This window comes from Triturus cristatus, chromosome 7 (assembly GCF_964204655.1).
Source record: "Triturus cristatus chromosome 7, aTriCri1.1, whole genome shotgun sequence".
Classification (NCBI taxonomy): Eukaryota; Metazoa; Chordata; class Amphibia; order Caudata; family Salamandridae; genus Triturus; species Triturus cristatus.
In genome coordinates, this window is record NC_140590.1 from 1380082061 (window position 1) to 1380154149 (window position 72089).

Genomic DNA, 72089 nt, shown 5'->3' on the forward strand with positions numbered 1-72089 from the left:
AAAAGTGATTTTTTGAGCAAAAAATGAGGTTTGCAGGGGATTCTGGGTAAGGAAACGTTGGGGGATCCACGCAAGCCATACCTCCCTGGAAGCCGCCGGGTGTCTAGTTTTCAAAAATGCCTGGGTTTGGTAGGTTTCCCTAGATGGCCACCGCGCACCGGGCCAAAAACCAAAGTGACCCCCCTTGCAAAACCAGGTGGTTTGGCGAAAGGCCATTTTGATGTCGCCTCACTACGTTTGGGGCCCTTGCCTGCCGCGGGTACTTGGGCCTCCCACACAAGTGAGGCACCATTTTTACCGGGAGACCTGGGGGAACGCTGGGTGGTGGTAAATTTGTGTGAGCCCGGTGATGCCACTACTTTCCCACCCCAAAATGTGTGAAAAAAGTGATTTTTTGAGCAAAAAATGAGGTTTGCAGGGGATTCTGGGTAAGGAAACGTTGGGGGATCCACCCAAGCCATACCTCCCTGGAAGCCGCCGGGTGTCTAGTTTTCAAAAATGCCTGGGTTTGGTAGGTTTCCCTAGATGGCCGCCGCGCACCGGGCCAAAAACCAAAGTGACCCCCCTTGCAAAACCAGGTGGTTTGGCGATAGGCCATTTTGATGTCGCCTCACTACGTTTGGGGCCCTTGCCTGCCGCGGGTACTTGGGCCTCCCACACAAGTGAGGCACCATTTTTACCGGGAGACCTGGGGGAACGCTGGGTGGTGGTAAATTTGTGTGAGCCCGGTGATGCCACTACTTTCCCACCCCAAAATGTGTGAAAAAAGTGATTTTTTGAGCAACAAATGAGGTTTGCAGGGGATTCTGGGTAAGGAAACGTTGGGGGATCCACGCAAGCCATACCTCCCTGGAAGCCGCCGGGTGTCTAGTTTTCAAAAATGCCTGGGTTTGGTAGGTTTCCCTAGATGGCCGCAGCGCACCGGGCCAAAAACCAAAGTGACCCCCCTCGCAAAACCAGGTGGTTTGGCGATAGGCCATTTTGATGTCGCCTCACTACGTTTGGGGCCCTTGCCTGCCGCGGGTACTTGGGCCTCCCACACAAGTGAGGCACCATTTTTACCGGGAGACCTGGGGGAACGCTGGGTGGTGGTAAATTTGTGTGAGCCCGGTGATGCCACTACTTTCCCACCCCAAAATGTGTGAAAAAAGTGATTTTTTGAGCAAAAAATGAGGTTTGCAGGGGATTCTGGGTAAGGAAACTTTGGGGGATCCACGCAAGCCATACCTCCCTGGAAGCCGCCGGGTGTCTAGTTTTCAGAAATGCCTGGGTTTGGTAGGTTTCCCTAGATGGCCGCCGCGCACCGGGCCAAAAACCAAAGTGACCCCCCTTGCAAAACCAGGTGGTTTGGCGATAGGCCATTTTGATGTCGCCTCACTACGTTTGGGGCCCTTGCCTGCCGCGGGTACTTGGGCCTCCCACACAAGTGAGGCACCATTTTTACCGGGAGACCTGGGGGAACGCTGGGTGGTGGCAAATTTGTGTGAGCCCGGTGATGCCACTACTTTCCCACCCCAAAATGTGTGAAAAAAGTGATTTTTTGAGCAAAAAATGAGGTTTGCAGGGGATTCTGGGTAAGGAAACGTTGGGGGATCCACGCAAGCCATACCTCCCTGGAAGCCGCCGGGTGTCTAGTTTTCAAAAATGCCTGGGTTTGGTAGGTTTCCCTAGATGGCCACCGCGCACCGGGCCAAAAACCAAAGTGACCCCCCTTGCAAAACCAGGTGGTTTGGCGAAAGGCCATTTTGATGTCGCCTCACTACGTTTGGGGCCCTTGCCTGCCGCGGGTACTTGGGCCTCCCACACAAGTGAGGCACCATTTTTACCGGGAGACCTGGGGGAACGCTGGGTGGTGGTAAATTTGTGTGAGCCCGGTGATGCCACTACTTTCCCACCCCAAAATGTGTGAAAAAAGTGATTTTTTGAGCAAAAAATGAGGTTTGCAGGGGATTCTGGGTAAGGAAACGTTGGGGGATCCATGCAAGCCATACCTCCCTGGTAGCCGCCGGGTGTCTAGTTTTCAGAAATGCCTGGGTTTGGTAGGTTTCCCTAGATGGCCGCCGCGCACCGGGCCAAAAACCAAAGTGACCCCCCTTGCAAAACCAGGTGGTTTGGCGATAGGCCATTTTGATGTCGCCTCACTACGTTTGGGGCCCTTGCCTGCCGCGGGTACTTGGGCCTCCCACACAAGTGAGGCACCATTTTTACCGGGAGACCTGGGGGAACGCTGGGTGGTGGTAAATTTGTGTGAGCCCGGTGATGCCACTACTTTCCCACCCCAAAATGTGTGAAAAAAGTGATGTTTAGAGCAAAAATGAGGTTTGCAGGGGATTCTGGGTAAGGAAACCTTGGGGGATCCACGCAAGCCATACCTCCCTGGAAGCCGCCGGGTGTCTAGTTTTCAAAAATGCCTGGGTTTGGTAGGTTTCCCTAGATGGCCGCCGCGCACCGGGCCAAAAACCAAAGTGACCCCCCTTGCAAAACCAGGTGGTTTGGCGATAGGCCATTTTGATGTCGCCTCACTACGTTTGGGGCCCTTGCCTGCCGCGGGTACTTGGGCCTCCCACACAAGTGAGGCACCATTTTTACCGGGAGACCTGGGGGAACGCTGGGTGGTGGTAAATTTGTGTGAGACCGGTGATGCCACTACTTTCCCACCCCAAAATGTGTGAAAAAAGTGATTTTTTGAGCAAAAAATGAGGTTTGCAGGGGATTCTGGGTAAGGAAACGTTGGGGGATCCACGCAAGCCATACCTCCCTGGAAGCCGCCAGGTGTCTAGTTTTCAGAAATGCCTGGGTTTGGTAGGTTTCCCTAGATGGCCGCCGCGCACCGGGCCAAAAACCAAAGTGACCCCCCTTGCAAAACCAGGTGGTTTGGCGATAGGCCATTTTGATGTCGCCTCACTACGTTTGGGGCCCTTGCCTGCCGCGGGTACTTGGGCCTCCCACACAAGTGAGGCACCATTTTTACCGGGAGACCTGGGGGAACGCTGGGTGGTGGTAAATTTGTGTGAGCCCGGTGATGCCACTACTTTCCCACCCCAAAATGTGTGAAAAAAGTGATTTTTTGAGCAAACATTGAGGTTTGCAGGGGATTCTGGGTAAGGAAACGTTGGGGGATCCACGCAAGCCATACCTCCCTGGAAGCCGCCGGGTGTCTAGTTTTCAGAAATGCGTGGGTTTGCTAGGTTTCCCTAGGTGCCGGCAGGGCTAGGGTTCAAAATCTACAGCTAGTCACTTTGCCAAAAAAAGGGTCATTTTTCGCCACAAAACCACGTTGCGTTTTGCGCCGTTTCCTGTCGCGGGCACTAGGCCGACCCGCACAAGTGAGGTACCATTTTTCTCGTAGGACTTTGGGGAACGCGGGGTGGGTGGAAATTTGTGGATCCACGCAGATTCCAGAACTTTCCATCACAGAAATGTGGGGAAAATGTGTTTTTTTTGTCAATTTTTTACGTTTGCAAGGGATTCTGGGTAACAGACCATGGTGGGAGGCAGTCAAGTCACCCCATCCTGGATTCCCCTGGGTGTCTAGTTTTCAAAAATGTATAGGTTTGCTAGGTTTCCCTAGGTGCCGGCAGGGCTAGGGTACAAAATCTACAGCTAGTCACTTTGCCTAAAAAAGGGTCATTTTTCACTGCAAAACCACGTTGCGTTTTGCGCCGTTTCCTGTCGTGGGCACTAGGCCAACCCGCACAAGTGAGGTACCATTTTTTGTAGGACTTTGGGGAACGCGGGGTGGGTGGAAATTTGTGGATCCACGCAGATTCCAGAACTTTCCATCACAGAAATGTGGGGAAAATGTGTTTTTTTTGTCAATTTTTTACGTTTGCAAGGGATTCTGGGTAACAGACCATGGTGGGAGGCAGTCAAGTCACCCCATCCTGGATTCCCCTGGGTGTCTAGTTTTCAAAAATGTATAGGTTTGCTAGGTTTCCCTAGGTGCCGGCAGGGCTAGGGTACAAAATCTACAGCTAGTCACTTTGCCAAAAAAAGGGTCATTTTTCACTGCAAAACCACGTTGCGTTTTGCACCGTTTCCTGTCGCGGGCACTAGGCCGACCCGCACAAGTTAGGTACCATTTTTCTCGTAGGACTTTGGGGAACGCGGGGTGGGTGGAAATTTGTGGATCCACGCAGATTCCAGAACTTTCCATCACAGAAATGTGGGGAAAATGTGTTTTTTTTGTCAATTTTATACGTTTGCAAGGGATTCTGGGTAACAGACCATGGTGGGAGGCAGTCAAGCCACCCCATCCTGGATTCCCCTGGGTGTCTAGTTTTCAAAAATGTATAGGTTTGCTAGGTTTCCCTAGGTGCCGGCAGGGCTAGGGTTCAAAATCTACAGCTAGTCACTTTGCCAAAAAAAGGGTCATTTTGCACTGCAAAACCACGTTGCGTTTTGCACCGTTTCCTGTGGCGGGCACTATGCCGACCCGCACAAGTGAGGTACCATTTTTCTCGTAGGACTTTGGGGAACGCGGGGTGGGTGGAAATTTGTGGATCCACGCAGATTCCAGAACTTTCCATCACAGAAATGTGGTGAAAATGTGTTTTTTTTGTCAATTTTTTACGTTTGCAAGGGATTCTGGGTAACAGACCATGGTGGGAGGCAGTCAAGTCACCCCATCCTAGATTCCCCTGGGTGTCTAGTTTTCAAAAATGTATAGGTTTGCTAGGTTTCCCTAGGTGCCGGCAGGGCTAGGGTACAAAATCTACAGCTAGTCAATTTGCCAAAAAAAGGGTCATTTTTCACTGCAAAACCACGTTGCGTTTTGCGCCGTTTCCTGTCGCGGGCACTAGGCCGACCCGCACAAGTGAGGTACCATTTTTCTCGTAGGACTTTGGGGAACGCGGGGTGGGTGGAAATTTGTGGATCCACGCAGATTCCAGAACTTTCCATCACAGAAATGTGGGGAAAATGTGTTTTTTTTGTCAATTTTTTACGTTTGCAAGGGATTCTGGGTAACAGACCATGGTGGGAGGCAGTCAAGTCACCCCATCCTGGATTCCCCTGGGTGTCTAGTTTTCAAAAATGTATAGGTTTGCTAGGTTTCCCTAGGTGCCGGCAGGGCTAGGGTACAAAATCTACAGCTAGTCACTTTGCCAAAAAAAGGGTCATTTTTCACTGCAAAACCACGTTGCGTTTTGCGCCGTTTCCTGTCGCGGGCACTAGGCCGACCCGCACAAGTGAGGTACCATTTTTCTCGTAGGACTTTGGGGAACGCGGGGTGGGTGGAAATTTGTGGATCCACGCAGATTCCAGAACTTTCCATCACAGAAATGTGGGGAAAATGTGTTTTTTTTCTCAATTTTTTACGTTTGCAAGGGATTCTGGGTAACAGACCATGGTGGGAGGCAGTCAAGTCACCCCATCCTGGATTCCCCTGGGTGTCTAGTTTTGAAAAATGTATAGGTTTGCTAGGTTTCCCTAGGTGCCGGCAGGGCTAGGGTACAAAATCTACAGCTAGTCACTTTGCCAAAAAAAGGGTCATTTTTCACTGCAAAAGCACGTTGCGTTTTGCGCCGTTTCCTGTCGCGGGCACTAGGCCGACCCGCACAAGTGAGGTACCATTTTTCTCGTAGGACTTTGGGGAACGCGGGGTGGGTGGAAATTTGTGGATCCACGCAGATTCCAGAACTTTCCATCACAGAAATGTGGGGAAAATGTGTGTTTTTTGTCAATTTTTTACGTTTGCAAGGGATTCTGGGTAACAGACCATGGTGGGAGGCAGTCAAGCCACCCCATCCTGGATTCCCCTGGGTGTCTAGTTTTAAAAAATGTATAGGTTTGCTAGGTTTCCCTAGGTGCCGGCAGGGCTAGGGTTCAAAATCTACAGCTAGTCACTTTGCCAAAAAAAGGGTCATTTTGCACTGCAAAACCACGTTGCGTTTTGCACCGTTTCCTGTCGCGGGCACTATGCCGACCCGCACAAGTGAGGTACCATTTTTCTCGTAGGACTTTGGGGAACGCGGGGTGGGTGGAAATTTGTGGATCCACGCAGATTCCAGAACTTTCCATCACAGAAATGTGGGGAAAATGTGTTTTTTTTGTCAATTTTTTACGTTTGCAAGGGATTCTGGGTAACAGACCATGGTGGGAGGCAGTCAAGTCACCCCATCCTGGATTCCCCTGGGTGTCTAGTTTTCAAAAATGTATAGGTTTGCTAGTTTTCCCTAGGTGCTTGCAGGGCTAGGGTTCAAAATCTACAGCTAGTCACTTTGCCAAAAAAAGGGTCATTTTTCACTGCAAAACCACGTTGCGTTTTGCGCCGTTTCCTGTCGCGGGCACTAGGCCGACCCGCACAAGTGAGGTACCATTTTTCTCGTAGGACTTTGGGGAACGTGGGGTGGGTGGAAATTTGTGGATCCACGCAGATTCCAGAACTTTCCATCACAGAAATGTGGGGAAAATGTGTTTTTTTTGTCAATTTTTTACGTTTGCAAGGGATTCTGGGTAACAGACCATGGTGGGAGGCAGTCAAGCCACCCCATCCTGGATTCCCCTGGGTGTCTAGTTTTCAAAAATGTATAGGTTTGCTAGGTTTCCCTAGGTGCCGGCAGGGCTAGGGTACAAAATCTACAGCTAGTCACTTTGCCAAAAAAAGGGTCATTTTTCACTGCAAAACCACGTTGCGTTTTGCGCCGTTTCCTGTCGCGGGCACTAGGCCGACCCGCACAAGTGAGGTACCATTTTTCTCGTAGGACTTTGGGGAACGCGGGGTGGGTGGAAATTTGTGGATCCACGCAGATTCCAGAACTTTCCATCACAGAAATGTGGGGAAAATGTGTTTTTTTTGTCAATTTTTTACGTTTGCAAGGGATTCTGGGTAACAGACCATGGTGGGAGGCAGTCAAGTCACCCCATCCTGGATTCCCCTGGGTGTCTAGTTTTCAAAAATGTATAGGTTTGCTAGGTTTCCCTAGGTGCTTGCAGGGCTAGGGTTCAAAATCTACAGCTAATCACTTTGCCAAAAAAAGGGTCATTTTTCACTGCAAAAGCACGTTGCGTTTTGCGCCGTTTCCTGTCGCGGGCACTAGGCCGACCCGCACAAGTGAGGTACCATTTTTCTCGTAGGACTTTTGGGAACGCGGGGTGGGTGGAAATTTGTGGATCCACGCAGATTCCAGAACTTTCCATCACAGAAATGTGGGGAAAATGTGTGTTTTTTGTCAATTTTTTACGTTTGCAAGGGATTCTGGGTAACAGACCATGGTGGGAGGCAGTCAAGCCACCCCATCCTGGATTCCCCTGGGTGTCTAGTTTTAAAAAATGTATAGGTTTGCTAGGTTTCCCTAGGTGCCGGCAGGGCTAGGGTTCAAAATCTACAGCTAGTCACTTTGCCAAAAAAAGGGTCATTTTGCACTGCAAAACCACGTTGCGTTTTGCACCGTTTCCTGTCGCGGGCACTATGCCGACCCGCACAAGTGAGGTACCATTTTTCTCGTAGGACTTTGGGGAACGCGGGGTGGGTGGAAATTTGTGGATCCACGCAGATTCCAGAACTTTCCATCACAGAAATGTGGGGAAAATGTGTTTTTTTTGTCAATTTTTTACGTTTGCAAGGGATTCTGGGTAACAGACCATGGTGGGAGGCAGTCAAGTCACCCCATCCTGGATTCCCCTGGGTGTCTAGTTTTCAAAAATGTATAGGTTTGCTAGTTTTCCCTAGGTGCTTGCAGGGCTAGGGTTCAAAATCTACAGCTAGTCACTTTGCCAAAAAAAGGGTCATTTTTCACTGCAAAACCACGTTGCGTTTTGCGCCGTTTCCTGTCGCGGGCACTAGGCCGACCCGCACAAGTGAGGTACCATTTTTCTCGTAGGACTTTGGGGAACGCGGGGTGGGTGGAAATTTGTGGATCCACGCAGATTCCAGAACTTTCCATCACAGAAATGTGGGGAAAATGTGTTTTTTTTGTCAATTTTTTACGTTTGCAAGGGATTCTGGGTAACAGACCATGGTGGGAGGCAGTCAAGCCACCCCATCCTGGATTCCCCTGGGTGTCTAGTTTTCAAAAATGTATAGGTTTGCTAGGTTTCCCTAGGTGCCGGCAGGGCTAGGGTACAAAATCTACAGCTAGTCACTTTGCCAAAAAAAGGGTCATTTTTCACTGCAAAACCACGTTGCGTTTTGCGCCGTTTCCTGTCGCGGGCACTAGGCCGACCCGCACAAGTGAGGTACCATTTTTCTCGTAGGACTTTGGGGAACGCGGGGTGGGTGGAAATTTGTGGATCCACGCAGATTCCAGAACTTTCCATCACAGAAATGTGGGGAAAATGTGTTTTTTTTGTCAATTTTTTACGTTTGCAAGGGATTCTGGGTAACAGACCATGGTGGGAGGCAGTCAAGTCACCCCATCCTGGATTCCCCTGTGTGTCTAGTTTTCAAAAATGTATAGGTTTGCTAGGTTTCCCTAGGTGCTTGCAGGGCTAGGGTTCAAAATCTACAGCTAATCACTTTGCCAAAAAAAGGGTCATTTTTCACTGCAAAACCACGTTGCGTTTTGCGCCGTTTCCTGTCGCGGGCACTAGGCCGACCCACACAAGTGAGGTACCATTTTTCTCGTAGGACTTTGGGGAACGCGGGGTGGGTGGAAATTTGTGGATCCACGCAGATTCCAGAACTTTCCATCACAGAAATGTGGGGAAAATGTGTTTTTTTTGTCAATTTTTTACGTTTGCAAGGGATTCTGGGTAACAGACCATGGTGGGAGGCACTCAAGCCACCCCATCCTGGATTCCCCTGGGTGTCTAGTTTTCAAAAATGTATAGGTTTGCTAGTTTTCCCTAGGTGCTTGCAGGGCTAGGGTTCAAAATCTACAGCTAGTCACTTTGCCAAAAAAAGGGTCATTTTTCACTTCAAAACCACGTTGCGTTTTGCGCCGTTTCCTGTCGCGGGCACTAGGCCGACCCGCACAAGTGAGGTACCATTTTTCTCGTAGGACTTTGGGGAACGCGGGGTGGGTGGAAATTTGTGGATCCACGCAGATTCCAGAACTTTCCATCACAGAAATGTGGGGAAAATGTGTTTTTTTTGTCAATTTTTTACGTTTGCAAGGGATTCTGGGTAACAGACCATGGTGGGAGGCAGTCAAGCCACCCCATCCTGGATTCCCCTGGGTGTCTAGTTTTCAAAAATGTATAGGTTTGCTAGGTTTCCCTAGGTGCCGGCAGGGCTAGGGTACAAAATCTACAGCTAGTCACTTTGCCAAAAAAAGGGTCATTTTTCACTGCAAAACCACGTTGCGTTTTGCGCCGTTTCCTGTCGCGGGCACTAGGCCGACCCGCACAAGTTAGGTACCATTTTTCTCGTAGGACTTTGGGGAACGCGGGGTGGGTGGAAATTTGTGGATCCACGCAGATTCCAGAACTTTCCATCACAGAAATGTGGGGAAAATGTGTTTGTTTTGTCAATTTTTTACGTTTGCAAGGGATTCTGGGTAACAGACCATGGTGGGAGGCAGTCAAGCCACCCCATCCTGGATTCCCCTGGGTGTCTAGTTTTCAAAAATGTATAGGTTTGCTAGGTTTCCCTAGGTGCCGGCAGGGCTAGGGTTCAAAATCTACAGCTAGTCACTTTGCCAAAAAAAGGGTCATTTTGCACTGCAAAACCACGTTGCGTTTTGCACCGTTTCCTGTCGCGGGCACTATGCCGACCCGCACAAGTGAGGTACCATTTTTCTCGTAGGACTTTGGGGAACGCGGGGTGGGTGGAAATTTGTGGATCCACGCAGATTCCAGAACTTTCCATCACAGAAATGTGGGGAAAATGTGTTTTTTTTGTCAATTTTTTACGTTTGCAAGGGATTCTGGGTAACAGACCATGGTGGGAGGCAGTCAAGTCACCCCATCCTGGATTTCCCTGGGTGTCTAGTTTTCAAAAATGTATAGGTTTGCTAGGTTTCCCTAGGTGCTTGCAGGGCTAGGGTTCAAAATCTACAGCTAGTCACTTTGCCAAAAAAAGGGTCATTTTTCACTGCAAAACCACGTTGCGTTTTGCGCCGTTTCCTGTCGCGGGCACTAGGCCGACCCACACAAGTGAGGTACCATTTTTCTCGTAGGACTTTGGGGAACGCGGGGTGGGTGGAAATTTGTGGATCCACGCAGATTCCAGAACTTTCCATCACAGAAATGTGGGGAAAATGTGTTTTTTTTGTCAATTTTTTACGTTTGCAAGGGATTCTTGGTAACAGACCATGGTGGGAGGCAGTCAAGCAACCCCATCCTGGATTCCCCTGGGTGTCTAGTTTTCAAAAATGTATAGGTTTGCTAGGTTTCCCTAGGTGCCGGCAGGGCTAGGGTTCAAAATCTACAGCTAGTCACTTTGCCAAAAAAAGGGTCATTTTGCACTGCAAAACCACGTTGCGTTTTGCACCGTTTCCTGTCGCGGGCACTATGCCGACCCGCACAAGTGAGGTACCATTTTTCTCGTAGGACTTTGGGGAACGCGGGGTGGGTGGAAATTTGTGGATCCACGCAGATTCCAGAACTTTCCATCACAGAAATGTGGGGAAAATGTGTTTTATTTGTCAATCTTTTACGTTTGCAAGGGATTCTGGGTAACAGACCATGGTGGGAGGCAGTCAAGTCACCCCATCCTGGATTCCCCTGGGTGTCTAGTTTTCAAAAATGTATAGGTTTGCTAGTTTTCCCTAGGTGCTTGCAGGGCTAGGGTTCAAAATCTACAGCTAGTCACTTTGCCAAAAAAAGGGTCATTTTTCACTGCAAAACCACGTTGCGTTTTGCGCCGTTTCCTGTCGCAGGCACTAGGCCGACCCGCACAAGTGAGGTACCATTTTTCTCGTAGGACTTTGGGGAACGCGGGGTGGGTGGAAATTTGTGGATCCACGCAGATTCCAGAACTTTCCATCACAGAAATGTGGGGAAAATGTGTTTTTTTTGTCAATTTTTTACGTTTGCAAGGGATTCTGGGTAACAGACCATGGTGGGAGGCAGTCAAGTCACCCCATCCTGGATTCCCCTGCGTGTCTAGTTTTCAAAAATGTATAGGTTTGCTAGGTTTCCCTAGGTGCCGGCAGGGCTAGGGTTCAAAAACTACAGCTAGACTCTTTGCAAAAAAAGTGTACATTTTCAGTGTGAATATGTGGTGTGTTCACCTTAGGTTTTGAGCCACTTCCTGTCGTGGGCACTATGCCTACCCACACAAGTGAGGTACCATTTTTATCAGGAGACTTAGGGTAGTTCAAATTTGTAAAGCAACTGTTATTACCTATTGATTTTTGATGCATTTCTCCCTTCCAAATGAAAGACATTGTGTAAAAAAAAAGTCATTTTGAAAAATGACCAATAATTGTCATGCAAATATGAGTATTCCCAATTTCGAAAATGTGCAAATATGCACTGTTTCTGAACTCTGTAATTTGTTCCCATTTCAGAAATACATAGGTGACTTTCATACCGATTTTTCCATGTATACATTTTCCCACAATAATTGCTATATACCCGGACCAAAAAAAAAAACATTACAAAATGCTGCTCATTTTTCTACTCTGGGTTCGTTGGGCTCTTGGTGAACCTACAAGTCCTATATGTCCCCACAACCAGGAAGGTCTACCGGATGTAACGGTACATTGCTTTCAAAGAGATGTCATAATTCGAAGAAGTTACAGGTAAAAACGTTGACTCAAAAGGCTGCTTTTTTCAACAAATTTTTAATTTTTCCTATATTTGCCTGTAAATTTCTATAAAGAAACCTTGATGGATCTACACAAATGACCCCTTGCTGAATTCTGAATTTTGTCTACTTTTCAAAAATGTATAGCTTTCCAGGATCCATTATTGTTTTTGTACCCATTTCTACCGTTAACTGGAAGGAGGTTGAAAGCACAAAAAATAGCAAAAATAGGGTATGTCCCAGAAAAATGCCAAAACTGTGTAAAAAATGTTGGTTTTCTAACAAAATTCTGTCATTCCCTAAAAGCTGGAGAAATTGTGATTTCAGCCCCACAAACCCTTTTTTGATACCATTTGCAGAGAAAAACCCAGAAGCTTTCATTTGCAGCCCGTTTTTCACATTTTTCACAAAAAAAAAAAAAATTGCTGTATTTTGACTAATTTCTGGGAACCCTCTAGGAGAATCCACAAACCCTGGGTACCTTTAGAATCCCCAAGATGTTGGAAGAAAAGGACGCAAATTTGGCGTGGATACCTAATGTGGTCAAAAAGTTACAGGGGCCTAAGCGCACACTACCTCAAATAGCCCAAAAAAGGCTTAGCACAGGAGGGGAAAAGGCCTAGCAGCGAAGGGGTTAAAGTAAGATAGACCATTGGCTACTACCTGCCTACTACTTTAATGCCCCTAAATGTAATATTTAGGTGGCAACCCTGGACCTTGAACCTTATATTCCATGGACAAGGAGAAGACACCGACAAAGAAGAGCTTCTGCCCGAGAACTGAAGCTCTGCTGAGGAGAAATTGGTGCCAAACCCTGCCTGCTGCCTTGAGGACTCAACAATCGTGATTCTGTAGTCTTTTCCTGAACCTGTGAAGACTTAAAGAACCCCAGAGCTCCTCCAACATTCAATAAATTGCAGAGAACCTCATATGGAGTGAAGGTACTGAATCTGCTAAGTCTGGTTTGTCAACTTGCTGCTCTCTGGTGATCCCAAAGCAGCACTCAAACCAGAAGAGGTACATCAACTTCGGAGGGTCAGAGCTGTCTCCCCACCAAGTTTGATGACACCAGGAAATACCGGAGCTGCACTGTACCTATACCCAGGGTACCTGACTCTCTTCAGAAAACAGCGAGATGAAGACACTGTGCCAGACTCGAACTACCCTAGAAACAAGCACCCATTGTGGGATATAGAGACCCCTGAGACCACAAATTGTGAGAAATCGCCTCTTTAAGTTGCCTGCTCCTAACAGCAAAAGCATCTTCACGCACAGCGCCCGGCTGACCTATCTGCTCTGCACTCAGTCCAACCAGCCCCGGGATTGATGATTCAGCTGCGCTACCATGGATCTGAGACCCTTGCAACCTCCCTCGCTAGTGAGACCCACTAGACTTACCTTTAAGCCCTCCTGTGCAATCTCTTTTCAAGTTGCCCCCTTCATCATAGCACACCAGATACCAACACACTCAGCACCCTGCTCCCAGTGGAATCTGGGCCGCTCCCGATCTTCTACTGCTGGTACATTTGACCTGGTCCTGCTATAAACCTAAAATGAGAAGGTGAACTTCATGAAAGCATTGCCTGATTTTATATGCATAGTTCTCCGTTGACTTCAGAGGTGCATAACTGCGCATAAAAGTAATATATTTTGCGAACTCTTGAACTTTGAATGTACTTACTGTAAATTGAATCCAGTACTATTTTTATAAATTGGTCTCGGATTTATTCTTGAGGGTGTGCCTCATTTATTGCCTCTGTGAGTACAGCATGTTTAACACTATTCTATGATAAGTCTAACCGCTTGCCCATACTATCACAAATAGAGCGTTTCTATGATCTACTTGGGCATCTGTAAACCAATAAGGGACTCACTAGACTCTCTGCACAGTGTACTTCGTTTTAGTACTCTATATAGAGAGCCAGCTTCCTAAACCTTTGACACTGAGTGTGTGAGTGAGTGAGTGCATGAGTGTCTCAGTGGGTGTCTGAGTGGGTTTGTAAGTGGATGTGAGAGAGTATGAGTGGGGCTGTAAGTGTGTATATGAGTGTTTTAGTGGGTCTATGATCGGTGAGTGAATCTCTGAGAGGGTCTGTGAGTCAGTGTGTGAGCCTCTGACTACATCTGTGAGTGGGTGAAAGAGAGCATGAGTGATTCTGTTAGTGGGTGCATGATTGTCTGACTGTGTCTGTGAGTGATTGTATGTTTCTGAGTTTGTCTGTGAGTGGGTGCATGAGTGAATGGGTCTGTGAGTGGCTGTGAGAGTGTCTGGGTTGTTTTGTGAGTTGGTGCGTGAGTGCTTTAGTGAGTTCTGCACTTTTTCTGTAGGCCTGTGTGGACCATGTGGAGTTTCCCTCTGTGGAATTCTATGAAGTTACAGATAATGGGTGGGTGGAGTATTGCTCTGCCACCCCAAATGAAGTCCCCTTTCCTGCTGAAGGGGATGTTGATGGCCAAGAATCCCTATTGTTGCAACCAGTTAGTCCCCCGCAGTGGGATTGCTGAGACCTCGATGGAGGCCCTGTTGCCTTTCTCAACCACTCTGCAAACGCACCTCCCGCAGCACTACTAGTTAAGGAATGAACTCCCCTTGGCTGCTTAGAGTCGCTGGGAGCAAAGAACCCCTATTGTTGTCACAATTAATCCACCACAGTGGGATTGCTGAGACCTCGTCAGAGGCCCCTCCACCTTTCTTGACAACTCTGCAAGCGCACCTCCTGGTGCACCATTGGTTGGGGAATGAAGTCTAGGAGTGAGCACGCCGGTAAACGTCACTCCACCGGCGGTTGGTGGAGTTTTTTGCCAAACTCTACAGAGCACGGAGTTGCAAAACTTCTCTGGCAGGGCAGAGTTTACGGCCTACCTCTAGTTTTCAGCCTTTTTCTGCTCACTTCTGACCTTTATTTTGCCTCTTTCTGTTCATTGCTGACCTTTAATTTTCCTCTTTATGCTAGTTTCTAACCTGCATTTTGCCTCTTTCTGCTCATTTCTGACATGTATTTTGCCTCTTTCTGCTGTTTCTGATCTTTAGCTTGCCTCTTTCTGCTCATTTCTGAACTTTATTTGGTCTCTTTGTGCTAGTTTCTGATCTCTCTTTTGCCTTTTGTGCTTGTTTCTGACCTTTATTCCGCCTCTTACTGAATGTTTCTGACCTCTATTCTGCCTCTTTCTGCTCATTTCTCAGCTTTATTATGCCTCTATCTGCTTGTTGCTGACCTTTATTCTGCCTCTTTCTACACGTTTCTACCTTTATTTTGCCTTTTTCTGCTAATTTCTCATCTTTATTTTGCCTCTTTCTGCACGTTTCTGACTTTATTTAGCCTCTTTCTCATCTTTTTCCCCAGGGAGCCTCAAGACCTCTGCCGGCCCAGGGCCACTATTTTCTCCAAGAAGGAGACCGTGTGGCCACCCTCCTTTGGTCTGCACAGGCCGGCCCCAGGGAGGTGGTGGTCCCTGGGGCTTATTGAGCCCATGGAGGGGGGCCCGTGCATCCCCTCCTTTTTATCCATAAAGCTCCGGGTTGGTGGTGCTCCCCAGGGCTCAATGATCCTTAGCAGTTTTTGCCACAAAACCTTTTTTTAAAGTACTTTTTTGCCCTGTCAAGGTCAGGGAGACCGCACCACCACACCCAGGGGTCATGGTATTCCTACCCTGCCCCCTTTTCCATATTTTAAATGTCTTTTGTGGGACTCTGCTGAAGCTGAGTCCCAAGATGGCAGCCAACACTTCCTGTTTGAAGTGTTGGCAGGCAATCAGATCTCACCATGCCATCTGTGATTAGCCTCTGTCTAGATATCCTTATTTGCTTTCTCTTACATTTCTCAACAACTACTAAACGGATTTTCACTGGAAAACTGACAGCATGATTTGCAAATTAAAATCTACCTTCCTTTCCAATTTGGTGTAATTCTTCTCAGTGGTTCGGGCAGAGTCATATTCAAAAAAGCACCTATGGGAATTAACATGGGAAATCATTTTTTTTACCCCACTTTTTCTCGACCCCACTTGATGGATCAACTGGAAACTTTCTATGCACAACAAGACTCACTATGAAACATTTTTGGGAAAATATCTTTAAGATTCATCAAACGCCGCTAAAAATGTAGGCAAGTCTGAGAAGAATAAACATCAAACATGACAAGACCAGCAGCTCATTAGCTTTTTTAGTGTACATAATTCTTTACCAGTTTCTTGCTTTTGTACATCTTAATTACGGTGCTCAAAAAGGCAGATCCAACCACATGATATAATGCGTTATAATGAACACCCTAGAATCAAGCAATGTGGTATGTAATGTCTACAATTAAGTGTGCATTGTTAGATGTGCTAGCTCCTCATCAAAGCATATTGTTTGCTTGTAGTTATTACAGGGCTTGGAATAGCGCATCAAATTAGCCATGCTGTAAATGTATTTTTGGAATAGAAAGACTAAGTACATACCTCTAAGTGCTTTTAGATAATGCATAGGGATACCACATACCTAATTATGGTTAATGAAGCTATTACAAACACTGGGAGCTGTAGGACAACACTTGTAATCAGTGCTTTGGTGATGTCACTATGGCGACCATATATTCAGGTCCAATGTTGAGGAGCTAAAATATGCAATAATATGCAAGACAGATGTTTGTTTAATGTAAGAGCTTGGCAATGTTCAACGTCCCCTTACTTTGTTTCCTCCCCCTCATCTGTGAAGCGCTCTGATACCCTTTGGGGTCTTGTTCGCGCGATACAAAACTTTATATAAATAAATAAATAAAAATAAATAAATGTGGAAGGCGGAATAGGAAGAAGGCTATTCACTCTGTACTGCGGAGAGTGCCTGGATAAGAAGCAGCAATAAAACATTTTTATAAACTGGGCTAAGTTGATGTCCCTATGCTGGCTTCCAGGGGACATATTAAAGAAAATGCCCTGTGGTTTAACAGCATGTGTGGGCCTGTTTTCTGTGGTGGTTGGTCTTTGTCAATGTTTGTCTTTGGCTAGATGTATCAGTCATGATTTTGTAGTTGCAAACACTATGAAGTAATGTTCGCAACAGCAAAATGCTTTTTGGAATTTGCAAATCCCATTTTATGGGTCAGTAAACTTTTAAAAACTCCTTAAATGGGACAGTGATCCCTTTCCGATTTGAGAATTGGAAAGGGTTTGTTGTTGAGGTGCCTCCCAAAGATTCATCATGCTTTGTGACAGAAATCCAGTTGCAAAGCATTGAAACATTAAAAGGCTAAGGATTCCTGAATTGGAGTGGTAACCCAGCTGAAAAAGAGAAGGCATTCCCTTATTACCCCCTTTGCTTCGTGATTGTTAAAGCAACTTAGTTGGGGGGAAGGCAGTGCTTTAGTGTACCACTGGCAACTGTAACAACAATGTAAAAAGATAGTCAACTTTTTTTTTTTTAAATGCAGCAGCGTCATTTGCCTTGGAGAGAAAATGGGTTACAATAAGAAAAATGTTTACTTTATTGGTAACTTATCTCAGACAATGAGGTTTCCTAATTTTAGAAGGCCACCAACCCTGTGAGGGCCTCCAATCAGAATGATTCTCAGTTTGTGATCTAACTCATTAATATTTGTAAGGTAGTTGGATTGTGATCCACTAAGAATCGCAATTGTACGAATTGACCTACTGAATCATAGGTTGGTTTGTAAAATTCTTTGCAGATGCAAAAATGCTGGTTGCAAATTGTGACCATTTATCTGCAACCAGCAGTGCTTAATTTGAGCTGGTGGTTTCTGGTGCTCATATGGTGTTGCTCTATGTCTAATTTAGAGATGCGCACAACAGTTTTTTGTTGATTGAATATACCTTACAAAACGATTAATACCTGCCTCCCAAGCCTTTCTTATAGCTTGGAGGGCCTGGAATAGACTGAATTGTCACACTTGGAGGACTGTGATGCTTAGTAGTTGTGCTGGTAGTGTCATTGGCAGCGTTTGCTGGACAATGGGTGGTGCAAGCTGCAATGACCTCCTGACAAGGGCCCGGCACTTATTTGCTCAGACACTAGAAACTGGCGACCAGTTAACAGTACATCGATCCCTCTGTTTTCCCCTATCATTTCCAATCACATTCTGGCAGCATCTTATCCATTTTTAAGGGAAACCAAGCAAGTAGGATGGTGTACATGCTGGAAGGACCTAAACGGCCCTCCAGGTCTTGACATTTTAATCCCCACCAGAAAGTGGTAATTGGGGCATCCCATGGAAAGGTAGAGTGAAGCAGTATTCCAGAATCATAACGAACTTTTATCTGTTGCCCCTACCAAGTAAACAATATGTAGTAGTTATGCGGTGAAAGTGTGCTTGCTCAAGCAGCTTGTTATGCCTTTAAGGCATCCTTTCATGTTGTTAATGTTCTATGTTCTGTCACCTGCTTTCCTGAGTGAGGACTCCACTTGCCAGTTGGACTATGGCTGGCAAAAGGTAACCAATGCTTCGGTAGGCTGCGTTCAATAAATCATCTTTATAGCTTTACCACACCTTTGTTGGCATCTTCACTACACAGCTCTATAGGGGCAAATGATTATTTCTCATTAAAAGCAAAATTAATGAAGGTCTTGATTTCATATGTTTGTGAAGTATAACTGGAGTTCATAGGAAGCCTGATTATGTTCTCATCTGCTTTCCGATGCTTATTTTGTTGGTCCTTTCCATGCTTCTGGCCCTGTTCTGCAGGGTTGGAATAATAACTGTAAGTGAAGGTAAAAGCGAGTCCATCAAATGTCAAACACCAAACAGGTGATAGCATGGATTGGTCTTGGGTGCCAAAGGCATTAAGTAACAAGCGTACCTAATGAACAGTCAAGGTTAATCTTGGAGGACAAAATGCGGGGGCAGCTAGTTCAGGCTAACGGGCAAGACTTAATAGATGGCCCGAGGCATGACCGTGTCCTTGGGGAGGGGAGCCAGGATATGATCAAGATCTGTTCATGGAATGTCCATAGCTTCAAAAACATGGGTCATGACCTTGAAACTCTGTTTTTTTTTTAACAACAAGACCTAATACTGCTCAAAGAAACGTGGAACATGAACCCAGTATCAATAGGGGGTTATACAGAGCATCACATCTCAGCAGAAAGATTTTCAATCTTTGGTTACCCGAGAGGAGGTTTATCAACATACATATCACAAAAACATGGTTGGCAAACAGAAGAACTAGACGCTGGGGTAAACTGGTTGCAAGTCATAAAACTTACTGGAAAGATTCATTCTAAAAAATTAAACTGGCAATTAATACTAGTCAACGTCTATGCTCACCCGGCAAAAAGGAATCAGAAGGAAAAATTTACAATACTAATGAATTTGATCAATGCGCTGCAAAAATCACATGAACTCTTCCCTTTGATAATCTCAGGAGACTTTAATAGTAACCTAATAAGAAATAAACAGTACAAAAGAAAGAGGCAGGAGGACTGGGGATTTTCAAATAACGCGAGAGTCAGAAAGCCATGGCCTGACAATCCTGAATGGTAACACAACTGGGGATATGCCAGCGGCCATAACACACTCGAGTGGAAAAAGTCGATCTACAATAGACTTCACTATTACCAGCAGTAATCTTGTCCCAAGAATAGTCTCATTCCAAATTCGCCCGCGTATAGAAAGCGATCACATATTACAAACATCAACATTACCCTCGTTCAGGTCCAAAAAATAAACACGCTTGTACAACATGCAGAAAATTTTAACCTGCGGAAATTAAAATGGCGAGGATTAGATATGACGACTATACTGAACACACTTAAGGAATATATGAGTCAAATAGGGCCCCCGACAGAAGAAAATCGAGTAAAATGTGGGGAATATTTGTGCCCTGTTCACATCCGAAAATTTTAATCCATTAACTGAAGCCAAAAAAGAATTGACAACAGGAAGGAGCCATGGTTTAACCTCGCTTTATGAGATGAAACGAGAAGGATCGCAAGAGAGGTGTGAATCCAAGCCGTGGCGGCAAAAATGGGTAAGAAAACAGACAAGGGTAAACTGAAGGTATTACAGAATAAATACAAGAAGATGCTGAGGGAAGTGAAAACATCATACAAAGAAATAATCTGGACAAAACTACTATGAGCAAGTAAATTGCCAAATAGCAAGGAATTCTGGGGCATCATAATTAACCTGACTAAGGGTTCAAAACTACAAGGAGAAGCAGGAATTGGCGAAAAAATCTGGATACCGCACGTACAAAATAGATACAGCAGTACGAAGCACGAACTGCGTGCTATGGCGACAGCGGCCTCAGATTCATCGCGAGATCAAAGACCCGATGTAGAAAAAAAAAACAGACTGCCCCAGCCAGAATATAAAGACCTAGTACAAGAGGCAATCTGCAACGATTTAAATAACCTAATCGACTCTAAACAATGAAGAGGAATAATAAAACAATTAAAAACAGAGGGTGCGGCAGGCCCGAATGGGCTTCCCAATGCACTCTTAAAAAATGCCTCGGATTTTTGGGCAGATTATCTCACACCACTTTTTAATCAGATTTACAGACAGGACAATGTCACCAAATCTTTGGAAAGGGAACATCATTCACCCAATATTTAAACAGGGACATCATAATAAGCCTGAAAACTACAGATTGATATCGTTGATCGACGTAGAGGCTAAACTATACAGATCCTGCCTACTTCTTCATCTTCAAGATTGGATGGATGAAATTAACATAATCCCCAAGTTTCAAACAGGTTTTAGACCAGAGATGGGCACCTTAACAAACTTGGCAATTTTGGAACTTTTAACTGAAAAAGTGGCAAAAAAAAAAACTCGATTGTTTACATGTTTTGTCGACTTGAAAGCCACATTCGACAGAGTAAATAGAAATCGTGTCTGGGAAAAACTAAAAGCTTGGGGGTTGCTGAGTAAATTACTGGACGCAATAATAGCCCTACACAGTGAAACCTGGGCAAGAGTGAAATTAGGCGATGGATGTAGTACTACCGCCAGTATCTACATACAACAAGGCCTAAAACAAGGCTGTGTCCTGGCCCCGGGCCTATTCAACTTGTTCCTGGCAGACATCACTAAATACATGCACGCAGCTGACTGTCATCCGCCAAACTTGTCAAAGAGCCAATTCCCTTCTTACAGTATGCAGATAATATTGTGGTGTTGAGCCAAAGTCCTATCGGATTACAAAGAGCGATCAATAACTTAGTAACTTATTTGGACCAAGAAAATTTGGAATTAAATAAAGAGAAAACTAAGGTTGTACGCCTAGTGGACCCTAAAAAAACCAAGCTCAAATGGTTTGTAAAAGGGACAATAGTAGAAGAGCAAGCGTCCTACAAATATCTCGGCATAAAACTGGGGCGGGGTTCAACATATAAGGAACACAAAACCGACTTTAAAGCAAAAACGTAATCATTAATCTTCGCATATAGATTATTGTATAAAAAATGGGGCTGTCCGAACCATACCCATCTTTTAAAAGTGATGGCAGCACAAATTCTTCCCACATTGTTGTATGCCCTTGTCGTCTGGTGCGGTAAAGAGGCTGATCTGTTAAATGAACTCCAGACGAAGGTTTACAAGGCCGTTTTCAACCTACCAAAGTCTGCCTCCCCAGCTCAGGTGCGGTTGGAATTCGGCCTCCAGAATCAGAAATTCCGGGGCATGAGCGGCTTTGTGAAGTTATGCCATAAATTTTGCTCATCTGAGCTGGGGTCATTGAATAGTCTATGCTGGAAAGAAATTAAAAACCAGATGGATCAAGACATTCCAAATTCATAGGGAGCCCATCTGAGAAATCATTGTCGGAGCTCGACATACAAATGACATGGGACAGCATGGCAGACCGGGCTGATTTCGGTAAATCGGTTAACAACGTAGCAAATAAGACGTTTTTCTTGGAAGATAAAATTGCAACTTCCAAACGTCGGCATGGGTGGGCTGTGATTAACTCTTACACATCAATAAAGCCTCAGGCCTACTTAGTAACCCATTTCAGCGCTGAGTTAAAAAAGAGCTTTATAGATTACCGGTTGGGCATGCATGATTCGAAAGAAAAGCAACCAAAAAGTAGCACACTGCCGCCTATGTGGTTTTCGTAATGAAACACGAACACACCTGTTATGTACATGCCCTGCAGTCAAGGATTTGAGGAGACTGCTTTTAAAACCCATTTTTAATGAATTGAACATTCGCACATGCAGGCAAGCCGTGATACAATGGTTGGAGGGGTCCTCCATAATCTTGGCCTGCCGGGCGTAAAATATCTGGCAAAAGTAAGGAAACTTTTACGGCAAGCTGATTTAAAGGAAACTAAAAAAGCATGAATTAGGTAGGCATGGGTTTAGTTCAAGCATGGCAGCACTTCACAAGCCTATGTAACAAGCGGACTAAAATCTGAACCAATCATGGGATAACTTGAATAATAGAACATTTTGTGGTTTGCTTAAATTTTATTGTAAAGCTCTGCATCTTTTTTAGGCACATTTTATCTTAACAGGTCCTAGTTAATTCATTTTCTTGGACAAATTCAGTCGCCTGAGTTCCTTGAAAAATCTAAATTATAGAACTTTTGTAGATTGTTTAAATTCTTAGTTAACATCTTATGAGCATCATTAATGTTGTTCGGATTTTAAAAATTGCATATCTCGTTGCTATTGTCTAAATATTTTAAATAGTAAATTGTAACGATTTTAAGTAATCATATACAATAAACCATTGACTTGACTTGACTTGAACTGTAAGTGATGCACCTGCCATACAGAATTTTGCATGCAGCAGGGATTACAATTGTGAAATCCCTGCATTTTTTCATTGAACCATTAGTATTTCCCTCTTTTTTAGGGTGTTGCACTGTACAAAGCTGAGTGGAGATGATGTGCAAAGTGTTGACTGTGAGGGACAGACTATAGAAAGGTAAGTATGTGTACATTTTCTCTACCTAACTCCATATATATGTACCTTGACTGTATATATATATCTTCAAGGTGCACAGATGAGAAGTTAAAAATAGTAAATCTATAATTCTCTTCCCTCCGTGCACTTACCTTTCTATATCTTGTCCCTTGATTGTTTGTCTATGATATTAGTGTGCCACCATATTCTTGTACTTGATATTCAAGTCTACAGTCTATTATGAAGAAATACATTTTCATTGTGAAATTATAAACCTTGAGCTGGAGGAGATTGCTAATGTAAAATCAGCCAAGGCAAAATGTTTGTGGTTGTGTTATGATAAGGAGTGGATACGGAGTTAGACCAGTTGTGGTCATTTTGATTTTCCAACTGTGCTTGGGCTGCCACAGATCCTGCTGCTAAGTGCTGGTTACACTGCTAAAGGTGTTGTAAATCTGCTTCATCTAGAACAGACTGTCTAGATCACAATATTGGCGGAATGTCCACTGAAAATCTCTGCAATAGAAAGATGGAGGACAGCAGCAGAAAAGAGTAAATTTACAACTGGCTCATGCATGCAAAGCCCCAAGGCAGGCATAATAACTGTGAATACTGAAGTAGTAGTTATATATGCAGAACCTGCAAATGTTGACAGAAATTTTCACCACAGACTTCGCTCACTTACCAGGATTTTCATTAGCAGAGGTGCCTAGTGTCTGTCAATCTATTGAAGATATGAACCATTTAGCCTGGACTGTATTCCACCGGCAACATTTATGTTGAACTTTCTCAGTGGCCAGGATATCTATATGTAATGCATTTTCTTATGCTACTTTGGTAGCAGTGAAAAACCTGGCAGCAGTGGAAGCAGTAGGTTTGATCCGCAAAAATCAATATTTTCAGTTGATTCTGAAATGTTTCTTTTGCATGGGACAACTTGCTTTCCTAGCCAAAACAATGACAACTACCCCATTAAATTTCAGAGGGACAAAGGAATAATATCAAATAACAAAATGCTTGTCCCCACCTGCATCAGACCGATTCTTCTCAATGGATAAACAATGTACCCTCTATGTACAAAAATGTATAACCCTATATTTTCATATGCTAAGTATCATTCATAATAGTTTTGAAATGTTCTCAAAAAGAATTTACATTCAATTCCTCATATTTTTAAACAATATCATACATATTTTATTAATTGATAACCACAATGCCTATGGTATCATCACAAACACACACACACACAAACACACACACACACACACACGCCCACACACACTCAGTCATGTTTTCCTAGCAGCTGGTTTGATTTAGATTGCTTCCAGTAAAAGTGGAAATTGTATAAAAAGGATAAAAATTCGAGAGTTAGCTGTGTGGGGCATAGTTACAATGAAGGCCTGGACCATTTATTGCCCAAAGTAGAGCTGAGAACTTTTTAAAAAAAGAATGACCTAACTCTTCCCCAAATGTTTACTGCCTGGTCCCTAAGAACCAAAATACCATTGGCTAAGTATTGTTGACAAAATTATAACCCCATTGGAAATGATAATAGAAAATCTACAGTCATTGGGACAATATGTTTGTTAAAACCAAAGGAAATGATGGATGGAGTGTTGAACATTGCAAGCACTCACCCCCAGTCAACTGATCTGGGTTTAATCCATCACCGTTCTTTAGCCCACTCTGCCACCCCAGTTCAGACATAGCCGTATGGAAATCAGTCTGACCCTGTGCCTCATGGGAACAGTCCAGCCCGAACTGCCAAGCCATGTCTTCCCTGGACCGGAAACAAGCTTCCTAAGACCAGTTTCTGGCAATTCAGCCATCTTCAGCCAGGCTTGCTTGAATCCAGTGGCAAAGTGAGCAAGGGACTCACGTCTGAGCATACCCTGCCAACTTATGGCCAACAAAGCAAAAACCAAAGGAAATGATGGACGGAGTGTTGAACATTACAAGCACCCACCCCCAGTCAACTGATCTGGGTTTAATCCATCACCGTTCTTTAGCCCACTCTGCCACCCCAGTTCAGACATGGCCGTATGCAAATCAGTCTGACCCTGTGCCTCATGGGAACAGTCCAGCCCGAACTGCCAAGCCATGTCTTCCCTGGACCGGAAACAAGCTTCCTAGGACCGGTTTCTGGCATTTCAGCCGTCTTCAGCCAGGCTTGCTTGAATCCAGTGGCAAAGTGAGCAAGGGACTCACGTCTGAGCATGCCAGAAACCGGTCCTAGGAAGCTTGTTTCCGTTCCAGGGAAGACATGGCTTGGCAGATCGGGCTGGACTGTTCCCATGAGGCACAGGGTCAGACTGATTTGCATATGGCCATGTCTGAACTGGGGTGGCAGAGTGGGATAAAGAACGGTGATGGATTAAACCCAGATCAGTTGACTGGGGGTGAGTGCTTGCAATGTTCAACACTCCGTCCATCATTTCCTTTGGTTTTTGCTTTGTTCGCCATAAGTTGGCAGGGTATGCTCAGACGTGAGTCCCTTGCTCACTTTGCCACTGGATTCAAGCAGGCCTGGCTGAAGACGGCTGAAATGCCAGAAACCGGTCCTAGGATGCTTGTTTCCGGTCCAGGGAAAACATGGCTTGGCAGTTCGGGCTGGACTGTTCCCATGAGGCACAGGGTCAGACTGATTTGCATAAGGCCATGTCTGAACTGGGGTGGCAGAGTGGGCTAAAGAACGGTGATGGATTAAACCCAGATCAGTTGACTGGGGGTGAGTGCTTGCAATGTTCAACACTCCGTCCATCATTTTCTTTGGTTTTTGCTTTGTTCGCCATAAGTTGGCAGGGTATGCTCAGACGTGAGTCCCTTGCTCACTTTGCCACTGGATTCAAGCAAGCCTGGCTGAAGACGGCTGATATGCCAGAAACCAGTTCTAGGAAGCTTGTTTCCGGTCCAGGGAAGACATGGCTTGGCAGTTCGGGCTGGACTGTTCCCATGAGGCACAGGGTCAGACTGATTTGCATATGGCCATGTCTGAACTGGGGTGGCAGAGTGGGCTAAAGAACGGTGATGGATTAAACCCAGATCAGTTGACTGAGGGTGAGTGCTTGCAATGTTCAACACTCCGTCCATCATTTCCTTTGGTTTTTGCTTTGTTCGCCATAAGTTGGCAGGGTATGCTCAGACGTGAGTCCCTTGCTCACTTTGCCACTGGATTCAAGCAAGCCTGGCTGAAGACGGCTGAAATGCCAGAAACCGGTCCTAGGAAGCTTGATTCCGGTCCAGGGAAGACATGGCTTGGCGGTTCGGGCTGGACTGTTCCCATGAGGCACAGGGTCAGACTGATTTGCATATGGCCATGTCTGAACTGGGGTGGCAGAGTGGGCTAAAGAACGGTGATGGATTAAACCCAGATCAGTTGACTGGGGGTGAGTGCTTGCAATGTTCAACACTCCGTCCATCATTTCCTTTGGTTTTTACAATATGTTTGTTAACAATATTTAGAAGTCAATATTTATGTCAGTCGACATTTGTGTGGACACATTCTAATATACCTCTGATACTAATGAACTGGTATCTGGCAAGATGTTTCAGTGAGTTAAATGCTTATCACTTTTATCTGCCATTATATGCAGATCAAGAATCTGAATCTCAGCAAGATAAACAAAGCATTTGTGTAATAGTAACACTTTTTATATACAGTACTTACCAGGTCCTATTTACACAATCTGATCCTGTTTTGGAATTCAAACTTTTATTTCTTCCAGTTACAGTATGATAAAGGACAGATAGAAGACTTACCATCATTAAGAAGTTCAAATGACCAAAATAGTTTCCTCAGCGAAAATGTTAGAATGGATATTTTTCAAAAAGAAGTGCACATTGTGATTAATCTGTGAATTAAACCACCATTCACTACTCTTCAACAATGTTGCAGAAGATAAAAAATAGGTTTGCCTGAACTGGGTATCTGGGAAAGGAAAAATCATATGGCAGAAGTCCTCCTCTATATTCTAGTGCTCTAGGTTGTGAAGAAGATTCAAGAACAATAAAATGTGTGCATGGTCCAGGTATGGTGAACTGAGCAATTTAGTGAAGGACCACAGCAACCATTAATTGATAAATGTTTTGTTATGTAATGATAAGGGCCACAGGGGGAGTGGGATTTCAGGGCTGGATCAGCCCATTTTAATCTTTAGCTCCCCTCAAATGACCCAGGCAGTTGGCACAGTATTTATCAAAAACTCTGTTTATGGAAAACAACCACATTCACATTCGAATACATACAATATAATGAAAAAGGGGTTGGTGGTTGCTGCAGCACCACTAAAACTCCCATGCTGAAGTTCACAGTGTAAATGAACAAATAAACTAGCTTTAAATTTTGTTTTTATCGGGTCACATTTGCTGTGCATTCAAAGACAGAGATCGAATGTCAGGCTATGTCATCTGACAAATTGTTGCTTATTATTTTAACATTGATCTGTTGCTTACTTTTCTTTTTTTGACTGCAAAGTAAGAGCATTTTGTAAAGTGAATAATGTGATAAAGAGAGAGGAGTGGAGAGATCTGCAGAGGCGGACATTGATACCATCGTTCTATATCTGATTGTCATTGTGATGTGTAAAATACTGCCATAGTGTATAGATATTTGGGACCTGCAGTGGTGGACTAGATTAAAGATCTTGGATTGCCCAGCAGTGTGGGACAGATCTCATCAGTTATGTCCTGACTGTTCATTGATTGGCTGCACAGTACTGGTGATGGATATCCTTTTTTCAGATACGTCTTATGTAAATTTAAGTAATATGAGATTCAGGTGGCTGTCGACAGCTGAATGATATGCTGTTAGTATTAGTGGGTGCCAGAAATACAATAAATGAAACTATATAACTATATACCCTGGCAAACAATAGGTCAGCGTTCCTGAACTTACCTGCCTATGAAAAGTATTTTGCTGGTTGGGTTCTTTCCAATTTGTTAATTGTAAGCTACAGATTAGGTTTCAGGTTGCATCTGTCTTTCTGGGTTCCGTTGTTGGGATGTGGGATGGAAAAGTTGTCTTGGAAATACCCATGCTGTCTTTTGAAGTGTATATTCTCCTGGATGCGTTGAATACGGGCTGGCAGTGTGTTCCAGAGCTTGGCAGCTCGCACTGACAAAGCAGTGCCTCCTACAGAACATTTATGGTAAACTGGTATGATATGAGAAGAGCAAGCTAGGAGCTCAGTGTTCTGTGTTGTTTGTACTTCTTGGATTTAACTTGAAGGTATAGCAGTCTTTTTCCTTGGGAAGTTCTGTGGACAATGCAAAGTACCTTGTACTTTGCTGTTTTAGCTATAGGTAGCTAGTGGTATAATTGCAACACTGGAGTCATGTGTGCTCTTGGTTAAATGTGGAGAAAACGTCTTACAGCAACATTTTGGATCAGTTGTATGATGCGTATGATGAATGTAGGTGCACCAAGGTTTTAGGTGTTGGCAAAGTCAAGCTTGGTGATAAGGAGTGTGAGAATGACTTGCAGTTTTTCCTGGTATTCAAGGACTGGGATAATATGACATTGCGTTTTCATTATGTAGAAAGCTCTCTATGTGACTTTGTTAAGAAATGGTATCAAGTATAGGACTTAATCCATAGTCACCCCTAGTTTTTGACTTCTCTTCAAATTGCTGGAGGGACTTCATTTTCCTTTGGCTTCTTTGTGGTAGGCTGGTATTTGAGCTTTAGATGGTTATTCATCATCCATGTGTTTATGGCTTGATGGCATTCATCATGTTTTAAATTGTAGAGGCCTTCCACTCCATCCATTTTTTAAACACTTTGGGTGTCATCTGCATAAGTATAACATGTGAGGCTGAATTATTTAATCAGGTTTGGTAAGGGGGTTTGGTAGATGTCGAATAATAGAGGGGATATGATGAACCCCTGGGGGATGCCACAATTTTGTGTGTGAGGTTCTGAAGTGATGGGTTTTACCAACATTAGTTTGCAGTCACAGCTGAGAGACCAATAATTTAATGGGCAGAAGCTGAACTCTATTCTCACCTTTCAAATATTGTCTGTCAAACAATAAATCACATGTGTGAAAAGATTGCACAAATGTGCAGGACTTTGAGGCATGTTATTCTTAAGCCAGTAACGCTCATGTCCTTCTCTATTCCAGATACCTAAGTGGTTGTCATGATTTAAACCTACTAGCCATTCTGAAGCAATGTCCAATTATGAAATCTCCAGATTTCAATATGGTATAGTGGTTTGATTAGCCTATTGACTGGGGCAGAGTCATTACAAGTCAGGTACGACTTACACTTGACTGACATTGCTCTAGCATACAGTCTTTCAAAGGGAATTGGCCCGTTGTGAAATATAGCCCAATTAAATAATGTATTTGCTGAAGAGGTCTTTATTGTGCGTACAGGAGCCAGATAGTTTGTATGTTAATGAGCATGGCGGAGAGGGCTGCAAATACCCTAACAAGCAGTAGTGTGAATATGAAATAATCCAATATAGCCGGTCATGTCTCAAGGGTACTTATAATGGACAGTCTATCTTTAAAAAAAATGTTTAGTATCTAGATAACCTTGCCAGGGTCAACACCCTGTACTAAATACTGTGGAAATCATAGTCAGGGCTTCTGAGGCTGAAAGCATTTGTATTATAAAATTCTTCTCTAGACATGTCCATATAATATCAACTAACATTTTCTGATTTTTATGTATTGTAATATGATATCTGTGTGGTATAAATCTGTCTGCTTTTTGAAAAGTATTGACTACTTCAAAATTCTACTTTCTCTTTATCTAATTGAATAAATAGCCATTATAGGGTCCTATGTAAATAATGTAGTACATGCATAATATTTGGTGAACATATGGGGTACCGTTTGTATTGCGAGACATGCGGGAACACTGGGTGGTAAGAATTTTATGGATTCTCACAAATTCCAGAATTTTCCTTCATAGAAATATGACAAAAATCTGTGATTTAGCCGGTTTGGTCTTTGTAGGGTAAATAAAGTTATTGGGATACCCGGACTATCCTATGTGCCCTGTGTTCATAAATATCTGGCCCAGGCAGGTTTCTGTGGGTGCCAACTGAGCCCTGGCTTAAATACCACAGCTACCTACGTAGCTGGAATGGTTTCAATTTGCAAGCCAAAATCTTGATGTTCCCTCGTTGCGTTTGAAGCTTTTTATTTCACAGTTGGTAATCCAGCTAAACAAGTGGGGTATTATTGTTATTGGAGAAGTGTAGGAATGTTGGGACTCGATTCACAAAAGTAAACTGAGACGAAAATCTAACTTTACGGCTTTTGGTATTCACAAAGGGCATTTACTACTCGCAAATGCCCTTTGTGAATAGCAAAAGTTGAACTTTACGACTTTCGGTATTCACAAAGGGCATTTACGAGTAGCAAATGCCCTTTGTGAATACTGAAAGTCGTAAAGTAAGACTTTTGTCTCATTATACCTTTGTGAATCGGGCCCCTTATGTGGTAAGACGTTTGTAACTCCATGTAGATTTCATTAGCATGGCCTGCGTTCACTTTAGTTTTGCTGTGACATCGGCATGAATGGTGTGATACGCAATACAGAAAAAAAAAATAACACCTGAGGGAAGCATTTCCCTTGCATCCTGACTTTGATTTTGGCAAAGAAAATGTTTCTGGTGTTTATACCAGAACAAGTTTCTTTTTCAGTACAGTGAACAACCTGTCAAAGTCACCACACTGTGAAAGTAGTGCACTGGACGTCAATAGGTTGTCAACAAAAAAGTGCAACAAGTTGCAGGGATATTAAGGCCACATTGTTCTAACTTCTTTGTTCCATGCTCGTAGGGGACTCCCCCAGTTCCAGAAGATCCCCAGAATGTAGGCTTCTGGGACAGCAAAAATTACAGCAAAAATTACAGTAACTAAAGAAAGGTGGCAGTTGTCGCTCATTGCCATGCACAGCAAAGAAAATGTTTCAGTTGCCATACAGAGTCTATGGAGAAGAGGGTTGAGTAATTAAGAGGGTTAAGGGTTAAGAGGGTTAGGGAGAGAATAAAAACAATTTAGAAGAAGAGAAGTCGTTCTAGAAGAGGAGAAGGAGAGAAAGAAAGGAAAGTAAACGGAAAAGCAAGGGAGAGAGCAGGAGAGACAGGAAGGGAAGATAGACAGATGTATTGGCAAACAGAAATGGGTGGTGGGAAAAGGGGAACGAAAGGCAACAGGGACAGAGATTGGAAGAGAAGAGAGAAAATAAAACAGAGCCACAGGGAGCAAAATGAGAGCTATATACACGTGGAGAAACTGTGATTGCAGATTTTAAGTGGAATGTATAGCTTATCATGGTTTTGCCAATACTGCTGGCCCAATGTGATGTCAATGAACAATTTTACATTTTTTTTCGAAAAAGATCATAGTGTAAGATTAAAAAATCACCTTGCATAGCAATCTTTGAATTCCTATGAAGGTCTAACAGCAGCAACACATTTACACCCCTCTACTTTAAATTCCATCTAACTGATAGGATTTAAAGTTGGATTATAGAAAGTTGATTGAATGTGCTTTACTATGTACCTTAAAAAAAAATCCACATATTCCTTTATATAGAATCACACAGTGTGCACCCAGAATATGGAGACCAAATTATATAGGTTTTCTATACCTTATTTCACATATATGTTCCAATGTGATACAGATATGGTCAAGGTATGTAGATGTGGAGTTAGCAATAGCAAATATACACTTTCCTTTATGCACTTACCTTTCGATATTCTGTCCTAGATATTCTAGTACCATGATATTCTGGGGATTGATATTTAGTGGTACGACCAATCACACCAATAATAAAGAAGCACCAAGCAGCAATGTGTGCTTTAAAACCTTGCACACAGCAGCATACTCCCAACAAGTACTGGAGAAATAATGCATTTATATTGCACATCTATAATATCTGGTCATAGCTGAGGGCCACACCCCCAAAAAATATACTCCTGGCTACGGGACCATTGCAGCCACGAATAATAATGTAAACAGAAATGCTGATGAGTGTACATGGGTGATAATAAATTCTGGGTCGATTTTTAGAAATTACATGTGGCTGATCCTTTTGTTATTTGAATAGCAATCGAAAAGGAAGAATAAGATCATCTTTTTACGACCGTCCAGGCTGGGGAGTGGTGAGACTTGAGGTACCACCATGATTTTCTTTACATATACAGCATAATTAAGCAAAAAGAGGAAAGGTACATTATAATATGAGCAAGCTTAGGTTAAGAATAAGAGGTTATACCTTACAACATGTAATTTAAAAACATTGTTCAGCTTACAATGATTGACTGCTTTTCAGAAGCACCTGGACTTAGAAAAATGATAAGAGGTTTTAAAAGATGGTAAAAATGAGAATATGAACTATTGAAGACCTAGGACAACCATGTTCAGGCTGATTTTTAATAAAAATGTGGTGGCAACATGTGTTGTGGTGCTCATTATGCTTGCATAACTCCTAGATTTCAGGATTTATTTCCAGGTATGTGTTCTTTGAGGCGTAACAACCTTTTAACTGTGTTTGATTCAGTGAATTTAGGCTTTCTAAAATGATGTACTGCATTCACCTGACATGTACTAATGCTGCAAGGTTACAGTGTTTCAACCATTCATGTGACTTTAGTGTATTTCTTGTGTTTAATGATGACTAATTTTAAAACCCTGTGAAAAAGTGTTACTTCAATATGTGATGTAGACATTGGAGTCCGATTCACAAAGGTAAAGCAAGACAAAAAGTCTAACTTAGACCAAAAATCTAACTTTACTACTTTTCAAGTATTCACAAAGGTAAAGTTAGACCAAAAGTCTAACTTAGATCAAATGTTTTACTTTATTACTCTTCAGTAGTCACAAAGGTAAAGTTGGTCTAACTTTACCTTTGTGAATCGGACCCTTGGTCTATATATTTGACTAAGGAGCCAGTAGGTAAAGGTGCCCTTTGTGGAATCATGACTGAATGCCTCCTCCAACCATATTGACTGAGTCTGCCTTAAGTTGGGAATATCTAAAACTAAGTAGGCTTCACCAAGGCACAAGTCTTTGATGTGGGAATACAAGTGTCTGCTTCCTCTGAAATCCATTTGATGGCACGTTTAATCAAATTGCTTGTTTGCGTCTTTGTTTACTAGCAGTTGCTTTGATGCATGTGATACGAGTTCTTTCGGAGAAATATTTACACCAAGACCTGGGAAGGTAGTAATTGCTGAGCTAAATAAAATAGTGTTGGTTATGCAAATACCCTTTTCAGATTTCTACCTCTCCGGGAGCTACATCTTTGATTTCTGTAATGCAGAGGTGCCTTTTTGGATGTCAAAGACCTTGAATGTCTAGAAGAGCACTTATCTGTCTTAATGTACCTTGGGTAGCTTGAGCCAAGAGTCTTATTGGGTACCCAGACCTTTTTATAGGAGGACAAAGAGGACAGACACTACCCAATGTGGTCACCGAGTCAATTTGAGTGAGTGATTGCATCATTGTGGCAGACTAGGGAGTGGGTGGACTCTGAGGGGGGAACAACATACTTAGATCAGAGGTTTCTTTCCCTTTCAGGATTTGCCAAGATGAGCTTTTCAGTCACCTAAGGTGTAGTGAGCATATTAGAAACCATTTATTACAAATCTGGCCTCTTTTGTGGAAACTTTTCTGAGGAGAGAGGGGCTGCTGATCCTCAGGGCAGAGGTCTTCTCAGATTCCTGCCTTTCTTCTGGAGGGCACCGCAGGAGGGGCCAAGTCATCTTCTACTTGATGAGTGAAGCACTACTGCTCCCAATCTCTACTGACTGGTATGCCTCTGTAATGAAGTACTCTGGAAAGGCCGAAGAGGTTGAACAGCTTCTTCTTCATTCAAATAAGTACATCATAGCAGGAAACCTATCCACAGGGCCTCCAGGAACCAGTGACACTTAGGATTCTACATCATCACTCTAGAATCAACAACACATGAAATGGAATACGCTTGGGTAATCTGTCTCTGCAGAGACAGGTTATAGAATAACTACTACAGCCTCTCTAACATCTTTAACACAATCAGTATACATAGCTCCTGCTAATGTGGGACCCAGCCAAAGGTATGCTGCTGAACTGCTTTAAGAATAACTTTCCATCATTTGTCACTTGAGTTGTGTAGAGCCTGTGCGCTTAACGGGAGGAACTAGAGGTGAGGATTCCTGTAAAGCATTATTCGTCGTACACCAAGGTGAGAAGGATGAGGATGAGTATCATGCCCTTAGACACAATTTTCATATTTTGATAATGGTTGGGTTCTTTATTTCCTCTGAACCGTATAGACTCCTCTGTACCTGAAAGAGGTTGTAGTTTAGATTCAGGGAGTCTCGGGATACCTCAAGCTGCCACTACAGCTGCAGATTGATATTTAGCCTGGTCCTAGACAATATCATCCAAAGCAATTGCATAATGTACTTAAGGCTAGTTTTGCCTGCTCAACAGTGCTAAACATCTCCCATAATTACCTGGCCAGACTAGTTTGTCAGGCCGCTGAGTCAGGTATCCGCTTATGTCTGTCATAGGGGTGTGCAGGTTTACATCCTCATTGCATTGCACCTTTCATCCAACCTGGATCATTGGCACTGCTTCTGATACAGACTGTAAGTACTTAAGAACACACCACCAGGAGCTGCTTCTCTGCCCCAAAGGAACTCTTGGAACATATATGCATAATATCACCTCTCAGAACCTGAGGTAGCTCACACTGTCAGCAGTATAATGCACTGTGAATGCAATTCACAGCTATGTTATAACTCATATTGGAAACAAACTGCTGGAGCATGGACAAATAATACCTTCATACTCACATTGTATATTTTTTGGGTGGCAAATAAGCATAGTTTTCTCCCGGATAAAATCCTACATTGCTAGGTTGGTGAGATGGCCTTAGCTGATAGCTAAGTGATACCTAACAGTGTGGACTCTGACACAGGTTTCAAGGCTTTTAAAGATTTTACTTTTGAGCTTCTGATTTCTGTCTGCGTCACACCTCCAACAGGTCATCACTTCTCCTTAATATTCTTCTGCGGGACTGGCTCGTACTTGAAAGTGCTCCTCGTGAATTCAGGAGGAGGCTCTACCCTGTGGCTTCTGCCATTCTTTCTGCATTCCACTCTGTAAATGAGAACATGGTTCTGTTACTGTCTGAGTGTGGCGCACAAAAAAAATTCAAAGCGCGTTGTGCCATTTGCAACACGGGCAGAAGATGAGATGCCAGCCAAAATGTATGTTCAGGAATATTCTGGATGTGAACCCATGCTGACCACTCATAATTCTAGGCCTCACTTACAGACTGACTGATTGGTTACTCCATCACAAATGTGACAGACATCCTATCCGCCTAATACAAGTTCATTATATCCTACGGCACTTGTAATAAGGCAGGTGTGACATTTGGAGTGCCCATCCCCCGAACTCTAATTCAGGCCCTGAGCAAGGAATTAGCAGACAATCCCATCACTACCTGCTCCATAGGAGGGTACTTCCTATGCCATCCAAAGTGGTCTTTAAATAAGCTGCCTAGATGTAACCATATTTATTGAGTGTTCCAATTTAAGTCAACCATGGCATTTGAGAAAATTGTAATTCAAGAAACATCAGCATTAAACAATTCTCTTTTACTTATTCAGTCACTGGTGATTTCAAAGAAAGCGAAAATTCAGCTCCTGTTGTACATTTTGTAACTTTGACTTTCGCACCCCTATTAAAGTCCTGGTCAAGTGCTCCACTGAAATTATGAGAACATATGTCTGCCTTTTAAACTAACAAGCTAGGAGCCTGGCAGTTAAAGTAAGTGATCAATCACTTCCATCTACTGATATGAGAAATTTTGCTAGGAATAAATCAAGTTCTTTTTTAAAAAAAAAAATGTTTTAATTAATCCATGATAGATCCAATACATTACAAATAATTAAAACAGATTGTTTAATGGTCTTAACAAAAGAAAAAGGAATACCAAGATAGTACACATTTAAAAGAAAAAAACAAGGACAATTTGTGATACATACTTTTAGATTACTGATCTTAGTTCATGAGAGTTCCTTAAAGTGCAAATGAATATGGCCATAAAGATAGATCCCCAACCTAACACCTCATTCATTCATATAGGATACCACCGGCTCCCAAATCTCCATGCCTAATTTCTTTTTCTGAATACCTTTCTGACCATATAAAGTATATTCTATATTAAACATGGATAAAAATCTAGCCCTCCATAATTCAAATGTTGGTACATCCTTCTGAAGCCACATTGGGGCAATACATAACCTGGCCACAGCTGTAGCTAAGAAAATCAAATTCCGACATTTATAAACCAATTGATCATATCCCTCTCACTCAGCTACCCCAACAATACATGAGCAGCTGATAATCTGACTAGACCCCCAAAATTTCCGCTAAAACTTTCTCTATATGCCCAAAAAGGTTGATTAAGTGCCTACATGTATAAAAGATGTGTAAAATATCGGCATCCGCTGTTCCACAATGGAAGTATTTTCCATCATTTGACCCACCTCATTTAGATAACTTGGCTGGAGTATAATAAAGATTAAATACGGTCTTGTAATGTTGTGCCCGGAGATTAGCAGATATTAAGAGTCTTCCCGCCAATTCAATGGAGGCTTCTACCCGAGTGCCGAGGCACCCTAGCCGATTGTCCCATTTTGTGTTGTGCGTCTCCAAATCACCACCCTTAGTGTCTAACAATAAATTGTACAGTGTACCAATACGTGCGTTTTTCCTCACGGCTTCAATAACAGGGTTTACTTCAATATTCCATTGATGTTTACATAAATAATCGCAAACTTGCAGATATTAAAAAGATTCAAACCTGGAGAGGTGATATTTATCAGTTAGCATTTCAAAAGACATCAACCCCCCACTAATACAGAAATCACCGATATATTGAATCCCTTTAGTCCACCATCTATCTATGATCCTTTCCCAAAATATCGGTAGTAGGAGTGTCGTGGCAGTAAACGGGGTGTACTGAGATACTTTCTCTAATCTATAATACCGTCTCACAGCTTTCCATACCTTATAGACAGTATTTAAAACCTTAAACCTGGTTTTCTTGTAATAGCTTAACTCTAGGTTAACAAACAGCCGATTTTTAGCATCGCTGCCCAGCAGCATTTGATATATCGATCGAGCTTCGGCAGTGTTAATTGGTTCTGCCCCTGTTAATAATACATTCATATGCTGCAGAATACATACAAAATAATATAAGGTAAAATCAGGCACAGCCCAACCTCCTTTCTCCCGAGGGAGGGTCATATATCGCATGGCTCTCCGGGACTTGCCCTGAGCCCACAGAAATCTAGCACAAATTGACTGTAATATTACCAGTTGGGCGCGAGGGATTTCCAATGGTACAGATCTAAAAAAAATATAGAATTTTAGGAAGTATCAACATTTTGAGAACATTGCATCCTCCCAAGAGTGAAAGATGTAAACATTCACACCGGTCCAATTGCTTCCGCACATCACTTAAAATATTACGCCAATTAACCTCCACCAGTTATTTTAAACATGTCCTCAGCGTGACCCCCAGATATGTTACCTCACTCAAAATCTGCTGGTCGTCAAATGGAGCTATATTAGAACATAAAATTTGTGTCTTTGCCACATTAAGTTTATATCCTGAGGCGACACCAAACTCTAACGCCAATTGCTCTATTTCTGGCATAGCTGTAATGGGATTCGGCGTTATCACTGCCACATCATCTGCGTATGCAAACACCCAATAGTGCTCTTGCCTCCAAATTACCGACTCTTATCATTGAACTTTGTTCTAGCATTTTTAAAAACGGATCTATATAAAATGAGAACTTCAAGGGGGAGCAGGGACATCCCTGCCTTGTTCCCCTTGTGATAAATACTGGGGTGGATTCTAAACCCATAATACATATTTTAGCTGTTGGGTGACGATATAAGACTTGTATGGCAGTGATGAAACTTTGTTTAAAACCTATGGAGCGTAGTAGAACCCATAAAAATTCCCAAGCGACCCGATCGAATTCCTTTTTGGCGTCTAATAAAATCAAACTGAGTTCGCTCCCCGTGGTACTAGCTATGTCCAACAGAGTTACCACTCTGTTGATATGATTAGTTGTCCCCTTCTTGAGAATGAACCCGTGTTGTCGAATTGATACCAACGGGTTATTACATCAGCCAACCTGGTCGCTAGGAGTTTGGCATAGATTTTGCCATCTGCGTATAAAAGTGATATGGGACGGTATGAGCCTGGTTGCTCAGCGGGTTTATCTTTTTTTTTTTAAAAACAATAATATTGGCCTCATCCCATGTTAGGGGGGCGTATCCTGCCTGGGCCTGTTGAAAGGTGGCGAGCATATCGGGTTTTAATATTCCCCAAAAAGTTTTATATATTTCAAGTGGAAGTTTGTCGGGCCCTGCGGCTTTGCCAAGTGCCAGGTTATTAATAGCTCTTTCCAACTCTTCGATAGTAACAGGGGCCTCTAGTTATTCTGCATCTTGCATGTCCAAGTTTTTACCATTAAGGTTCTGTAACAAGGATTCCCCAGCCTGTGAAACATAACCCTCCCCAGTATATAGTACCTCTTAAAAATCGTGAAACACCTTTAAAATCCCAATGTCCGTATCTATAAGATTGCTCCCGGAATCTACCACTGAGCTAATCCTCTGAGCCGCCTCTTTAGACCTAACCTTCTGTGCCAGGCATCACCCAGTTGCCTCCCCATATTCATAGTTTAATTTCTTATTAATAGAATATTTCTTGGCTATCTCTTTACTCCAGTGGAGATTTATTTCGGCCTTACCCCAGGCTACTTCCGTTTGAAGAGCAGTAGTCTCTTGACCACCATGTATGCCTTGCATAAGTTTTTCTTCTGCTACAGTAAGACTAGCATATAGTTCCTGTAGCACAGCTCGCATTTGTTTTTGCTTATATAAACCGAAGCTAAGGGTCTCCCCCCTGAAACCCACTTTAAAAGCATCCCATACACACCCAGTCCCGGCAGTGTGCCGGTTTATGAAAAAAAGCTGGTCAACCCATATCTTCATATGAGCCACGAAGCTTTCATCTAATAGCAACTTCATGTCAAATGAGAATGCTCGCGGTTTGATTCCGGTCCTAAGCAACCTCAGGTTTAACACTAAGGGACCATGGTCTGAGGAAACCCGTGGGTACACCTGTATTTGAGCTCCAACAAGCAATAGACCCGATATGAAAAAATAATCCAGTCTTACCAATTTCTGGTGCGGACAGTAGTCAAAGGTATACCCAGGATCCCCCCTCTTAAGGTAGCCCACGCATCCACTAGTCCATGATCAGCCAAGAAAGACTGCAACGCTTTAAATACATTTGGTTTCCTCCCATTATAAGGTTTGCTATCATCTTGTAGAGCATTAGGCTCAAGGTGTATATTTATGTCACCGCACACAATCAACGGAGTGGGCCATAGTGCTAGTTCTACATTTAGCTCTTCAATTATTAGGGCCTCATCAAAGTTCGAACCATATATAGAACATATCGTACACTTCTGACTTCCAATCTGACATTCCACAATAGCCCACCTCCCTTGTTTGTCTGCCAATGCTCTTACCTGTCCCTTGTACATGATTCTTAGCCAGAATTCCAACTCTCTGTATAGTAGTGGATTGCTCAGTACAAATTAATACTGTCATACCTAGTTCCGCTAATAATCTTTTTTTGGCCCATGAGATATGAGTTTCCTGTAAGCATACTAGGTCGCTCTGAAGCACCCGCAAATCATTTGTGACTCGTTGCCTTTTATTATAGTCATTCAAACCACTTACAATCAGGGAGCAACACCGAATACCTCCAGGTATGCCACTATCCCCCATCTGTTTTCCCTGTATCTTTATGCTTACACACTGTGTACCTAAAGCCATTAAATTTCCTGTTTCTCTTCACAATACCATCATGGATTATTTTTACTAGTGCCTCCGCCCACCCACCAACCCCCCACCAACCCACTACCCCAATCCCCCCTCCTTCCCCATACACGGCTCCAGCCGGAGCCGTGACCCACCCCCTCCCAGCCCCAAACAGGAGGCTTGGAGACACAGAGTCTCTGAGATCAATCAAGCTTTTCCTGCCCCGGTCCCCCCTGCCCCACCCATTGTTAAAAACCACAAAAACTGCAAAAACCGCAAGAGTATTCACCGCCACCACAATGCAACATAACCCCACATAAGAAAAGGGTAACAGGAAACAACATTGCAATACTGTCCATACATAAATAAACAAAAGGGGCTCCCCATAATATACACGTAATGTCATATAGCATCCTTTCCCCTTTTTATTATATATATATATATATATATTTTATCTTCCTTTTTACTCCCCTTTTTATCTTATCTACATTTTTTTTTGCCCTCAAACCTTTATAAGGATTGCAAATACTCTTTAGCAGCTGATTCAACTGTAAAAAGCCGCACGTGCTCATTGTGGGTGATTTCTAGCTTAGGTGGATTCAGCAAAAAGGCTTGTGCCCCTTTATCGCAAAATGGTGTAATGAGCTGGCATAACTGCCCTCTCTTTTCTACAGTTAGAGGGCAATAATCTGGGCGCACAAAAAACTCTGTTCCCTTCCCGGTTTGCTTTCTGTCTGGACGTGCCAGATTGTATACTGCTTCTCTTACAAGAAAGTTATTAACTGATATAAAATTGCCCTTGGTCTTGGAGAGTTTTGACCCGGTCTGTTACGCTGAACGAATGGGAATCTGTGTGCCCTCTGGATCTCCCGGCTCCAATCCCATTGGGTTAACCCAGGAAAGGCTTTGGTGAAAAGTTCGATGATACATTTTCGTGCATCTTGCCCCTCTGCCCCCTCGGGAATGTCCAGCACCCGGAGATTATTGCGCCGGAGACGATTTTCCAAAGGGTGTCATCCTTAGCAGTGCGCAAGGTCTCTATTGTCGCCTTCTGCACAGCAAGCTCATCCTCTAGATTTGATATGCGAGTCTCAGCCTCATTAAACCTGTAATCAAACTCAGAGGAGGATTTCGCAATCCTCTGTACTGAGTTCTGGAGTTTGGGACACGCCTCTTGCATACGCAGGCTCTCTGTGCGGGTCTCCTCCCTATGGGCCATAATAGTCTGGTAGATAACTGCTGGGGAGATATCCTCAGCTTTTTCAATGGATTCAAAGTTAGGTTGCATCCCGCTGGGCATTTCAGTCTCTGCCATAAACGAATAATCCCAATGAAAGGAAAACGCGCTCTCCGCCGACTGATAGCCTGTCTCTAGACCTCTATCCCCCTGCTTGCGCACAGTTTTTGGACTGTCTATTCCCTTCTGTTTATCTGGATCAGATTTGTCCCCTGAGGTATCCGAGTGATCAGACATTGAATAAAAGGGAGGGTTGCCAGAATCATTCTCTTTCCTAACCTTCGGCTCAACCATTTTCTTTCTTACTGCCATCCCACCTTTTTCAGGAGCATACTCTATGTTACTTTCTCCCCTTTGCGATTTCTTGACTGGCCCTCGAGACATGTCCCCTGCTGGAACCCTTTCAGATTTTTTTCCCCATTCTGCCCATCTTTTAATGAGCCTTGGGGGGTGCCATCAATAGCCCCATACTCGTGGGCCAACGGGTTCAGAGAGTCATCCTCCCCCTGTATATCTTTCCCCATTCTTGACACAGGTTCAAGGTTAGTAAGTGTGGTAGGAGTGGTAGATGGATTTTTCTTTACTTTGCCAGTCAAAAATAGAGTGGGGACTAACTTCTTACCACCGTCCACGCGAACAGCGTCCTTTTTCCCCACAGTTGGAGTCAGCTTTTTACCATCCGACATGTCCGGCATATCCATGTTGTTTCGCGCTCTGCCGCAACCACCTTTTGGGGGCATTGCAGCGCAATTCAGTTTGGCGTTCCGCTCAGCTACCAGCCTTCCACTCGGAAGTCTGCCTCGCCAATACCAGGAGCCGGCAAACCACCAAACGGGGAACGTAACAGGCGCTCTACAGCATAACCGCTCCAGCTGCACTTCAGCTCGGGCCAGCACGAATCAAGGAAACCTGGTCATAGAAGCGCCCATAACGTGGTAAGCGGAGCAGGGGGGAGCTCCGTGAGCTCAAGCTTGCAAGACCATAGTCACGGCCACCATCTTGCCTGGGATCCAGGAATAAATCAAGTTCTACAGTGAATGAAAAGCTAGACGCTTTAAATACAGAGTCTATGATTTATGCAGGAGATCTACGTCATTTTGCTATAGCAACATTTATTTTGTCATCAAAACCAACTGAACTGCCTGATTGTAGGAGAAAAGTTAGACAGACTAAACTGCAGTTTGCAGTCTTATGAAATTATTGGCACCATCTTCAGTCTCTCTTTGTAATGAATCATTATCATAGATAAATGCATTAGAAAGCCAGAGCAAATGCATCTGTGAACTAAATCAGCAGATTGCTGGCTCATAAGAGATCTGCTCAGGAAATCTCAGGATGTAGATACTCTTACGAACAAGCTTAAATATTTTAGGATTGCTCTTGGCTAAGACATCGATGTTTGCAATATCTTTAAATATCCCTCGAAGATCTTAGTCAGCCTCAGCAAATACGACCGAGGTCTTGCACTTTCCAAAGACGATAATTTACCCTTATTACTTCATTAATTCGGGTGAATTAATCAACTTAATTAAGGATGTTGGAAACGAACCGACACAGCTTTACAAATAAAGTAACATCATCAAAATACTGAAAAAAGAGAAAAACCTTGAGAAGTGTAAGGAGAAAGACGAGGTTGACTGTGTTAAGAAAGAGGGAACCAACTATGATGAATAAGCAACCAATTGATAAAAATAGTGAAAAAATATTATAGCTAAATCAAAGGTCATTTGCACTGACTGGGTAAATTCAGGCTAGAAAAAACAATGATATAGTGATGAATATAAATTATAGGTAAAGGTAAGTGATAAGTGTCATGTAACAACATGCATATTACTTTTGGATTGTTCCGCTTGATTGATACTGCAAACATCCCAGTGCTGAGTGACCAGATGATAGTGCAATCTCTTCCCCTGCGGTCGTGGATTGTGAAAGTGCCGTTAGCAGCATTCATACACCAAAGGCCATATGTACGAAATTTCCATTTTGCATTTCCTAAAAAGCAAACCCCAAGAAATCACTATTTAAGAAATGCAAAATGGAATGTACAAAAATAGAGATTTTCTAGAAAGCGATTCATACAAAGTAGGAATCGCTATTAGGATATAGCTTTTTAGGAAATGCTAAAACATTTGTTCCCACACTCAGTGATGCGTCGAGCGCAAGATAAGTGGTAATATTTATTTTTTTATAAAATTTTACTTATCCTGTCGTATGTCGACTTACCCGACCTCCACCCTGCCCGCCCCTGCCCTGCCCACTGCTCTTGCCTGTGCCGGCTGACACTGGTCCGAGGATCCTATTTTTATACCCAATTCTTTCTTTGAAGTTGGGGAAAGTTTCTGGAGGTATCTTCTTTGAAGTGTATGGAATTTCCTGCCTCGGCTGCCCTCGCTCCGAGCTGGCTGGAGTGACAATGTAAAAGTGATAAGTCCTTTTTGTGAAGGCAGAGCACAGCCTTTTGGGTTGCAGGGAAGCTGCGCCCAGCTCCCCCACCCATCCTGCCAGCAGATGGCCAATTCGGGCACACCTAATCTCTCCAAGGTGTGACTGTCTGGGAGGAATTCACAAAGTCTAACTGTCAGCTACACCCAGTCAAGTGACCCAGGAGAGTTTTCTAAATTGTAGTTTAAAATCCGATTTCACTATGGAAAAGGATTTTCATTACAATTTCATAGGTACCAAAATAAACTGCGTACCTGGTCCCCAAAAAACATTTAGCACTTTTTAACTGTAATAGGGCAGTCTAATGTTATCCTATGGGACAGGTAGGCCTCACAGTGCTGAACAACGAATTTAGGATTTCTTTTACTACCATTACATGAAAAAAAACTTAAAAGTACATGTCTAACATTTTAATTCCAAAATACCCTGCCATGTGGGCCACCAACAACCTACCTTAAGGGTAACCTATATGCAATAAAAGGGAGGTTTGAAATTTGGCAAATGGGTTATATTGTCATGTCAAATTAGTAGTTTAGACCTGCAGTCAAGCTACAATGGAAGGGCTGGGACATGTTTTAATGTGCTACTCGAGTGGGTGGCAGAATAAGTGCTGCAGGCCCACTAGTAGTATTTAATTTACAGGCCCTAAGTAAATGGTATATCACACTAAAAGGGACTTATAAGTAAATGAAACATGCCAATGAGATGTAAGCCAACTAAACCATGTTTAGGAGAGTGAGCATAAGCTCTTTAACACTGGTTAGCATTGGTAAAACACACAGAATCCCAAGGCCAGCAAATACGAATTCAGCAAAAAAGTGGAGGGTAAAGACAAAAATATTGTGGGTGACCCTGCAGAGGGGACCAAGTCCAACACAATGTATGAATCTTTTTATTTTAAAATAGCGATTCCTAGTGAGTCTCAAATTGACCTACCTCATGAATATTAATGAGGTAGGTCACAAATTAGGACTCATTAGGAATTTCGTCCATCACAGGGATGCTGGCCTGCTTGGGTCCACAGACCAACATGTCTGTGATTGTTTTTTAATGAAGCAATACATTTTTTCATGCAGCCCATTTACCTTAAATGAAACAGGACTGAGTTTAAAGAGAAAAGTTACTTTCTTTTTTATTTGTTTGTTTAAGAAGAGGCAGTGGTCCCATGGACTTCTGCCTTCTCTTAAACAAAGTTTTTATTACAGTCACAAAGGGGTCCCAAAGGAAACCCTATACATTTGTGAATGGGTTACCACTACATGTTTGCATTTAGTAAAAAGATTAATGTTTTGCAACCCAAATTCAGGTGCAAAATAGTAATAAATATCATTCCGATTTTGTATTTGAAAAGGACACCCCTTCCAAATACCAAATCAGTATTTGGTAGCTGTAGGAAAGTACAGTACTATATGATGTGTGGGTTAGACCTTACCCTGTAATTTTATCACAATACCCCAAAGATGGTCCTAGCAATCATACTAATAAATCCTCAGCTCAGTCCTGGTAGAGTGGCACAGAGAAGTCAGGCTTTACTAGAGGAACATGTGTTAAACATTTCAGAGTACCAACATGGATGATATTAATTGACACAAGAGAGAACTCCGGTACCAATTAAAAAAAACAGATTGTATTTTTATCTTAATTTCAACACCAAAAAGGAACAGAAGAGCATACATAAAACCGGAGTTATAGGTTTTTGTGGCTGAGTCTGGTGGCTTAGTGGACTAACGCGTCGACTGTAGAGGCCTGTGTTTGACCTCATGGTCACAGGTTCAAATCCTAGCAAGTCCACTCAGCCTTTCATCCTTCTGAGGTCATTGGGTTGGGCAGCAATAAACATCTTTTATTCAGCACTAAGATGCCCTTTTGGGTAAACATGCACTTTATAAACACATGTTATGTTAATAAATCTGTGCTAAATAATACATGAGAAATATAACATTGCGGTCAATAGGAAAAACCACTAGCGACAATCGGTCACTTGCAGGTCGAGTTACATAGAACCCTTACAGGGAAAAAGTCATGCAGGCCCCTCGACCAGGCCACAACAGTGGTGCTGAGTAGAAGCCACAGGAATTATGGTTTTACCACTTACAAGGTGCTGCAAGAAACAGAATGCAAAAAAACAAAAGATGTACAGCTGCTGACATTGGTTGAAGGTTGCACAGTGTTCCCTGTAGGTGCAGCATCAAGTGTGGGGGTTAGTTGCCGGTTTGATGACCAACAAGCCTTGGCAGCGGTAAGGACAGCAAAAAGGTATTGGAACTTCACTGGGTCCTAGGGAGTGACATAGTGGCATGAAACTTAGTGGCAGAATACAACTCCCACAATGCACTGGACCACCTATTTTAGGCGATCCCAAGGAGGGCCCGATGGCCAGTGATTCTTCATATCCAGCGAGTGTTTTTACCTGTATTTTGAAGAAGACTGGTGCGACTAGGCCAGGCGAGTATGAGGGTGCTTCTGGCTTCCACAGGGCCCCTTCCCAAGGAGTGCCAAGTTTTAGCCAAGGACAACGCTTGTTCACTCAGTTCCAAGTCTATTTCCACAGAAACAAACTATCCCACTTTGCTTTGGTGCTGTGGGCAAAGTCCTTTTGTCTCTTCTTGGTCCTTCCTTGAAGCAGATTGTTAGGATCTGAGCTTCTGGTGTCAGGGGCTCCCTAAAATCCTAGATTTAGGGGAGCTAGGGGTGTGGAAGCTAGTAGCTAATGGACAGCTAGTCCCTGCAGCTATTCCCTCCCTGAGGTGACCAGATCCTGGTGTGTAGGTCAACTTTGCTACTCAAAACTGTCTATTCTTCCATTCCTAAAGATGGCATGAATCAAATTGTGGTGTATAAACCAAGCTGCTCACCCTAGAGATGTGACTAGCCATCTGGTGCTGTACTGCATAGCTAATTTCCCACCTGCCTGGGTGCAAATGTGCCTGGGGCAGGTCAATGGCGGTTTCCTTTTCTGGGAGTCCACAGGATGGGTGTATGTGGGAAGCTGGCTGGGCTCTAGGGCTTTCCCACCACCGAAATGTATTGGTTGGTGGGTGCCATGGATGGGCACCCACACAGAAGGACCACAAGCCCAGGGGATGCAATTACTGGTGTCACTTTAGGCTTGGAGGGTGGCCCAACCCCCCTCCCCTTCAAGCTAAGTTTGGCCCTGGGGTATGGGGTCACTGGAGCCTATGAAGGCTCGAGAAGGGGGGCCATGAGCCATCCTCCTCCTTAAAAAATAGGCCCAGATGTGGGGTCCCTTATTGTGGCTAGGAGAGGGGGGATGCACACCTTAACCCCCTAAAAGAAAGTTTTGCCCTCTGGTGGTTGAGGCCCCAGGGGGACACCACTGGCTCAAGGATAGGAGTTGTGTGCACCCCTTCCCTTGGTGGCCTTGGGTGATGAGATCCCTGAGGCCCCTTGTGACTCAAAGAGGGGCCAGGCCTCACTCCCCTTTACAAATATATTTTGGACCCTGGGAATGGGGTTCCCTGGGGCCACTATTGGCCAGGAAGGAAGATGTTTACCTCTCCCCTTAATTTCAAAATAGACCCCAGGGGATGGAGTCCCAGGTGACCTTAGTGGCCCTGGGTGGGGGACCGTGCACCTCCTTCTCCTTAATTCAAAAAAAAAAAGGGCCCCTGAAATGGCGTCCTTGCGGCCCAATGTGTAAACATGGCTCAGTGAGGGGGCACAGTGCCCCACCCCTTGAAAAAAAATTACGCAGGGGTGTGGAATCAGAGGTCTGAAGTAGCTTTGGGAGGGGATCTCTGCAAATGGGTTGGACAAAGGGCCTGGCCACAAACCACCAGGCACCAGGCAGCGTGAGGCTGTCTGCCTGTGGGTTGGCTGCAGAGCCTGGCTGAAGGCCTGAGGTTGTGCTTGGTGGGGGGGGGTTGGCTTTATGTACAGATCTAAAATAATACATTATGTTAAAAGAAACATATAAATTCACTGAAAAAACAAAAGTTAAAGTGACGTTATAGTTAGGTAAAAATTTCAGTGAAAATGTAACATTTTAAACTAAAAAAACACCGAAATTCCTCTGTGCAAAGGCGGCTTCTGGTGCACTGCTGGTGGGGCGATGAGGTCCTCTTGTGTCCTGAGGACCTCAGGACACAAGTGGACTTCATCCTCCGAGCAGCAGTGTGCCAGAAGCCATGTTTGCAGCGTGATTGTATAAGAGCATAAGAATGTGCTAGTATTTTATATGAGTGATTGAGCTGGTGTGTGTATAACTGTATAGGTGAGTAAATGGCAGTCTACTATCCATTCAATTCTTTTCTGTAAGCTGTATTTGGAGTTAAGAAAAGTTTGGTTACTGCCACTTTTAAAACAACAAGGTCTTAGGCAATTCCGCGCAGCCCTTATTCGTCAACAACTATTAGAGAATGAACATGTGGCCTAGAAGGTAGCAACGTTTTTGAAAAAGGTCCTCCACCAAAGGAAATGTATGACATTTGAGGTACTGTAGGGTATTCTCAATGAGGGGAAGTGGGATTTCAACTCTGTATATATTCTCTTAACATTGTAATATTTTAATGTTTTGTGGATTTGCAATTTTAGTGCTGTATCAATTTCTGAATTTTATCATTACATTTATTGCATATTTCTGTGCTTTTATGACTGTTATTATCACGATCGAATAAAGCTTTTTGACTGATTGATTGATATGAGTAGAAAAGTGGGTACAGTAAACATTGTTCATTCTATCTGTTTTCAGACAGTGAAACTTTCATGATAAATACACCTCAGAGTATTAAAAAGTATCTACTAAGAACAGTGTACTTTCTTTGCAACATTTGGCAAAAAATACACTGATCACTTAAAAACACCAAGGTCTGAAGCTGCTAAAGATTATACTACCTGCAGCCTTCACACTATGGTGAGAACTTTACAGATAGCTCATCTTCTGAAGCAAAAGAAGCACATGTACATAGATCAATACCTGGTGCACACAGTTTTTTATTTTGTAAACATTGTCATGCTACGACAATTCTGTCTAATACCTCTAGGCTCTTTAAAATAGTTAGTATGTAGTATAAAGAATCTTTTCCCTTTTGCAAACTTTTCCTGCACTGTCGAAAAAACTGGTGTGAAACATACTGAACACAAGTCGTCAACTGCCACCTGCACACCGCGTTACTCTTCAATGTAAAGACTTATAACGTGTCCAGTATCTCTACACAGCTATGATGTATTAGGAGCACATGCATTTGTGAACACTTACACCCATTAGCTGAACACAGGGTGTACAAAATTAGGTAGAAAAGTACAATGATAGGTACCCAAAAAAATGTAAGCCATAAAACAAACTAACACACTAATTGGATGATGTTATCAGTGATGTCATCAATGATGTCATGTGTGATTTCATCAGTGATGTCATAAATGATGTCATAGAACATGTATGTCATGAGTGATGTAATATGTGACATATTCACCTAATTATAACAATACTTTAATCTTTTTCTTTTTCAGTAAAAACAAAAGTGCTAAAGTCAATAGTTCGAGGGGTGAGTCTTAAAATTAGAACAAATATAAATAAACTAATAGCAAGCTCCTAAAATTAGAAAATTATATTATAGAGCTAGAAAAACAACATATCACCACTAGAGACAACCTTACATTAAAAAAGATTGCCAGGAAAAAATATGAATATAATAAAATTAAAACCACTGGAGTGAGCATATGAGTTAATAAACAAAAACATATTAGGTTATGTGAGTCCAACAAGGCAGGCACAACCATAGCGTCATATCCAAAACATAAACTACAAATAGATGCTATCAACACCATCAAGGACGAGAAAGGAGTCATGCATACCAATTCCAATAAGATTGATGAAGTATTCAAAGACTTCTACAAAAAGCTGCATGAAGATAATACCACACTGGATCACAAGAAATGTAAACGATACCTGGAGAAAGCTAAACAACCTATACTGACAGCACAAGCAAAAGAGTTGATTAACAGTCCAATAACATCAGAAGAAAAAGTGAAAGCCATTCAAAATTTGAAGTCTGATAAAACACCTGGCCCATAAGGCTACAACGCACAACATTTCAAGCCCTTCTCTATATTGTTTGTCAGGGCATATTACAGCTACACCAACAGAGACTATAACAGCAGTAATCCCAAAGGAGGGAAAGATACCCTGCTCCCAATGAACTAAAATGCCCATCTCCTTTATCAGTTTGGATTGTAAAATATACACTATGATGTTATCTAATGGGCTACAAGATATATCAAACCTCATTCACTCATCCCAAGTGATATTCTTGAACGATAGATTATCTATTGATAACACAAGAATTCTGTTCCATGTTCTATAGAAAGCAAAAATGATAAAGTCACCCACTTTACTGATTAAATTAGACACGGAAAAAGCGTTTGATAAAGTTGATTGGTCATACTGGAGAAATTTCACCTCGGAGAGCCCTTGATATGCATAATCATGGCCCTCTATCACAATACAGTTGCTAAGGATAGAGTGGGTGGCACTATCTCCTCTACCCACTCTTTGAAACAAGCCCTGCACCCTTTTGCCTCCTCATTTTCTTTTAGCACTAGAACGGTTCTTATGCTATTTGAGAGAGGAAAAAAACATACTTGGCATTTTATTTGGAAACACTGCAATCAAAATTGCTACCTACACGGGCGATATTTTAGTTGTCTCCGAGAAGGCCCCCTCTGCCATAGCTGCCCTAATGTCATGAATCCAGGAATTTTCAGACATTTTGGGGTATCCACTCAATAAGGACAAATCAGAAGTTAAGCTTTTCATTAACTATGAAAATAAAGACACATTAGGTAACTCTGGTTTGGCATGGCAGCTTAGCTGCATTAAATACCTAGGAATAGAATTGTTATTGACCTACTCACTACCCTACATGTCAAGAAAGCCTCCCTACTTACAAAAATCTTTAAAAAATGGATTCGCTTCTCGAGGGATAGTCACTTAACTTTCTTTCATGGTGGGGTTGGGCTGAAACATGAAGAATGATGATTACTCACTTGATTTGTAGAAGTGGGCTTCAGCTAGGCCTACCAGTGCAAGGGGTTCGCCCTTCTCTGCACAGAGTCCTCAGACAAATAGGAAGAAGTTGGCACAGAAACTGGAATAGAAAATATAAAGTTTAATAAACCTCATGAGGTGGAGCTACATTCACACAGCACCCTTTGGTATTGAATGAAGTAGCACACCAAACAGAAGGAGCATGGTCCTTTTATACCCACACAGGGGCTTAAAAGAGGGTGGTACAAGTACAGGAGAAGGTTTTATGTACATATAAGGTCATATAGAAATGCACAGTCGACAAGTAGGAGGAGTTAACAGTTTGCCAATGCTAGTAAACACATCCTGACAGTTACATACTACTAACAGCTGCAAGGACAGCTGAAAACTCACTGGGCATGTGCAAAGGTGGAAGGTGCTAAATATAGTTCATTTCAAGGCAGATTACAAGAGCAGTCAACACTGAGGGAGGACAAAGCACATGGTGAGCATGTGGCAGCACATGGCAAACAAAATGGCTGCCATAAATACAAAATGGATTCCACAAAATGGACAAGATAGCCTCTAAATACAAAATGGATTCCGCTAATGCTAATCCAATCGCTGCCAATTTACAACAGACGACCCTTTTAGCATTAGCTGAAGACATTCGTTCCTCTGGGATAATCTAAATATGCATCCCGTACATCTATTAGCATTATTTCGGCCACCTCTTTATTCAATATTTGTTGGGCCTTTATTTCTGCAACATTCCTTTTGACAGGTATACAGACAGAGATGCAAATGGAGCAAAGCATTGGACCACATTGGATACATACACAGCATGTAAAAAGTATTGTAATCATTACACACAGGATAGTCAGGAGCTTCCAGCCCCAAACAGAAACAAGAGTCCAAAACCATCCAGCAAAAGTCCAAGTACCAATCTCTGGATGAATTTCTGCAGCAATCTTTTGCAGTTTTGATATTGCATCATATACTGAAGGTGAGTAATCCGGTATGAATACGCAACAGCTGCTACCGATGATGCGACATGCACCACCTCGATCAGCCAGAACCACATCTAGAACCATTCGGTTCTGGAGAGCTACAATCCTTGCAATTTGCAGCTCCTCCGTAATGTTCCCAAGTGCCATAGCTTTCTGATTGGTAACAGCTTCCACATCTCTAGTCAATCGTCTTATTTTCCTACTGTTTAATGCAGCACCCACAATGAAGAACAAACCTAAATTAAAATCGACACATTGTTGCAGAGTGGTATCAGTTTGGTCTACTTCGTCAGTACTTATTGTCCTTTTATATCTATTTCTAGAGATATCGTTGAATAATTTAAGGTCCCGGTGGTATGATGCAGGTGCCAGAAACACAGGGGGCAATAGAAAGGACACATAGCACACACCTGACCACCCAGCAGGTAGTTGATAATATCCCTGGCTACCACAGACAAAGTAAGTATTATGTGAGGCTATAAAACTACTGTTATTTACACCTTCAATAGTCAGAATTACAGTACATTCGCTTTTCCCCACTGGAATCCTTCCAATACTGCTTACACATAGATCTGCTTTAGCTCTAATAACAGAAATCACAAATTGTTCATTACTGGTAAAAGTTCTCATATTTGTGAAGACATATGGTGTTGAAATATTGTCCGGTTGATACTCTTCCCATTCCCATTTGGTCCCTTTGCCTTGAGGATAACCATTTTTATCTTGGTGGCATACTTTATTAAAGCAAAAAAGAAGCACGCCTACTGTACGTCTTCCAGATGCAAACAAAAGCGCATACCAAGCTTGACAAGAACCATTATGAGAAAAGGGAAAAGGAATAAAAGGTGTTCCTCCTTTCTTTTGATGTGCATGTATCATCCCACACACCCAACAGTTGGTAGTATTTGTGGCATTATGAGTATGATGCAACATCTGGATAAAGGTATTATTTAAATAAGATTGTCGATGTTTCCGCTCATGGTAGGGAAGCGTAAAGTAGTGGTGTTCAACTGATACTGGAGTAGTGGCGATCAAAACCTCTCGAGCAGGAGCCCATTTCTCAACGAACCAAGTTATTACTAGGGGTGGGCGGAATTTGCGGAATTAACCTTCGCAAATTATCGCGAGAATGTTTAAAATTATCGCAAACAAGCAGAAATATCACGAAGATGCGGAAGTTTTTTTCCGGCATGTTCGCGAGATTTTCTGCATGGTTGCGGGTCGCCAACTTACCCATGTGGTTGCTTGCGGGCGCGGCCATCTTGTTTTGAGTTGTTCTCGCGGTGCATGATCGCGAGAAGAAAGACGTGATCGCGCGACGCATGACGTCACTGCGGGCGCGAACTGTCGCGAGACAGCGCAAATGGCTAAAAACAATACAACATCTCATGGAGAACGCGACCGGATCAAGAAAACTTGTCGGCGAACGCAGGGATTCAGGTAAGGCGATCGCGCGCGCGCGAGAATGTATCATTTTACAGCGCGAGCAAGAAACAAATTATCGCCAAGCTGCGGAAACCGGAATTTTTGACATTTTCGCGCTCTCCGCGGAACGCAAAAATGTCAAATTATCGCAATTTCCGCGAACGGAACGAAATTTTTGCCCAGGCCTAGTTATTACTGCTACAGCCACCACAGCAACAACAAACCCTATAGCACAAATAATCTTTCTCTTAGCAACAGTTGATCTCATTGTGGACATGATCAGCTTGTCGTTGGAAACAATCGTTGGAGCTCTTATCCCTGGGCAGTCGTTGGTTTTTTCACCGAGGGTCAAGACGGGTGTCGCTACACTATACAGGACTGATCCCCCCCTTGCCACATCGGCATTCCGTTTCACTAACCCAGGGCGGTTGCTCAACCAGTCTATTTCGACGATGCAGGCTCTTTCCGTTGTCTCAGTTGGTATTGGGATACTCCAGGAATTGTGTGGTCCGGGAAGACTCCCTCAGGTTCGTCAGGTGATATGGCTTGGCCTTTCTCTGTATCCAGGATGTCCCGATGGTCGATTAAGGAAGCAGGATCCAGCAAGGTAGACGGCACTTTCTTGCAGTGGGTGGAGTGCACCCAGTTCCTCCTGTTCGTCACTCGGACCGCAGTTCTCGTTGAAAGGAGCACCTGCTCTGGGCCGCGCCACCTCGGTTCCAAGCTGCTCGTCCTCTGGAATGATCGGATCATCACCTGGTCTCCAGGTCGAAGTCCATGGCCTTCACCTGCAGACCTATCAGGAAGAGCTTCTCGAACTTGTTGATGAATAGAAACCAAACTGTCAGTCAATTGTGATAGGTAGTCACTCATCAACACACATGGTACATCATGTATGGGACGTGGTTTAGGAATTCCCCAAATGTTCATAGGCCTTCCAAACACCACCTCATATGGTGTAAGACCAGATCGCGAATGTGGCACTGATCTAATGGACAACACTGCCAAAGGTAATGCGTCTGGCCAATTCAAGGATGTGGAAGCCAGTATTTTCGCCAGTTTCAATTTAAGTGTGGCGTTATACCTTTCCACTAGCCCTGCTGATTGTGGATGGAAAGCAGCGTGAAATTTTTGCTTAGTTCCTAGTCCCTTCAGGACATATTCGACAACTTGCCCAATAAGATGGGGTCCGTTATCACTCCATAAAAGTTTACAGACACCAAATCTAGGGAAGAATTCCTTCAAAAGTACCTTTGCTGTAGTGAGAGCTGTATTGTCCTTCGTAGGGTATGCCTCTATCCATTTACTGAAGGCACATACCACTACCAAAACATACTTTAAGTTATTACAGCGCTCAAGGTGGATGTAATCCATTTGCAAAACTTCAAACGGTGCGGTTGGCGTAGCAAACCCTCCTGTAGGAGTTCGTGTCCCTTTACCAGGATTATGCTGAAGACAAATCAGACAAGACTGCACCATCTTTTTAGCTGTGCTGGCAATTTCTGGATGCTCCCAAACTTGCGTGAGCAATTTCGTTATCGAGGAGGCTCCAACATGTGCCGGCCCATGTGCCATATGAATCATAGGTTGTAAATAGGCTGTAGGCAATCTCCACTTGCTCATCTCTTTATTCCTCCAACAGCCCTCATCGTCCAATGTTCCCTCCTTAGACCATTGCTCAATTTATTCTGCAGAAGCAGATCTCTGCATATCTAGCACTTCCTGTCTGGTATCATGCCAGCGTTCAGCATGTGACTTCACTACATACATAGACGTGGTGCTTCGCTGCATGGCAGTTTCACGGGCTGTTTGGTCTGCAAAAGCATTGCCTTGTCCTATCTTATCAGTTACTTTCTTATGTGCGCTACATTTAACAATTGCTATTCTCTTCGGGTATGTTAAAGCAGTCAAGAGATTATGTACTAATTCTCCATGCATTATTTGCATCCCGTGGGATGTAAGAAAGCCCCTCTCCTTCCAGAGTAGCCCAACATCATGAGCCACTCCGAAAGCATAGCGGCTATCTGTATAAATGTTCACAGATAAGTCAGTACTAAGTTCACATGCTCGTGTTAAAGCTATTAGCTCAGCTGCTTGAGCTGACTTCTGTGGAATACGAGCTGTCTCAACTACCGTCTAAAGTGTTGTAATTGCATATGCAGCTGACGTTGTACCATCTGGCAACTTCAAACAGGACCCATCAACCCATAGTTCCCCATCAACACTTGAGAGGGGCGTGTCTTGCAAATCGACAAAACGCTTTGTCTGTTCCTCAGTAAGGAATATACAATCATGAGACTCCTGCGACTGAGACTGAGTCACCGGGTATGGCAACAAAGTGGCTGGGTTTAGTATCGCACATCTCTTTAGTGTAATGTGAGGGGCCAACAATGTCAATTCGTATCCTGTCAGACGAGCACTAGTTAAATGCTGCGTCTTCGTCTGATTTAAAAGGGCATCAACCGCATGTGGTACTAGCACCAACAGCTTATGTGACAAAACTATCCCTTCACTCTGACGTATTGACACAGCTGTTGCTGCAACTGAACGGAAGCATCCAGGTAACGCACGAGCAACAGGATCAAGTACTGCTGAAAAATATGCACAGGGACGCTGTATGTCACCGTGTGTCTGCACTAAAACTGACAATGCGCATCCATCTTTCTCATGTACATAGAGTGTAAAAGGCTTCGTATAATCTGGAGTACCTAACACTGGTGCTGAACAAAGAGCTTGTTGTAACTGTCGGAAAGCAGTCTCACATTCATCTGTCCATGGGAGGGGCATTGGAGTATCTTTAGTCAAAAGTGCTAGCAAGGGTTTAACAATGTGTGAAAACCCTAATATCCATTGCCTACAAAAAGAAGTAAGACCAATGAATGCACAGACATCTTTCTGAGTACGGGGCACTGGTGTGTCTAAAATAACTTGAATACGATCTCGTGTGAGTGCACGGCCCTCCTTAGACAGAAGGTGACCTAAGTAGGCTACCTTCGGTCTACAATATTGCAATTTCTTTCATAACACTTTATGATGATGAGAAGCAAGAAAAGAAAGCAAGGACAAAGTACATTTTTCACACTGTTCAGGGGTATCGGCTGCCAACGAGATGTCATCGACATATTTTATGAGAGCCACACCTTCAGGCAAAACGAAAGAATCAAGTTGTCTTTTTAATGCTGTAAATACTAGGACTCTCAGTATAGCATTTAGGAACTCTACAAAATCGATACGATCGATTATTCAAAGTGAAACCGAACAAATATCGTCTATCAGGATGAATAGGGATCGAAAAGAAAGCATTCTTCAAGTCTATCACAGAGAATGTAGTTGCTGTCAGAGGAACCAAAGTTAAGAAGTGTCGTTATGTCAGAAACCACGGGGTATTGTGGTACTACAATCTTGTTAACTTCTCGCAAATCAATAAGGAATCGGTAAATCCTAGTGTCACTATCTTTTTTCAGAATAGGAAGAATCGGACTGTTACAAACATTGTAAGGAACTTCCTCAACAACCCCCACTTCAATGAGATCATGGACAATACGTATGAGTGCTTCTTCACCTTCCTGTGAAATTATGTATTGAGGCAAACGTGGCAGCACAGCGCCCTCCTTGACACTAATATGTACTGGTGGAATAACCATTTGCCCTACATCAGTGTCTGAAGTAGCCCACAAATTACTAGGGAGTGAAGCTAATGCAATATCCTCTTTAACAAGACAAGCTCTCTCCTTCACAGGATGGTTGTCATTCAAGATAACACGTTCTGGAGAACATCGTATCGTAGCCCTGAAATATTTGAGCATATCAAGACCCACAATATTGTCTGGTGTATTCGGGGAAAGCAAAAATGGACATGGAGCAGTAAATTTATCCACATGGAATGCAAGTGGTTGTGACAGTGGGCTAAGGGAAGGGGTTCCATCGAAACCTATCGATGTAATGGTTAAGCCAGACAGGAGAGCCCTTGGAACCAATTGTTTAGACAAGGCGCTATGAGTAGCTCCTGTATCAACCAGAAACTGATCAGTAGAACCCAAAACATTTGCTGTAACATAGGGACCCCTCTGATCTACTGGAACTTCAACTGATTCCTTACCCCATCCTAGGCAATCCTATGCATAAGCAGAATCTTGAGAATCAGACGGCACATAGTCGGACATTTGATATTGGTTCCTTCTATCAAAAGTGTTAAACTCATCCTGCCCACGTATATTAGCATCAAACCTAGCACGATCACCTGTGCTTCCTCTAGGCCCTGAATATCCTGAACGATTTCTCATTTGTCCCTGACCACGTGGACACTGCTGAGCACGCAGTGCTGGAAAATCGGAAGCCCAATGCCCAAATTTCTTACAGTACGCGCACTGGTCAACAGACAAATTCGAACGAGTATAAGAAGGGAAAGACGAACCATAAGATCCACGTCCACCTCTATCACTACCTCTAAAAGGCGGACCATAAGCCTAAGCCAACATAACCTTTGTTTTTAATTCTTTAGTCTTTTTATCCTCATTACCCTTTGCTTCTAATTCCTGGCGTTCATAATACTGAGCCATAGTCAAGAGAGAAACCGGAGAAGAGGTAGTCCATGAACTCTCACTGGCTTTTAGGCGACTAGCTATTCCTGGCAACAGGTTAGTAACATATTTATCAACAAACAGATGTCTGCCCGTGTCATCTGTCAATGACTGGCCACTAAAATCGTGGAATGCTTCTTCAAAACGTGTAAAGAAATCAGAGACCGATTCATCTGCCTTTTGCTTACAAGACGCTGAAACAGTCCAATCTATCTTTTTAGGGGGAATAATCGTTTTTAACTTAACTAATATAGCTGCGGGAAGATCTAAAATTAACTGACATGGCTTCTGTGCGGGTTCCCTTTCTATTTCCATTTGTTCTAAGTCTTTCCATAACGCCCCAAAAGCTACACGATCATCAATTTTACGAACAGTTCTCCACATATCAGGTGGTAATATCAATCCGAAAAATAAATCAATATCAGGCAAAGTCATACTACAAGAGCTAATAGCACCCTCAACTTCCTCATAAAAAGCGGCTTGATTTTTCCGCTGATCAGGCAACGCAGTTTTAAGTGCCATGACATCCGTCCTATTCCAAGGAGTGTAAACCCAATTATAAATAAAATAACCCTTTGCATCAAGAGAAGCCTTATCATCACTTGTACCCTGTCCTTTAGGAGGAACATACAAAGGCGTGGCCTCCCGCATAGGTTTCGCATGAACTATCATACTCTTATCTGTTCCGAAGATAGAAGCTTGTGCCATGCTGGTCTGAGATGTCTGTGCAGCTACGTCTGCAGCCTTTTTCTCCTCTCGCAAACGGACTGCATCAACACGCAGTTTAACCAAACGCCTGATTGTATCAGTCACCTGGGAGAAAACAAAAAGACCATTACGCATTTGCTTACAATTATCTGCTACATCATCGGGCTCTAACTCCTCAGAATATTTCCTAAACAGCTCAAGGACCTCTGCGGCAAACACCTCAGTAAAATACAGCTGCTCCCATTCCTGCCACCCTTTCATACTCTCTAGAAGTTCAGAGGCGGGGGCAGTGCCACAAACTGCTTTACGAGCAGCAGATCTAAGCTGGGACGCACGCTCAGCGGTCAACATAGAACGAGTTTCTCGTGCCTTGTGTTCCTCCGAACTAGAGTCCTCATCTGACTCATGAGGGGCAGAAGGAACAGTATAAGGAGGTGGAGGACGATCTAATAATAAGAAATCATCTTGTGGTTTATTAAGTATAGGATAAAGGGGCCGCCGAACAGCGTATTGGCCAGTTACCTGTATATTGCACTCCCTATCTTCTCTCTCTTTTAACTCTTTTATTTCTTTGTTTTTCAACTCTAATGCTTTCGCATAAATGTTCTTTCGCTGTTCTTTTTCAATCAAGGCTTGCTCACGCTTTATTCGTTCACGCACTTCTTTCTCCCACATTCGTGCACAGTCAAACATATCTTGCCTAGTCTTTCGCTTAAACATACATTGTTCCACATACTCAATCTTTCGTAAATCAAATGACCCATGCATAGGCCAACGCAACTCAGGATCCTTACGAGTGTATTTATTCAATAATGTGCTGTACATTATAGAAGAAAGACCATACTTAATATACATAACCCTTTTAGGCGTTCCCTCCGGGGGGGCCGGTTGTGCTTCATCGATTCTCAAATTGGTACCACTACAAAAGCAACACATCCTACGAAGTGTGCTAAAAACAGGCATGCCAAAAATAGTGCAGAATATGCAGTATTATAATCAAAGTAGCACTTAAGGTACCTTTAGTACGATGTGCCGTTCAAATCAATTCAGATAGAGAAAATTCTCCTCATTACTTGCCTATATAAATTGCAATTTATATATGAATCACATAGAAATCTAAGTTGGCCAACACAAATTCCAAAATACAAAAGCCGCAGTAAGTGTTACTAAACTACCTTACCAATCCCAGGCATAAAAACCAACAGCATGCGCCGCAGAATGACACTTCCCAATCACTTGGTGTCCAGGTTCCAACTGCCAAGTTCTAAAATCTACCAAATGGTCACTGCACGGCGAATCAACAGAAGAGACCTCAGTCATGGACCGGCACCACCTGGATGGTCAGATCAGAAAGAAAGGAAAAACGCCGTGGTTGCCAAGACTCGGGTCTCATCGGGCAGCGATCGCGTCCAGAGTGAGATTCCAATGCTTTGTCGCGATGAATCCTTTGGGCATCCGAGTCGCCGATGAGCCCCACTGGTTTGGCGCCAATTTGTAGAAGTGGGCCTCAGCTAGGCCTACCAGTGCAAGGGGTTTGCCCTTCTCTGCACAGAGCCCTCAGACCAATAGGAAGAAGTTGGCACAGAAACTGGAATAGAAAATACAAAGTTTAATAAACCTCATGAGGTGGAACTACATTCACACAGCACCCTTCGGTATTGAATGAAGTAGAACACCAAACAGAAGGAGCATGGTCCTTTTATACCCACACAGGGGCTTAAAAGAGTGCGGTACAAGTACAGGAGAAAGTTTTATGTACATATAAGGTCATATAGAAATGCACAGTCGACAAGTAGGAGGAGTTAACAGTTTGCCAATGCTAGTAAACACATCCTGACAGTTACATACTACTAACAGCAAGGACAGCTGCAAACTCACTGGGCATGTGCAAAGGTGGAAGGTGCTAAATATACTTCGTTTCTAGGCAGATTACAAGAGCAGTCAAAACTGAGGGAGGACAAAGCACATGGTGAGCACGTGGCAGCACATGGCAAACAAAATGGCTGCCAGAAATACTAAATGGATTCCACAAAATGGACAAGATAGCCTCTAAATACAAGATGGATTCCGCTAATGCTAATCCAATCGCTGCTAATTTACAACAGGTTAACCACCTAAATATTATGCTCCCAATGATCCTACCTGAAAATGTCTTGAATAAGATTTGCACCATTTTTAATACATTTCTCTGGCAAGGAAAGAAACCTAGACTCTCAATTAAAAAACCCAGACTGCCCAAAGAGGAGGTTTAAGCCTCCCCAATTTCAGAAATGACGAAACAGCCAATCTCTTTAAGCAAGGTACTTACTGGTTTTATGAGGGACCAGATAATTAGCCAGTCTGGATAGCAGTGGAAAAATCACTCCTGGAAGTTATAACCCATACTGCATTCCAGACAAATGCATGCCCCTCAAGTCCCTCACTCTAGATATATTATATTCAACACTAAAAAAACTCTTTTAAGAATATACTACTTCTAAAAAATTAAAGGGCCTGATTCCCACAGGTAAACTGAGACATAAGTCTAACATTGCGACTTTCGGTATTAACAATGGCATTTACGAGTAATAAAGTTAGGCTTTTGCCTCAGTTAAACTTAAGTTTTGGTCTTAAGTCTAACTGAGATCAAAAGTCTAAGAATGCCGAAAGTTGCAGAGTTCAAAACGTAAGACTAACTGAGGCAAAAGCCTAATTTTACTGCCCTTTGCGAATACCGAAAGTCGTAAAGTTAGACTTTCATCTTAATTTAACTTTGTGATTCGTGCCCACTCTGCGTAACGCCAACATGGAATCCATATGGCGCAACCCCAAATTTAAAATATATGGCCAGCCAGTTTACAGGCTGACTGGTCAAAAAAGAGAATCAATCTGATCAGGGACATCTCTGTGGGCAATCTACTGCAGCTCTTCTCTACTTTACAAGCATGATTCGGACTAGATTACATGGACTTCTATAAATCTTTGAGATTAAGAGAACAGATCTCAAAACACCTACTACAGACTGATAATCCTCACTACCCACTCTAATCAGGCACTTACTTAAAGCTGGACACACTGTGTCCAAGGTATACAAACCCCTCCTAGCGAACCCCCATAAAACTCACACTTGTAATGAACAAAAGTGGGAAGCAGAACTGAATAGCAGCAATATAACATTTGACTGGAAATGCATACACAGATCCCCTTTTACAAACAATATCCCAAATCAAATACATCATTATTAATAGAACCTACTAGACCCCAGTTAAACTCCACAAACATAACCTTATACAGTACATTACATGCTAGAACTGTGGCTTACACGACAGCGATATGGTGCACATGCTCTTTTATTGCCCCTTATTGCAGACTTAGTAGGACATTACCTTTAAATGCATAAACACACTTTGACCATTAACCTCACCCAGAAATTCTCATATGTATCACTGGATTACTTAGATAGCCAGCTGAAAACTGAAAATGACTGATGCTCACTAGATCTAATGCTGACGTTTGCATGCAAACTGATTCTTGATAGTTGGAAAAACTTCAAAATAGTCTCATTCCAGATGTGGCGAGGATAGCTCACCTTTCTCACAGGTGCAGATAACACCTCAGTGCAAGTCTCCCCATGGCGCCCACCACACAGACCTATGTGGGAACACTTGACACTACCTCCTTTAACTTTGAACGCCCTTAAACTCAGAGATATTCCATGTATGCGGAACATTTCAATCTACATTCCCATTATCTTGAGACACCTTCTGACTACGTGTGAGAAGCTGGCTTGGTATATGGTGCACACTTATGTAAGTGGGCACCCTGAGCAATCCAGACAACCCTTATGGTGATTGTAGTGGTCTTATACAACCTTAAAAAGCTCTCTAAGTGGTAGCTGTGGAGAGCAGCATTGAGGCTTAGTCCAGAAGGAGTGTAAAGCAGCCTGGTTTACCAGGACATAATCTTATTAAGATTAAGTGAAAAGGAACCACACAGTGCATTTATAAAAATATGTATTTATTATAAGACACTCACTAACACGTACAGATGTCTCCTAGCTGAAGAGATATACAATACGCACAATAATTTTCAATGGAAACAGTTAGGTAACACAGATACTCAGTTGTCGCCAGGGGTAGACCAAACCATATACTATAACATTGGTATGCGAACCACATCTCAAGTCAAGACTATACCCAGGAGATGTAGAAGTGCCAAGGACCCAAGGAATCATCCGAGGTAAGTAACCAGGAATCCCACAGATGCCGTGTGGAGAGTGGGAACACGGCCGCAGGATCAATACAAGTCATTGGACAAGTCGTGGTTGCAATTTTAAAGAAGAAGGACTCTTCCCAGTGGACCCTGAAGAAACCCCATGGAAGATAGAAGGTTGGATACCCACCCCAGCCGTGTATACCCTAGTAACCAAGATACGTAAACCAGGGAAGCTGGGTCCATAGGTATTAAGTGGCGTTGGAAACCTCAAGTTGAACTCAATGGAGGACTTCAGGTAGATGCTGCTGTTGGAGAAGGTGAAAGGTGGATTCAACTTTAGAAGTACCTGCAAGCAGAGGGGACAAAGTCTATGCCACTCAGGAGTGGCCAGGAGGCATGGAAGACGAATGCCCACCGATGATGAGTGTTGCAGGAGAGCTGATGGTGACTGTAGTAAAGAAACATGTAGAAATGGGTGACGGACACCCAAACTGACTTTCCCCAAAATATAGGTGAATAAATGGACCAGAAACATGGAACATCTACATACAACATGAACTACAAAAGAGTTAGGGGAAAGAAATGTTGACTGCTAACCATACATCTAATCAGGCCTAGGGGCAGACAACCAACGAGTGAGCACAAAGTACGCACAAACAATGATACACATGGGACTCGTACCCATTAGAACCTCTAAATGAAGGTAAGAAAAGTGTAAAGAACAATAAAACACATTGGACTCCTACCCATAAGAACCTCTAAATGAAGGTTAGAAAAGTGCACAGAACAATAAAACACATGGGACTCGTACCCATAAGAACCCCTGTGAGGAGGTTAGAAACCTGCACAGAACAGCAGAACACATGGGACTCGTACCCATTAGAACCCCTGTGAGGAGGTTAGATACGTGCAGGGAACAATAGAAAACATGGGAATTGTACTCATTAGATCCATGTAGATGGGACGAAAATCCACTACAAACTGCGTAGATGGGACTAAAACCCACTACAAAAATATGTGACTTGTTTCCATTAGAACTGCGTAAATGGGACCAACAGCCACTACAAACACATGGAACATGTACCCACTACGTAGATGGGACTAAAACCCACTACAGGCTGTGTAGATTGGACTGACACCCACTACAAAAACAAAGTGTGAAGCAAAAGGTGACTTATACACACTAGAAAAATATGACAACACAGCGTTAAAGGGGACTACAACCCATAAACTGCAAAAACTGAGTTGAAGGGGACTAAAATTCACAAACAGTGCAAACAGTATTGAGTGGGACTAAAACCCATCAACTGTATGGGATACTGACATGAAAAACAGGCCAAACCCATATGCAGCACAAAATGACTTATGGACTAAGACAACGCAACGGTAGAAATGGGACTAGCACCCACTCTAACATCCCCAATGAAAGGCTTTAAAACATGAACCATGTATGTGGGACTAAACCCCACATTATAACCAGAAATGAACAGTATTATGCCCTACAGAAAAGAAAACAAAGAAAAATGTCCTGCATCAACTGGTTCATGCCTTACTTAGACTGAAGCACACCTGTGAGCGAATTCTCAGATGAAATGGCTCGCAAGTCAATACATAGTTGGAAGTGGCCTAAGGACACTTCCTAGGATAATCCTCAATGTCTTTCAGAACAAGAACTGATGGTAGATCACAGAAACATTACCGTTCCTCTTCCCAGCAAGTCCTTTGTCTACAATTCCACCGGACTGCTGATTAAAGACAAACCCACACATTACTTCAGAACATCTTGCTTGTAGAGTGTGCACAACAGTACAGCGACGGCATCTGCTGAGACTCGACAACAAAGACAAGTGATGATAATGGCATTGTGGCAGGTGGTAAGCATGTAAAATACCATAATATTCATAAGCACGTCGGTTGTAAAAAAAACAAAGGCGACACGCCAGCATGAAGGATGCTAAAACTGCTGCATGCATAGGAGCATGTAGAGTGCTGCCACCAAACACAAGATGGCGGCACACTGTGGAGTCGCTCGCCGGATGGTTCACAGTGGCTCCATGCAGCACAGCATCCAGAAACAGCTCACCTAGGAGACAGTGGCAAGACGTCACAGCAAGGTCTACGCATGACATGGGAACACCAAGACAACGGTAAGGGTGTGCACAAAACTGCCGATGCACGCGGAGCAAGCGACTCGTGCTTGTCCATTCAAAAACAGCAACGGTCAAACTGCCAAAATTGGTGGGAGGACTTTAAGTCTGGAAAATCCAACGAAAATGTAAATGACCAAATTATCCTCACCAGGAGTCCTCTTCCGGTCGCTTGCAGAGGGCCAAAATTAAAACCAGAGGAGACATTTCCCAAAGGTGAAATACGGCCAGTGAAGAAGGCACACAAAGGAAAGTCTAGACATTGACCCATTAAATAAATCATGTGAAACCAATCTCCTTTCACTTCAATGCCGATACCTTCTCAACCTCTTAGTGTGTATCGCTGTAATCAGATATGTCTCTCTTCAATTGCTTGACGCAGCTGTTGCACTGACTCGTGCTGCTGTTTCAGGATTTCCTTGTGAGCACTCCACACTTGTGCTGGGGTCAGGCAGTGTGAGGGAGACTGGCGAAGAGCAGGGGAAAATGCTCAAGATCACACAAGTTGTCACAGTAGAAAGTGCACAGTAGACAGTGCTCAGGATCACACAAGCTGTCACAGAAGCACAAACTCCCAGTACATTAAACCAATGAAGTACAAGCAGGCTGGGGCTGTCCGGTGAAAAGGACACTGGTGGGGCTGGCATGCCTTGTACTTCAAGGAAGGCTTTAACTTAGTTGTGGAGGTTTCCTTTAGAGATTTCTTGTTTCAGTAAGACCTTTTTAAAGCACGCAGAGTTTTGTTTCAAGAATCGTTGCCAAAAAATCTGTAGTAACGAGGTCCACAGCCACAATGTAGTTTTGCGTGGATTTATTGAGTTCAGTTACAGGTAGTTGAGTTGTAGACCTACAGCCCCACCAGGAGCAGTCTGCCTGCTGCTCAGCCCATACTCCAACTGACACACTCAAGCATCCAGGCACCCAAACATTCCATTCAAAACTCTCACACCAACATTCCATGCATCACATTTACACTGGCTGAGCAGCCAGGGAGTAAGTAACCAGATACATACAACACAGGTTACTACAGTGACCTTGAAACTGCAGCTGTGCAGACCAGGCGACACTGTGGAAGACCAGGAGCTGTACACAAGCTGTTTCACATAGGATGTCGAGAGTTGAGGGGTCGGTGTCCGTCAGAAGCACCAACAAGCCTGTTACTGCAACCAACGTGGAAAGTGAAGAAGGTACAGTGTCAGGGCCAGCAAGGTCCAGGTGACTAACCACAAGAAGGGGAGTCAGGGCAGGCCCCAAGCAATCAGGCGAGCCAAAGAAATCAAAGAAGACCCTCAGAGGAACCCACAGGCCGGAGGCACTGGAGTTGCAAGAGGACCTCAAGCAGCTCACCAAAGATGCAAGCCCACGATGCAAGTGATGCGTTGAGGATGAAGATCTTGGTCAGAGGAGATGCTTGAGTTTGGGGCTACTTGGAGCCCAACCATCTGGGTGGAAAGAAGACAACAAGCCTTTGCAACTGCAAGTTGAAGTGATGCATAGGGGTTCTGTTCCTGCCGCTCCCCCGAGGTATACTGGCCTCACACTTGGTGAGAGGGAGGACAGGGCAGGCCTCGAGGGATGTGCAGAACCACCACCTGTGTTGCTGACCCTTTCGGAGTTCGTGGGAGCCCAGGATCAGCAGACCAGTCAGCTTAGTTTCTGTGCCTGCAGATGAAGGGAAGTGACTCCTTTACTTCAAGGGAGATTCCTTCAGGTGTTGTGGACCCTGAAGAAACCCTGTGGAAGACAGAAGGTTGGAGAGCAACTCCACCCATGGATACCCTAGGAACCAGGATACCTACACCAGGGAAGCAGGCGCATAGGTGTGAAGTGGCATTGGAAACCGCATTCAAACTCAATGGAGGCCTTCGGGAAGATGCTGCTGCTGCTGCTGCTTCTGCTATAGAAGGTGAAAGTGTCCGGAGAAACCCAAAGGTGGATTCAAGTTTAGAGGTACCTGCAAGCAGAGGGGACAGAGTCTATGCCACTCAAGAGTGACCAGGAGGCATGGAAGATGAATGCCCACCGATGCCGAGTGTTGCAGTAGAACTGACGGTGACCTTGAAACTGCAGCTATGCACACCAGACAATGCTGTGGAAGACAAGGAGCTGGGCACGAGCTGTCCCACGTCGGATATCGACATTTGAGGGCTCAGTGTCCGTCAAAGCACCAACAAGCCTTTGAAACTGCAACCAACGTGGTAAGTGAAGAAGGTAGTGTTGGGACCAGCAAGGTCCAGGTGACTCACCACAAGCAGGGGAGTCAGGGTAGGCCTGAGCAATCAGGGGAGCCAAAGAAATCAAAGAAGACCCTCAGAGGAACCCACAGGCCGGAGGCACTGGAGTTGCAAGAGGACCTCAAGCAGCTCACCAACGATGCTCGCCCCCTTTGGTATCGCTTTGTTCGCCCTAAGTTGGCAGGGTATGCCCAGACGTGGGTCCCTTGCTCACTTTGCCACTGGATTCAAGATAGCCTGGCTGATGAGGTTTATGAACCCGAAACCGTTCCCAGGATGCTTGTTTCCGGTCCAGGGAAGACATGGCTTGGCAGTTCGGGATGGACTGTTCCCATGAGACACAGGGTCAGACTGATTTGCATATGGCCATGTCAGAACTGGGGTGGTGGAGTGAGCTAAAGAATGACGATGGATTAAACCCAGATCAGTTGACTGGGGGTGAGTGTTTGATTTGCTCAAACGCTCCGTCCATCGTCCCCTTTGGTATCGAGCAATCAGAGGAGCCTAAAGAAATCAAAGAAGACCCTCAGAGGGACCCACAGGCCAGAGGCACTGGAGTCGCAAGAGGACCACAAGCAGCTCGCCAAAGATGCAAGCCCATGATGCAAGTGATGTGGTGAGGATGAAGATATTGGTCACAGGAGATGCTTGAGGTTGGGGCTACTTGGAACCCGAAGATCTGGGGAGAAGGAAGCAAACAAGCCTTTTCACTGCAAGTCAACGTGATGCACAGGAGTTCACTTCCTGTGGCTCCGACTAGGGATACTGGCCTCAAACTTGGTGAGAGGACAGGGCAGGCCTAGAGGGATGTGAAGAAAAATGACTTGTGTTGCTGAGCCTTTCGGAGTCCGTGGGAGACTAGGATAAGCAGACCATTCAGCTTAGTTGTGGTGTCTGAAGATGCAGGGAAGTGACTCCTTCACTTCAAAGGAGATTCCTTCAGGTGTCTTGGATGCCCACAGACCTTGGAAGGTTCCTGTATGGAGCACAGGCATTGACATTGCAGCGGATGAGCAGGGCGACAAGAACAGAAGCAGCAGGAGTCTTCCCAGTGGCAGCATTGATGCCCAGAGTGAAGTCCAGCAAAGTCCAGAGTACCCAGACGGTCGAAGTAGAAGTGGTGTCTTGAAGTAAATCTTGTCCCACGACGAATCTAGGGACCCACCCTCAGGTAAGCCCTTAAGTAGCCTAAGGAAAGGGTTGGGATGATTCAGAGTTCTCTCCCAGGCGAGGGGCCGGAGAGTAGGGAGGATACTCCCATGTCCTTTGTCCAGTTTGCACCAGAGCATGAGCCAATGGCTCCCTGAGCTGGTTTGAACTGGGCTATGCAAGGAGGGCATCAAATGTGCCTTTAAGCAGACTGAGTGGAATTGGAAAGTGCTTCAACCCGGCCCCAATACATTAAACCCTGTCTGGGAGGTGGTCACATCTCCCTGTGAAAGGATACCTCTTGTTCTACCTTCCCTTGCTCGAGCTTGGCTCAGTAGCAGGAGGGCAGAATCGTGACTCTGGTTTTCGTCAGGCGTGTTTCGCAATTAAGCCCCGAAGATTCTTGTTGTGACAGGGGCAAAGGGAAAGATGCGCTCGGGAGTAAGCGCTGGCGTATCCCCTAAGGTGGCTACATCTACGGATCTTCACCCCAAGCCAGGGACAAAGAAGCAAAGTTCTAGCGTGATAAGCGCTCAGTTGAAACTGGCCGAAAAGAAAAACCGGAATGGAACACAGCCGTCGGCTGAACCTACTGTGTTGGAGTTGCTGCGAGCAACACAAGGATTGAAACATGTACAGCAGCAAGAGAACTCAGCAGGTGAGCAGTACCGGGGGGGGGGGCAACATGTATAAAGGTGGATGGATTAAATCATCAAGCATTAGATGAAAATTGGACTGAAAATACAGGTGTTAACATTGAAGCACGTAAATCTAATCAACATATCCAACCTCCACCCCCACCAAGTACCCCCTCCTGCCTGCAACCAGAGATACGAGCTCTTAATGATGCAGATGTAATATTAGGGCCAGAACTTCAAGTAAATCATGCCATATCAGACCCCATTACTCTTACTAACATCAGTGGATTCGCTATGGCCATGGATCATAAACATGCTACATCTTCTAATCATAGCGAGCAAGACTTCTATTCTCTTTCCGATGACATTTGGTCAATATCTGGCGCAGCCTCCGAGTCATTTGAGGACTCTAGCGAAGAGAATTCAGATACAGGGAAAGAGATATGACCGCTACAATGCGCAAAGCTGCAAGAAAGACAATCCATCCCAGTCCACATAAAAAAAAAAAGCTTGAGATGGGACTATTTGGGAGCAGATTTGCTTAATACGAGTGCACCGTCATCGCCTAAAGGGGAGAATATACCTCTTCCTGTACCGTCAACGCTGGACACAGTTATTCAATATATACTTTCTCATCAGGAAGAAACGCGCCAGGACAGCAAACGTGAGCAGATAACAATGCGAAAGATTCAAGGGGCTGTTAGAAAAGTTGCAAAATCATGTGCGATTATTAACGAACGTCTTACAATTCTTGAAGCTTGGACTGAAGTGCTGGAAAATAACGTAGCAGCTACGCGAACAAACACCACTACACATGACGCACAGCTAATCGATATACAATGGAAAATTGAGGACTATGAAAACAGGCAACGTTGTAATAATTTACGAGTCCTAGGCTTGCCGGCGGGAAAGGAAGGGGCTGACACTCGGAAGTATATGGTTGACGTCCTAACCAAGGCATTCCCAGATCTGGAGGGATGGAATTGGGAAGTGGAAGTTCAAAGAGACCATCGTGTCCCTTTTAATCTCAAGATGCCTGTAAAGCCCGATATAAAACCTCGTGCCATACTTGACTATTTTGGCAATATTTTACTTAGACAGGCTATTTATGACAAAGCGAAACCAACAACAAAACGCAGTGGTGGGAATTATTTCTTTTTTGTTCAACCGGATTTCTGCCATTTTACGGGAGAAAAACGATGGCGCCTTTGACAAATGATAAAACCAGTGCAGAATCGAGGGGGACAGGCATATCTACTACATCCGGCCCGTCTAAAAATAATAAAAGGTGAACAAGTTCGCATTTTTACCTCAGAAATTAAAGTGAAAGTATATTTGGAGAAATGGGATGAGAAACCATAGATTGATTCATTCTGAGATTAAGCTCTAGGTTGTTCAATTACTTTTTTTTTTCTTCTACTTTTTCTTTGTTTATTTTGGGACATAATGCTATAAGGTCTATGTTTTTATAGTATATGTTTTCAAATTCTTATCTGTCCTAATTGTCAGCTAGTTACATTTTTGAGTCAGGGGGCAGCAACCATCACAAGCAGACTGATAGCAGTCTGAATGCCTTTCTATATGGGAAGGGTGGATGGGGGGACCCTAAGGGGGTGTACGGGCACGGTTGCAGGGTGGGTGAGGGAAGGGAGGGGAAAGGGAAAGGGTCTAGGGTGGAAGGGTCACAGGAAAAGGGGCGCCAAAAAAATTGAAACTACAGTTATCAGGTGGCAAGGGCAATCAATGCATAGGCAGAAGAAACCAAATAGCTTAAATGGCTAAGATCACTATTTGCTCGGTCACTGTAGGTGGCCTTAACGATAGACTAAAATGTATTAGAGTTGCAGAAATATTAAGAAGTTTAAATCCTGACATAATATGTCAACAAGAGACAAACATTCCCTGGGGGAATCGTGATATGCTTGCTATAGGAGGATACAATCTTGTAGCTTGTTCTACACAAACTTCAACTATTAGAGGGACTACAATTCATATGAAAAATCGTTTTGCCATGCATGCATTGGGAGATAAATCGGGGAGATCGGCTGTTGCAGAACTCCACATGGGATTGACTGTCTGCACAATATATAGGTCAAATACAGATGATCCACAGATTTTCAATAATATAGAAGTTGAGGCAGCATCATGGCCGGGCCCGTTTATATTCTGCGGGGACCTAAAAATTCATTATGAGAAGGGGTGTGGGAGCACTCAGAAAATCAAGGGAGAAAACCACATGTGCATCAAGCACTTTCGGCTTTTCACATTAACTATGACCTGCGAGATGTTTGGGGGATGAAACATCCCGCAGATCCTGGCTATACATATTATTCAAATCCCCACAAGAACTTTTTTAGGCGTGATTATTTTTTGGTGTCATCCTGCTTGATTCCAAACGTAGACATAAAAAAATGACCCAAACTATTTTCAGATCACAAACCTTTAATTATGGATTTGATACTTTCATTCAAATTAGATCATCCACAAGCAAAATGGACGTTTGACAGATCACTATTACTTAACGATGTTTATCTTGAATATATTAAGAAATGGGTTATAGAATACTATGAGATTAATCAATATAGCTCTTCACGCAATGTAGTTTGGGATAGTTTTAAAGCTGGTCTTCGGGGGAAACTATCAGTTTTGTGGGAAAAGCTAGAAAACAAGAGAAGAAGGAAATTAACATGCTGATAATCGAATTGGGAGAACTTGAAAAAGAATATACAGAGGCAGTTAAACAAAATCAAGAAGGCGAAGAAACAATATTACGCCAAAAGATAGCGATTATTAAAGCTAAAATAAATAATTACTATACCAGGAAGGGGGCAGATATTTATCAAGTACATAAGTCTGAGGGATATGAATACGGTGAGACTGTCGGTAAGGTCCTTGCTCTACGGATCAAGCAGAAGATAGCCAGAAATAACATAATGGAAATTAAGGGATGTGATGGGGTAGTATACCCAGAAAAAAAGGATATTATTAAAACCTTTGAGAAATTTTATCAAGATCTATATCAGCAGGGTAATATCGATCCTATGCCGGCTAATGATACTGAGCATATTTTTGGCAATCAACGAAGGCTCAGTGAAGAAATGCGGCAATAACTGGACAAGGAAATAACTAAGGAAGAGGTTCTTTGTGCGCTTCAAAATATGGCTTTAGGGAAAGCATCAGGCCCAGATAGGATCCCACTGGAGCTATACAAAGCAATCCAAGAAGAAATAGCTCCCATACTGTTAGATCTGTTTCTGGGGATACAGTATAGTGGAACCCCGCCTGAGTCCTGGCAAAGAGCGGATATTGTGTTTTTTTAAAAAAAAGGGGAAACCTTCTGATAACCCTGCTTCATACAGACCTATATCCCTTATGAATGCTGATACAAAATTGTATTAAAAAATTCTAGCCACCCGGTTAGGGAGGATCATAGCCCATCTTGTCTCCCCATGGCAGCACGGTTTTATACCAACGAGAGGCACAACGGACCTTATTAGACGTGTTATAGCCTTATTAGATATTACAGAGACAACTGGCGAGAAGATGGCTATGATCCTCCTGGATGCGGAGAAGGCGTTTGATCGGGTGGCATGGAAATATTTATGGACAACAATGATACAGAGAGGCTTTGGGCCTGGTACTTTAATAGCTATACAAGCAATGTATTATCGGCCATACGCTAGATTAAACATAATGGGGCAAGAATCAATCTCTATAGAGATTGCAAGGGGGACGAGACAGGGATTCCTCTGTTCTCCAATACTGTTTGCTCTATATATTGACATCTTTATAGAGCAAATTTTCCAAGATCAGATTATCACCCCGGTTCAGTGTAACGTCATTAGACAAAAATACTCGCTTATACCGATGACTTGGCAATAGTAACAGGGGACCCAGAGAAAGCAATTGAACAAATCCAGAAATTAGCTGATGAATATGGTAGAAAATCAGGATATCTGCTAAACACAGGGAAAACTCAGAT